The sequence below is a fragment of the Adiantum capillus-veneris genome, chromosome 10, assembly GCF_014529385.1.
Source record: "Adiantum capillus-veneris isolate H3 chromosome 10, ASM1452938v2, whole genome shotgun sequence".
Taxonomy (NCBI): Eukaryota; Viridiplantae; Streptophyta; class Polypodiopsida; order Polypodiales; family Pteridaceae; genus Adiantum; species Adiantum capillus-veneris.
The window spans coordinates 35,809,220-35,881,308 of record NC_140940.1 but is presented as its reverse complement, the minus strand read 5'-3'; the positions used below and the strand labels follow the sequence as shown (position 1 = coordinate 35,881,308).

The window sequence follows — 72,089 nt, the reverse complement described above, 5'->3', positions numbered from 1 at the left end:
TATCTTCCTGATCTTAAATTCATCAAAATTATCAATGCAATTAATCACAAACCCAACCACTCACCTGGCAAAGGATCAGTCTCCGCACAACTTTCTGCTTTGTTGCTGAATATACCTGTACACAAGCGCTTAATTTCGGCAAACATCGAATCAAAGCATTTATCTGCTAGAGGTTATCTTAGTAATGATTGGTATAACTGGAGAGTTAATCTCAACCACTACTGTATTTTATACACTATTGATGTTCTGGATTAGGTTTGCTATTCTGGAACGGTACTTCCCTCGGATGTTGGTCAATTTTCGTGAAAAAGTCTAAATTCAGTCTTTACCCCGTCAAATGGACAAAGAAGGTCCAAATTAACTTCTGAAAGAAGTTCTGGAACCCTTGAGCCAAATGGAATCTCACTGTCTAAGCCCAGTCAAATTTTCTCTTGAGTAGGCCCCAATAGACATCCTATGCCTAGGATGTCTCCTGCTTTGTTTTGCTTGGATTTTTGCACTATGGATTCCCCTTGATGTGCTGAGTTCACAACTGTTTTACTTTTTGATTTGGACACCTATAAGCTGGTCAATGGATCATAAATCTGTTTCGACAGCCTGTTGCTGATCTTGATAAGTCTAATCAACTCCAATTTGGACCAAAATTGACCAGGAGGCTAGCCTCAGGCCATACAACACCTTGCTATGCTCATAGTCAGTATCTGGCTTCAATTTCTTGCTTCAGACATCCTACGCGTAGGATGTCTTTTTCATCAGAATGGCTTCAAATTCAAAACACAGGCTCCCCTTGAGTTGATGATCACTTTGGTATGCTCAAAATTTGGTTTGGAGTGCAAAATCACACAGAAGACATCCTACACATAGGATGTCTTTTTGGCCTGTTTGACCCCAGACTTGACCCACAGCTTCCCCTTGATGTCAGCAACCCAGTGGTATGCATAGATTTTGGTTTGGATTTCAAAAGTCCCCAATTTTAGCTGTTCTTGCCTTTTTCAGTCAAAAGTGCTAAAGTCTGCTTTGAACCCAATTTTCTCACCCAAATGAGATGAAACCCCTCCCAGTCACTCAATATATCATGCAAGTCATGCTCATGCAGCCATCTTATGGTTTGGTTTTAAAATAATGCTTTGGCACAATTTGGGTAGGATGTCTGGCAATTTCAGTCTATCTGGCCTCATCCTGTCAAGATATGGTCAAATTTCCACTTTCCAGTTGAAATTAGGGTAAACCACACCTTCTGAACACACTGGTCAACTCAAAATCCTAAAATTCCCACCAGATTAGCCTGTAGACATCCTACGCGTAGGATGTCTCTTGGCTGAATTTTTTTTTTTTTTTTGGACAGAAATGCTCCTAATGCTCTGTAGCTCTATCAGAAACACTCACAGTAACTTTTGGACTTCACTTAGGCTTTCAAACACACTTTTGCATCTTTTTGCGTCTTTTACAAACTTGTGATGACTTTACCAAGCAAGTATACATGCATGAAGTGCTTTAGATCCTGAATCATGATATCCTACTTACTCTACTCCTACTCATCATGTGAAATGGTGATAATGGTGTTTTGGTTGCTTTCTGGTCTCTCCAGACTCTCAAGCTCTCCTCTCACCGCTTCTACCACTCCAACTCCTACTCAAGAACTCAACTACTACCTAAAACTATCTTAGTCTACCTAAATCTACCTAAGTCGAAGGATCTAGGCCAGACACACGCTTCCTAGACTCCCTCTAAGACCTAGAGAGTCCTCCACCCTCTGATCCTATCTAAATGTAAAACGAGACTCTTGGCAAGCCAAAAATCCCTATCCTCAAGGACTAGTCTCGGTCACCTACCTAATGTTTTCGTCCCCGGTAGAGCGGCGCCAATGTTGGACGGATACGCCGCAACAGACGTCAGCACAACGAGAACTCACCTAACATATAATGTCAGCTAAGGACGAAGCTTGACCCGCAGGCGCGTGGAAGCAAGCATAAGGTGTCAACCTACACTCGACTCCTAACTAATTCCTACAGAGGTCTCTACGAATTCTCTAAGTCACATCCTTCAAGAGTGCATAAGAGGAAACTTCCTACAACGTTGTCTAGAGCCGAACACCCATCAAACAATCTCGAAACACCATAGAACTTGAAGGAGACCCTACTAATACCAATAGGTCGCTCTCCCTAAGGTCTATGAACCAAAACCCCAAGCCTAGACACCCGGTGCAAAATCACGTAGGATGTCTGGCCGAAATTTGCAGGTCTTCGTTTCCAAAATCTAAAGTGCCTAATGTGTAGCTCTACTCAATGTGAACGTGTGGATATGCTGCAATCAAAAATCAGACAATGTATGCTCACCGAATCACCAGTGAAGCTCGTAGAAGGAGCTCACAAAACTGGACCGTACGCACGCAATGTAGGTACCGACGCGTAGCTCTCATCGGGGGCAACACGCTGCACTTTTTTGCAGTTGATTCCAACCATCGGTGCACACGTAGCGTCAAGATGAAGCTCACACTCTCTCTCGTACATAGTACGCTCACTCAAAGACTTCAAAACTTGTTTTAAAAAATGACAAAAGGTTTTTTCATTAAGGTAAAAAAGTGGTATAAATACCTTACAATTCTCAAACCCTAAAGTTCCAAAATCAACCATCTACTCAATCTAACTATCAAAACTGGGATACAATCTGGAAACTTCTGTAAGCCCCAATATTTACAAGGTGAAAAATTGGGTTTCCTCAATAAATGAATAATTACAAAAAATGATAATCTTCTGAGTAGTCAGTTTCCGTGGGGTGTGTCCAGCTTCTAACAGAGAGTGAGAGAGAGTGTGAGGTGAGTGGGATAGGGGGGGGGGGGTGGTGGTGTTAGATAAGCAAAGGGTGGCTGTGTAGGGAAGTGAATTGGGGAAGAGAGAGAGATATTAAGTGGATTCCCTCTTATTGCTTGCGGGACCGCTCTCCAAAGAGAGAGAGAGAGAGAGAGAGAGAGAGAGAGAGAGAGAGAGAGAGAGAGAGAGAGGTGTTAGGTTGGTGGTCCGCCAGGGCCGGGAAGAAAATAGGGGGGGGGGGGGGGGGGGGGGGGTTGTGGAGAGTGAGGCCGAAGGGGGTGTGGACAAGAGGGGAGATGGGTATAATGTGGCGGCCCGCTGGGGCTGGGATGTGGACGAGCAGAGAGAGAGAGAGAGAGAGAGAGAGAGAGAGAGAGAGAGAGAGAGAGAGAGAGAGAGAGAGAGAGAGAGAGAGAGAGAGAGAGAGAGAGAGAGAGAGAGAATTGGTGGAGCCGAGCAGTAAGGGAGAGAGAGTCCGTCTTCTGGTGATAATGGAGAGGTGTGGCCAAATTGGTGGCGTCCCACTAGTGTTTAAGCCTATAGGGTTGGTGAATGGTAAAGAACTTTCTTTTTTTTGTTTTTTTTCTTCTTTGGTAATATGCTCTCCCCTTCTTAGGGTATGGTTCTCGCGGTCGCGGTTTCGAAAACCAGCTGTCATTATCCCTCCCATCTGGCTAGAGGCATTCATGATTTTAGCCCTACCTCTGAATCTTTAGTTGTGGAGTTGGAGGGTTCTCCCTCTTCTGGAATATCTAGCATGAACTCTAGATCAAACCTAAGGAAATACCTTTTCAGCCTCCATCCATTGACTCTAGTCTTGTGAATTCTCCCATCTACTTCCATCAGCTTATAGCTGCAGTTGTCATAGCGTTTTTTTACAATGAATGGTCCTTCCCATCTGGGTTGAAATTTCTTGTCCTTCCTGGTGTCAAATCTGTTGTCGTATCTCAATACTAGCATGTCCTTTTCCAGCCCCTTTTCTTTAAGCACTTGATTGAAGGTGAGCCGGCATCGCTATGCCTACGCTGCATAGTGATTGATTGCTTCTTCCCTATCTAGTTGGAGCCTTTCCAGATCCAGGATGTGGTTGCGGAGATTTACAATTGGGTGTTGTAATTGGCTAGCCATGACTCGTAAGTTGGCTATTTGTACCTCAATGGGTAGAATTGCCTCCTTTCCATAAACTAGATGGAAAGGGATGAAACCTAATGATGTTCGGAACATCGTTCGGTAGGCCCATAGAGCGGACATGAGATGTTTATTCCAGTCTCCTGTGTGGTTGTTCACCTGCTTTGTGATGATTTTGCAGATCATTCTGTTTAGCTTTTCTACTAGGCCATTACACTGTGGAGAGTATGGTGTGGAATGTTGGCGTGTGATGCCTAACGTTTTCATTAGTTCTCCTACCAGATCGCCTCTAAAACCTGGTCCCCTATCTGATATTATCTCAAGAGTAGTGCCAAAACGGCAACAGATGTGCTTAAATATGAACTTTGCTACCTCTTGGGTTGTGATGCGGGTGGTGGCTGTTGCTTCCGCCCATCGGGTCATGTAATCTACACCCACTATAATGTACATTTTACCTGATTGGGCCCTTGGTAGAGGACCGATTGCATCTATTCCCCATTTCTCAAATGGACCATATGAGATGATAGGAGTCTGTGGCTCATAGGTTAGTGTGCGATCATTGGCCACTTGACAAGCCTTGCATGTTTTACACCAATGATGTACATCCCTGTTTAGACTAGGCCAAGAGTATCCTGCTTGTAGAATCTTCTTACTGGTGATATCTAGAGAAAAATGACCGCCACAGACGCCATCATGGTAACTTGAAATTACCACTGTGATATCACTGGAGGTTGGCACTCGCCTGAGAATTTGATCCTTGCCCTTACAATACAAGTGGTTGGTTACAAGGTGGTATCTGGTACCCTTCCTTACCAGCCATTGTTTCTAACCTTTAGTGTACCCTTTCGGACATTCTCCTGTATCTAGAAAGCTAATGATATCAGGCATAGCATCACTACCTTGAAAGAGGGGCAATTTCAGTTTGATTACTCCTACGGAAACGTCTTGTATTCTTTCCTTGGCTAGAGCATCTGCCTCCTGATTCTCTATCCTGGGGACATGAAATAGTTGCACTGCTTCAAACTTCCTTAAAAGATCCTTATCTTGGCGTAGTTGACCAAGTAAAACTTGATTTTTACAAACCCAAGTGCCGTTTATGTGCTTTATCAAAAGCAAAGCATCGCCAAAGACATTTAGGCACTGAATTCCTTGTGAAATACACTGTTCTAACCCAAGAATTAAAGCTGCATACTCTGCTTTGTTGTTGGAGTGGTAGTGTAGTAGCTACCCGATGGAGAATACCCTTTCCTGTTGCTCATTGAAAATGACTATGCCAGTTGTAGACTGGTCCACTGTTCTTTTGTATGCTCGGTCAAAGAAAAGAGAGTGAGCTCTTTCTAGCTTAGGACTTTCTACCATTGGTGTCTCTTCTTTTGTTTCCGTGTTGACCTTCAGCTTCTTCTCATAGTGGCGATGAGTAGGAATACCCACTAAAATAGCCATGGTGGAGTTTTCTACTTGCATGGTGTAGTCAAACTCTTGTAATCTAATCAGCCATTTAGAGATCCTAGATGAGACATCTATATGTCGTATTACATACGGAAAGACCTCCTCCATTGTCAGAATTACTAAGGGTCTAGGCAAAAGATAGGAGCAGAACTTTGTGGTATCAAACATTAGTGCAAGAACCATGTGTTCTACTACGGTGAATCCCTTTTCTGATGGGGTCATGCCACGACTAGAGAAGTAAATAGGATGCATGAAAGAAGTTTGGGGGTCCTTTTGCATTAGTACGGCTCTGAGTGTATCACCTTCTACACTGGGGTTCACATAGAATGGCTCGTCCCACTTGGGGGGTGAAATGGTGGGAAGCGTAGCTAGGATTTGCTTCACCTCGGTAAATTGCTGCTCATTTTCTTCACTCCATGAGAAGACATCCCTCTGGGTGACTTGTTGTAGAGGGAGGACCACTTGAGATAGCAAGTGAATGAACCTGCTTAAGTATCTTACCTTCTGAAGGAAAGAAACCAACTGCTTAGCTGTGGTGGGTGACGACAAAGATACCAGAGCTTGGATTTTGTTAGGGTCAGCTTCAATCCCTTTTGCTGAAATTACATGGTCATGGAGAGTGACTTTGATTTCATCAATGTGACACTTATCCACGTTGAGCTGGCCATCCAAGGTTTGCAGCCTGGTTAAGCCATCATAGACTTTGCTTAAATGGAGGGTGCGTGAACTATAGATGCAAAATCATCTATGAAGACCCGTATTGACGTTTCAAAGTACGGTTGGAAGATAAAGGTCACATAGCGCTGAAATGTGGCCGGAGCGTTGGTGAGGCCAAAAGGCATCACTCTGTACGCAAAGCATCCCCAAGGTGTGATGAAGGTTGTCTTCTTCTGGTCCTCTTCCGCAATGCTAATTTGGAAGTATCCTGAGTAGCCATCACACACTGTGTATGGCTCATGACCCGCCACTTCATTGATAATTTCATCTTGGAATGGGAGGGGAAAGTGGTCCCTCTTTGTGGCTGCATTGAGAGGTTTATAGTCCACACAAACTCTTCACTTGCCATTCTTCTTTGGTGTGACTACTACTGGAGAGACCCATTCTGAGTCTTCGACGGGGTAGATGAAACCTGCCTATAGCAAATTCCTCACTTCTTTGAGTAGTGCCTCTTGTTGGATTACCCCAAGTCTTCTAAGCTTTTGAACCACAGGTTTACTTCCTTCCTTGAGTTTTATGTGGTGTTGTACTACTGTGATTCTTGTGATCTTATCATAACCATCAATGAACAATGTAGTGAAGCTACCTAGCATGGAGACATACTTCTTCCTTTCTTCATTGGTTAACTCATTTGAGAGCATCCGATGTAACCTACTTGCATCCTATAAGGATTGCATACCTGATGGTTCCTCTCGGTTTGTTGGGGGTGCTTCAGATTGTGTCAATATTTTTGGGTGTTTAAGGATGACCCCCATCACTTCGATGCTACTGTCACTCTCATCAGTTGTTGTTGTCTCTTCTCCTGAGGTAGACGAATAGTCGTTGGTGGACTCATCTTCTGAAGACTCCAAGATCATGTTGCGTTGCTTCCCAGTCCTCATGTCATAGAATATGGACTTCCCATTAGCGTCCTTCATCTGAATCATTCCGGTGCTCCAATCTTGCTTAGCTTCCATAGCCATGAGCCAGGGTCTCCCAAGAATGATAGGGTAGCCCTCCCCTTTGTGTGGCATGACAAAAATGTCTACCTCCACTTCTGTATTGAATGCTTTTACTTTGACCGCATTCACAATGCCTACGTATTTCACTCTTACGTTGTTTGCCATTTTGGCTCGGCACGGTGCCGGCCTACTCAACTCTAGGCCTAGATGGTGCATCATTTTTTCACTCATGACACATATTTGCACGCCACCATCTATGTAGACGTTTGAGATTCTTTGCCCCTTGATGTGGGCATCCATAGTTGGTAGGATGTCATCGAGATCTCTCCCAGAGATAGCCCCAGCTATCCTTGGTCTTGATTTCCTGGTACTCACCATCTTTGTCCATTGCCTCCTCATCCTTGGTGCAAGGTGGAGTAATTGGGGCCAAGTTATCTTCGGGCCCTGCATCAACACGTCTTGAACTAAGTCATAGGGTTTTGCATACTCACCTAGTGAGAAATCCACGATGTATATCTTCCGTCGCGGTTTAGCTGCTTGCTTTCTAGACTCGGCTTTCCCCTTCATTTTCTCTTTCTTTTGAAAGGCTTCTACGTGCCTGGCACGCTTCACTCCCATAGCATCCACTTCTTCTACTTTTGCTTTCCCTTTGTGCTTATCTTGAACTGGTTCTTCTACCTTTGCCTTCCCTTTAGCTTCCAAGCTAATAACACTCACCACTTGGTTTACAGTAGGTGGTGGGGGTAGTGGTGGAATAAGAGGTTGCGGTGGTTGTTGTTGTTGTATAGGTGGTTGAAGGATCTGGACCGGTGAAATTGGCCCTGGTTTCCTAGGCGGTGGTGGTCTTGCCCTTGGCAGAGAGATCCGATTCTGTCTCCCTCCTGTATTGAAATTCTGCCTCCTTGGATGTGGGCAGTAGTACATACCATGGCCGTCTTCCCCACAATTATAGCAGTGGTACTCTTGGTTTTGCCTTCGTTGTCCTCTTCCTTGTTCTGGATTTCTGACAGGTGCATGCCCTTGCTACACCAGATGCACGGATAAACTCTCTAGTTGGGTACTGATGCGACTCAGCTGGTCTTGCTGCTCTTTTGATGCCTCTTGTGGTTGGGCTCTATGAACGGCTGTTGCAGTCACTGGGGTTAGTTGGACTGAGCTTGATTCCTCTAACTCGTTGACTTGCATGCTCAACTTCTTGTTTTTAAGGCGGGCTACTTCTATTGCCAACTCATATGTTGCAGGAAACCTTCCCTTCACCTTCTCCTTAAGCGGCGACCACAGGCCAGCAATGAAGCGGTCCTTCTTCAGGAAATTAGGAGCTCCTTCGCTTTCCTCCAGTGAGGCAACCCATCTCTCCCACAAATCCACAAACTTGGACTCGTAGGTGGCATACTCTATCAGACCTCCCTGCTTTAATTCCGTCAGTAGCTGCCATAGCTTCTCCAAGGTTGTGCCTCCACGAAACCTCTTCACAAAGGCATCACGTAACACGTCCCATGCATTTTTGGTGGCTTGGGGCAAAGCATTGTACCAGGACTCGGCCTCTACTTTCATCAGCAGAGAAAAAATTCGAAGCTGTGAGGCGTCATCATCCATGTTGGAAACCACACAAGCGATGTCGAAATCATCCACAAAGTCGGTGGTGAGATTTTCTCCCTTCTTTCCACTGAATGTGGGGAAAGAAACACTTGCCTCCCACCTGGTGCTCTCAATTTGTGGTTAGAACGAGCAACATGAGGTAGGGATCTTACCTCTTGAATACTGACGACACTACAACCTAGCAGTAGTACTTCAATGAAGGCAGGAAGTGCCTCCTTAGTCTCCTCCTCTTCCGTCCTCCATTTAGAGAACTCCTTCAGCCATTCGTCCATGATTGATGAGGTGCGTTGATTTCAACATTGTAAACTGAAGGTTTCCGAGAAGCCCTTCTCAGTGGGGGCACCAAATGACGGGAGCAAAGCGAGTCACGACCCCGACGGCCTCTAAAACGCCGAGAGCCGATGCACGCCGCAAGCCGGTCACGGTAAACCGAACAAGGGGCACCACCTAGCTTTGAGCGGCTAGGACGCAGACAACCGTGATTTGAAATATCACGAATTCTACAGAGAGAGAGAGAGAGAGAGAGAGAGAGAGAGAGAGAGAGAGAGAGAGAGAGAGAGAGAGAGAGAGAGAGAATAGAGAGAATAGACAGGTGATGAAAGCCCTCGGAGGTGTGAGGGAGAATTATTCTCTTGCCATATTTACAGCAACCTTATTTCCGGCGAGGTGGCACATCATGGTGATAGAGAGATAGAGGGAGAGATAGTGAACCTACTTGGTGTGTTCTCTAGAGATGACTCATTGACATGAAACCTTGCTAACATGAGTGTGTGTGGGTCGACCGTTGGAGTCGAGATGTGGACATAGCCTCCTTTACATCATACAATTCCCAAAGAAAACCACTATGCCAAGTCCCCTCTCTTGTGATGCAAATGTGGCCAATTCCTCCCACAAAAATGCTACCAAGTGCTGACCTCTCATGAACTTTCCTCCCCTTGATAGTGACCTCTCAGTGCCCTTTTATAGGTGCTAGCTGCTTTAGATTAGGACAATCTGGCTTGATTAGGGTAATCTAATAAGGGGAGACAAAGCAAGGCGGTGGGTCCTGGGTGGTTGACCCTTGCTTTGTCTTGGGAGTTATTATAATGAAAACCTCTAGGTGGGCCTTTGTGACCATCACCTAGAGAGATGAGAATTTACAAGTTGGGATCTTTTTACAAGGTTTGGTTAAAACTGGAAAAATGATGATAATAACCTACGGTTTACAAAAGAGGGCGTCGTGGTCGCGTTGCGGTGAATGGCAGCTTTGCTGGTGCGTCGGTGTAGCACGTTTATTTCTTCGAGGTTGACCGGGGCATGCCTTCGGCGTCTTTGTTCTTTTTGGTGTCGATGTCATGTAATTTAGGTTGTCCTCCTCCTTGTCGATGGTGTCATAGTCGTTGAATCCTCCATTTTTTGTATTTTTACTGGTGTGTGCGTATATGCGTGTGTGTGTGTATATGTGTGTGCGTGAGTGTGCGTGGGAACGGGGGGGGGGGGGGGGGGGGAAGCATTGTATATATATTTAAGTGTATATATATATATATATATATATATATATATATATATATATATATATATAAAATTCTTTCGGTGGTTTACTGCTGGTGATGCAGAGGCGGGGAGAGAGATGGAGTGAGAGACAGAGAGTGTGCGCGAGCGTGTGTGTGTTGTGTGGTGTGTGTGAGAAACGCGCGTGCGGCGCCTGCACAGGCTGCGAGAGAGAGAGAGAGAGAGAGAGAGAGAGAGAGAGAGAGAGAGAGAGAGAGAGAGAGAGAGAGAGAGAGAGAGAGAGAGAGAGAGAGAGAGAGAGAGAGAGAGAGAGGTGGGCTGTGGGTGTGTGCGAACATCGTGAGAGAGAGAGGGGGTGGGTGAGGTGGTGAGGGAGGGTGATAAGGGGGATAGGGGATGGGTGGTGTTGCATTTTTAGTGGCGCCCGCATGGGCTGGGTCCAGGGCGTAGGCACATGGCATAGGCGGGCGCATCCGACAGCGGGCGCAAATGGGGGGGAGGTATAGTCAATGAGGGGGGGGGGGGTGTTATAGAGAGAGAGAGATTGTTCCTAACGGCAGGTTCCCACCATGGGGGGAAAAGAGAGTGAGAGAGAGTGTGAGGTGAGTGGGATAGGGGGGGGGGGGGTGTTAGATAAGGAAAGGGTGGCTGTGTAGGGAAGTGAATTGTGTGTGTGTGTGTGTGTGTGTGTGAGAGAGAGAGAGAGAGAGAGAGAGAGAGAGAGAGAGAGAGAGAGAGAGAGAGAGAGAGAGAGAGAGAGAGAGAGAGAGAGATGGAGAGCTAGTGGGAGGGGAAGATATGGGGGGGGGGGGTGTTAGGATGGTGGTCCGCCAGGGCTGGGAAGATATGGGGGGGGGGGGGGGGGGGGGGGGGGTGTTAGGCTGGTGGTCCGCCAGGGCTGGGAAGAAATCGGGGGGGGGGGGGGGGGGGGGGGGGGGGTGTTATGGAGAGTGAGGCCGAAGGGGGTGTGGACAAGAGGGGAGATGGGTATGTGGACGAGCAGAGAGAGAGAGAGAGAGAGAGAGAGAGAGAGAGAGAGAGAGAGAGAGAGAGAGAGAGAGAGAGAGAGAGAGAGAGAGTATTTGAAAGAGAGAGAGAGAGAATATACAATATCTGTGGCGGCCCGCCAGAGGGTGTGGCAGAGGTATCTCATCTTATGCATCCACTGGGCCAGGTGATGCAGTGGCAAAGTAAGTGAGAGAGAGAGAATTGGCGGAGTCGAGCAGTAGGAGAGAGAGAGTCTGTCTTCTGGCGATAATGGAGAGGTGTGGCCAAATTGGTGGCGCCCCGCTAGTGGTTAAGCCTATAGGGGTGGTGAATGGTAAAGAACTTTCCTTTTTTTGTTTTTTTTTCTTCTTTGGTAATATGCTCTTCCCTTTTTAGGGTATGGTTCTCGCGGTCGTGGTTTCGAAAACCGACCGTCACTAGGCATTTGCTTTCAACTATTCTGACTCCCAAAGTCCCAATGAGTTTCAATTGTGGAAAAAGGTGTGTGACATTACCACCTATAGAGGTAACAAAGCAACCCTAGGAATTAAGCGTGCTCATGTGTGGTAGTCTATAGATGATATTTTTTGTCTGCTTGAAAAGGAAAAGCTAACTTGTGCTAAGATATCCACCTTAAATTTTATAATCAATAGCTTCATAGTGAAAATGGTGGATGCTTGGGAAGAGATGCACATAACACATTACATGGTGGGTTGAACACTTTGTCTTTGCAGTAAAAAACCATCAGTGTTTGAACTAAAGTTTGATTGTTTTTCAGCACATTCTTTTTGCAAATAGTTCATTTTTTCTTGACACATACAATTCATTGGCCATCTAGAGTATCCAAGAAATGGAGCGCTCACACTATCAAGCAAAAGTAGTGTATTTTAAAAATACACGTCATGGAGGTGGAAGGAAAAAGAGCAATGCTCTACACGAGATGTTCAATTGGTTCTACAAAGTTTTAGCAAGGAGAGAGCGAAAGAAGACTAGAGTGCAAAGAATTTTGAAACACAGAATAGAGAAACTGGTTAGCGTGAGGCGATCAAAATCATATCATGCTTTGAGTGCAAAAGATCGATTCCGACGTTGGTTGGAGACAAGATGACGAAATGGTAGGCATTGGGTGGAAAACTAATAAATTTTTGACACTAACCACTTCTATTGTATACATGCATTGTAATGCCTGTTGGAATTAGGGTTGTAGAGAAATGCACACAGCTTGGAGAAGACGAAGGAAGCTCAAGGCACACAATAGAGAGTGTGTTACTTAGTGTGCAATGGAAAGATAGATAGCCCTAGAGTGATGGGCGTATATACAATGCTCGGGGGAAAAAACCTCCTAAAGAGGGAAAAAATGCCCCGGCGGTCCTAATGTGTTCACACACATCACTACCACATGTATATGGTACCAAATCCCCTCTGGAGTGATGCGATGAACGAGAGCTAGCACATGAGTAAAGGGAAGTGCCATGCCTTGAGGACATGATTAGACCACAAAGGGGAGTAAGCCCAAAGCTTTGCGGAATGATTCAAGCTTCTCATGAGACAATGCCTTTGTGAAAAGATCTGCAAGGTTGTCTTGTGTTGGCACATAAGACAAGCTGATCTCTCCTACTGAGAGCCTCTCCTTGACATAGTGGTAATGCAGCTCAATGTGCTCTGTGCGAGCATGAAAAACTGGGTTCCTCGCAACTGCCAAGGCACTTTGACCGTCTGTGTAGATAGTGTTGGTAGTGTCCTGTCCAACACCCAAATCAGTCATAAGGCGTCTGAGCCATACAAACTCAACCGTAGCTGTGAAGACTGCCCTGTACTCAGCCTCACAACTCGAAGTGGCCATAGTAGGTTGCTTCTTGCTCAACCATGATATACATGAATTGCCAAACATGAAACAAAAACCACTTGTGGGCACTTGCGTGTCAAAACAATCAGCCCAATCTGAGTCCAAAAAAGCATGTAAGTCTGGCGGCAATGATCCCTCCTTGGGATAAAACAAGCCAAGATGTAAAGTTCCACTAAAGTAGCGGAAAATCCTCTTGACAGCCTGCCAATGCTTAGACCCTGGACTATGCATAAATCTGCTGACCTGTAAGACTGCAAACTGAATATCTAGCCTCGTGTTGCATACATAAATGAGGTAGCCAACAACAGTTTGGTAAAGAGTGACATTAGCAGGATTGCCAGCATCATGTAGACTCAACTTTAAACATGTTTTCATGGGAGTCACAATAGGTTTGCAATCCTCAAGTCCAAACTTACATAGCAATGTCTCTATGTAACTTTTCTGACACAAGGCAATACCATCATCACACTGCTTAAATTGTATTCCAAGTAATGATGCAACAGCCCCAAATCTTTCATCTTGAAAGTAGCATTCAAATCAGCCTTTAATCCAGAAATATGTCTCTCATTTGGTCCAGTGATCAGCAAATCATCGACATAAAGAACCACAATGAGAAGTACATTACCGTCACGCTTCACATACAATGTGCTTTCTGTTGGACTGTTATTACAAAAGCCTTGTTTGACCAAATGAGTGTCAGCTTTCTCATACCAAGCACGAGGAGATTGCTTCAACCCATACAAAGCCTTGTTACATTTGCAAACTTTTTCCTCTTGTCCTTTCTTTACAAAACCGCGAGGCTATATTACATAAACTTCCTCAAATATGTCACCATTCAAGCAGTAACAATGTCTGATTGATGTACATCCCAACCAAAATGAGCTGCCAATGCACATAGAAAACACACAGCAGTCATACGACAAGTGGGAGCAAAGGTCTCTTCATAATCTATGCCTTTTTTCTGTGCATAACCCTTTGCAACAAGTCGAGCCTTATGGCGATCGATCTCACCATCCGGCTTGCGTTTTAACTTGTAAACCCACTTCGTACCAATGACCTTTTTGCCAGGAGGCAAATCACATAAAGTCCATGTGTCATTTTCTATAAGTGCATCATATTCTGATTGCATGGCAACCATCCAATTTTTTGAATTCTGTGCTTCATTAAAAGACAGAGGCTCCTCAACATCATGTAAGCTAGACACTGCCAAATCATAACAATTTGATGCATAAGGTGAATGGCGAGAGCATGAATGAGTACGGCTAGACAAAGGTGCATCCAATTTACTGTCACGCAAAGTGTGCACCAGCCATTTTGGCATACCTCTAGCCTGCTCATTTTCAGCCCTTTCGTCATCAAGTACATCATGTACATCTGCATCAGTAATAGGACGATCTGTAACATTTTCAGAAACCCCCATAGGATGTACATTTGCCTCATTGGAACTTACATTCGTATTTCCACCACTGAAAAGAGGCAACAAAGTGTCATAAATGTCATGTGAGCTTCCATTATTGTCTCTAGTACATGACAGCAAGGACTGAACAGAATCTTCCACAAACACTACATCCCGTGAAACCAGAATACATTTTGTTTGTGGATGATACAACCTGTAACCTTTGCTTTCAGCACTATAACCAACAAAAATACATTTGGCAGCCTTATCATGCAATTTTCTGTGTTGTGTTTGTGGCACCATAAATATGCAAAACAGCCAAAAACACGCATGTGCCAATAGAATACTTTCTATCATGCCATGATTCATATGGAGTAATGGACTAGAAAGCGTTTGTAGGATAACTGTTTAGTACATAAGTGGCACACATGATGGCCTCAAGCCAAAAAGAATGCGGCAAAGCTTGAATTTTGACCATACATTGTGCCATTTCCGTAAGTGACCTATTTTCTCTCTCTCAGCAACACCATTTTTCTGAGGTGTATAAGGCATTGTATATTGGTGTTTTATCCCATGACTAGCCAGAAATGCATTAAAATCGTGAGACATATACTCCCCCCCTCGATCGGAACGGAGGGTGCCATAGTACATTTCGAGACATTTTCAGCCATAGCCAGAAATTGTTTGAAGCACATAAAAACTTCGGACTTCGCTTTAAGCGGAAATACGCATGCATGCCTGGAGTAATCATCAATGAAAGTCACAAAGTATAGGTAATTGCCCAAGGACGGAGTTTGCATGGGTCCACAAACATCACTATGCACAAGCTGCAACCTACATGTGACCCGAACTGAACCATCCTTTGAAAACTTAGAGCGCTGCATCTTACCCAAAATACAGCCTTCACAGACATGTTTGACAGGTGCTTCAAGAGGCGGCAAAGAAGAAACCATATCAGATTTCTGCAAACGTAGCAAACTCGCAAAATTCAGATGACCAAAACGTGCATGCCAAAGTTGTGCATCTGAAATAGCCCTTGAATCTGCAACAACATTTGCAAAATTTTGTCCACACTTGTCATACAAAGTGAGCTTATATAGCCCAGGGCACAAAAGGCCAGATGCAACAATTTCATCACCAAAATTGAGATCATGAATTGTTCATCTGTCATCCACAAATTTGACTACAAGTCCAAGTCTAGCAAGTGCGGATATAGACAAGAGATTCTTCTTGATCCCAGGTACATAAAGTGCATCAAAAAAAGTGTGAAAGAAATGCCATTAGCAGTAGTAAGCACAATCTTTTCAACTCCCTGAACCGGATAAGAGGCATTGTTGGCACAAGTGACTGAATTCCCATGAGAGACAGACTCGAGAGAGGTGAACAATTCAGGATGTGAGGTAATGTGCTTTGTAGCACCACTGTCGAAATACCACACATGTGAATCTATAGCAACTGACAAGCATGCATCATGGACAACATGATTATAAGTGCACTCTGCGCTAAAAGCCCATTCTGCATCAACATCAACATTACAGTCTCTTTTTATAGAAGACTCAACAATGGCTGCATTTGTAGTGGAACCAACATTTACAGTGGAACCACCCTCTTTCTTCTTAGCCTCTTTTGCCTTCAACTTAGGACATTGCTTGATCAAGTGATCATTAGCTTTACAATAATGGCAACGCATCTTCTTTTTGCCCTTATCACCAAAATTGCCATACGAAGTGCTACCAGCAGAAGCATTGGGAATCGAAGTTTTTCCACTCGCAGCAGAACCATAAGAAGTGGATGCATTGCTGTTACCACCCTTTCTTTGAGAAGCAATAAAAGCCTATTCAACTGCATGCTGTCTAATCCTGTTTTTTTTGGAAAGTGACGCTTGCAACAACAATGTGCATAATGCATTAAACTTGACAACTTCTAGATTTCCTTGGGTCATAAGTCTCCAAGTACTAGAAAAAGTCTCGTAAGAATCTAGTAAGGCATCAAGAACAATCTCCACAAGGGAACTGTCTGAAATGACTTCACTTGCAGAAATAAGTTGCTCATTGATATCCTTGACACCAGCAAGAAAAGTGTTTATATCATCTTCCTCATGCATAATCTTTGACTCCAGCTCTTTACGCAGCAAAGCAATTTTAGCCTCATTGTGGCTTGCATAAAGACCTGCTAGAATATCCCAAGCCTGTTTTGTAGATTTAGCTGAACGGATGTGAGGAACAATGGTGCGCTTCACAGACAACACAATCAATGCATGAGCCTGCGCATCCTTTACATCCCAACGAGCTTGTTTTGTTGTAGGCAAAACAACTCTAATACTAGCAATCCTTGCAGCAAGACCTGCAACATTCTCAACATCGCCTACATCCTCAGAACTAGGACGTACATCAATGCCCTACACAACGCCCTTCGACACAAGAACTTGTTGCATCATATAAGCCCACATAGGGTAATTGTCCCCATCCAACCTGTCCTTAGCAGCAAACATCTTGAAGACATCTGTGTTGTTGTCAGCCATGGTAAATGCTGCACATGATGTGAAAACTGCCCCAAAAAAGGAGAAATGGAGCGGGAACAAGACGTGCTATATAGCACAAACCTTAGAAGACTGTTAGGCACCTGTTATGCAAAAATTGGCATTGACAGAAATTCTGCACAACATGAAAAAATTGCCTGTGCAGACTTGCCTGTAGTGGAAACGGAGGCCGAAATGAGTCCGAATAAAAAATCTGAGCAAGCTGAGCTCTTCCAGTTTGCCCGAAATATATATCGACCTGCGAACGCTTGCCAAACCTGATTGCAATCGGAGAAAGTGAGCAGGTGTGTGCTGGGGCAGTTGACTACTAAGCCCGGGAGGACGTAACTTGCCCTGATACCAATTGTTGGAATTAGGGTTGCAGAGAAACACACACAGCTTGGAGAAGACGAAGGAAGCTCAAGGCACACAATAGAGAGTGTGTTACTTAGTGTGCAATGGAAAGATAGATAGCCCTACAGTGATGGGCGTATATACAATGCTCGGGGGAAAAAAACCTCCTAAATAGGGAAACAATACCCGGGCGGTCCTAGTGTGTTCACACACATCACTACCACATGTATATGGTAACAATGCCAAGTGATTTGTTGATGCCCCAATCAGTGGTCTAATGGGTCAAGTTTTATCTAATTTGGAGATTTTTTTATTTTTATTAGTATTATTGAGTTTTTAAGTTGTTTTTTGAAAATTTTAAGTACTATATAAGTCAAAACTCACAACTTGAAGTTCATTTCTTGTTTGCCCATTCTAGAAGATCCTCTCGAGCACAAACGAGCACGCATTCATATCTTGCACCACATGGACGATTCACACAAGTAGACCACTACGCACATCGATACCACCACAACCACTCACACCACTAAAGATCCGCAGTCAGCACCTCATGCAAAATCTACGGCTTCAAATCCACATCCTAAGCCACAAGTGAATAACCCAACACCGCAACTCACTCCAAACGCCCAACAGCCTCCCCAACCATCGAATCCAGATGATCAAGCCACCATGCGACATATTTTTGGTGATCTTGCACCACTTAATCATGCCAACTGCACACCTCTGCCAGACCCCCCACTAATTTCATCTCTACACAAAGTCACACAAGAAACAAGAGCAACCAAAGAGGAATACCGAGGTCCACTGTAAAATCCAAAGCCCTCGCGTGCTGTCATAGCAACTAGTGTTCATGCAACTGTGAAAACCACGTTGCGAAGATTGGGACCAATACTGGCCTTCTAAATCTACATATAAAACCTTATCTCCACTGTAGCCATATAGTTGCAAAATTTTCTTTTTTGCACTTGTGTCTGTGTTGCCATTGCTACTAGCTAGCTCTGCTTCTCGTGCACATGAACTCTCGGTACGATTTGAGTCCATGCTAGCTTGTTCTGAAAAATTCTCTCGTAGTAGATGCTGATGCTACTTGATCAATTTTCTCACTTCGGTTTGACAAGACTGCTTTTGACAAAGCTATTTTGCACTTCAATGCTCTTTAGACTCACAAGAGTTGATGAACTCTAGCTCGAATGTGTCAGACTTGACTGTAGTTTTTTGACATAATGAAAATCTGTGCTTTGAATAGCTTAATCTGCAATCCACAGTGATTTGTGTCTCTGGTCGTCCGATGCTAGGCCCACTTTGCAATGCAATTGCTTGGACTAGCTAATGTTTGGTCGGCATAATAGCTTTTTATCTCCTTGATTGAATTGCAGAAACACTTTCCAACATTGGGCTAGAACACTGATGTTCTTGGCCAAAATAATTAAGTCCCGGTTCCCAAGGGCTTTCCATGATTCTAGGTCAAATTTGAAATGGGGCGAGTTTTACAACTTGGTTTCAGTCAATTTTCAGCAAAATTTGCTAATCGCAACCCCGAATTGCAATTTCGACGCGTGAACAATGCCCTATTAGCTGGGGTTTATTGAAAATTCAGTTTCAATTAAGTTTGTCGGTGGTAGGTTGGGTCTCAACACAACTTTGATTTCTCGATTACACTCTGTTCGTTTTTTGCTTGCTTTCGATCAAAATTTTGAAATTTCAGTGGGGCTAACGGCTCGCTTCGGTCTTTTTTTGATGCTTTTGGCGATTTTTTCTCGTTTTTGCGGTGTGTATCTCTCTCGACACTGTTTTTTTTTGCTTTTTTGCCTCTTTCGACTCCTTTGCTTTTGCGACATGTGACTATCTTCGCGAAATTTTTTATTATTTGTCTTTTCTACTTTTTCTACAACTCTCCTTTTATTTTTATTATTTTTTGGTGAAGTTTTTGATATTTTGGATTTTTTTTATTTTTCTTGATTTTTTAATGAATTTTCTAAATTTTATGGATTTTTGAGAGTTTTTATGAGTTTCATGATTTTTTTGTGATCTATCTGGTCAATTTTGGATTTTTAATGGATTTTTTGTGAATTTTTTTGATTTTTTTGTGAATTGTTGAAGTTTTTTGTATATATATATTTTTAATGAATTCCGGTTGACTTTTTTATTTTTTTGTGAATTTTAAAAGGTATTTTTTAAAAATGTTTTATTATATGTATATATATATATATATTGTTGGTAATTTTTATGTTTTTTCTCTTTTTTTAATGTTTAAAATAAAATAAAATAAAATCAATAATAATAATAATAAAATAAACTAAACTACTTTAAACAAAAGTTACTAAACTATTATATGCTTACCTGTCGGGTACCTACAACAAAGGCGACAATGGCGGCAGCGCAGCAGAGTCAGGGCTGATTGCGGGCATGCAGTAGAGGAAGTGGGAGAGAGAATTGAGAGAGTCGATGGCCTTGCAGAGCGCAACAGAGGAGAGAGAGAGATTGGGGCACAGGGTCTGCCAACAAGGAGGGAGAGAGAGGGAATTTGAGGGTAGGCGGAACACACAGAGGAAGCGAGAGCGAGTGAGTGAAGGGCTGCCTACAGGGCCTAAAATTGACACCTGTTTTTCCTGTCAAGGGCCATTTTTCCTGTAAAAAAAGGTTCTAGAAAAATTCACCTGTCAAATGACAAGTGCAGCTAGAGAATTTTTCTGTCGAACGACAAGTAGCAAAAATTTATGGCTGTCAAATGACAAGTCCTGATTTGTGAATCACCTGTCATTTTTTCCAGTATATGTATTATGTATATGAAGGATACTATATACATAATAGTAGATATAGATAATACAATACATATGTGCTATGACTCATGAGTGAATGGTCATGACTCTGGTCCGCTTTCCGACTTCAAAGAGACATTGAACATGGCAACTTGCAAGTGGCCATTGGCCAGGGCCCAAAGTTCATGTGGCTCAAAATCTTAAGGCCAGAGTCCAGACACTCCAAAGGATAGGGTGGCTCAAAATCTTAAGGCCTTGCAAGTTGCAACTTGAAAGTTGCCGCAGCCCGCTTACGTGTAAAACCTGCGTAGCATCAAAATTTTGAAAGCCTGCTAAAAACCAGAGCGCGACCCTGGTCCCTGTCGCTTTGAAGACCTGCAAGTTGCAGGCTGTAGCAACCGAACGGAGAGCACCTCAGCACGGCCACTGGCGCGCGAAGGGATTCAAGGAAGCAGGTTACGCTGCTTGCTGCATTGGTGCACAGGCCACGGCTACATTGCTTGTGACAGGGCTGCGTGCTGACTCTGAGTACTGCTGGACGAACATGCTTATTTCCACATTGCGGCTACAGTCAGCAAGAAGGTATGCAAGAGCCTTGAGGCTTGGTTCTTGTGGAGTCTAAAGAGAATGCACAGTGCATTTTGTCTGCTATTTGAAATGCTACAGAGTTGAACCTGGGTCCTGCTACGAGTTGATTTACTGAACCTAGGAGAGGATATTTGCAGTCTTTGGAGCTTAAGAGCAATCTTGAAAACGCTCTTCATCAACCCATCGCATACCCAAGTTGTAAGTGCTCGAACGAAGGAAGCTTTTGCGCAAAGTTTTTTAATCATTATTCGTTATGCAATGCTCAAGGCTTTTGCTTGCACTATGCTTTTGAATCAGAAACATTATGTGACTTGTAGTTTGCTATGTATGGTTAATTTTGCAGATTAGGTGAGTTATTCGTATCGCTAGAGTTAGAGAAATTGGAAAGGAGCCTAGCAAGAGAGTAGGATCATCTTCTCTTTCTTTTGCAAAGAAGAAGAGAAAGTCTCAGCCTAAGCTAGATGCGTTTTTGATCAAACCTACAAGTAGTGTCCAAGGTGGAAATGCATTGACAAATGTGGAAAATGCGTCAAATGTATCAAATGTAGATCCATCTGTGGACAATATGAGTGGTAGCGCAAAGGAAGGTCTTGGTAGTAAGGCAAATGGTGTTGATGTAGCTATGTCCGAGGGTGTTAAGATAACTAAGAGAAGGTGGCGGCAACAATGGAATCTTCTCCATCCTTGGGCTTACTTATGTAAGAACATGTTGAACGAGGAGATTATTAAATGCACTTTTTGTGAGGAATGTAAGAAGATCAATGTGTATACTTGCGAAGGTTCTACTGCATTTATGATCTCAGCATTGCATGACCATTCTCTCACCAAGGATCATACTGATTCTATGCATTTATTAAATGCCAAGAAACGTATGAAGGATACGGGTATAGGTCCTCTTGTTGATGGTATGGACTCAATGGTTCATTTGGAGCAAATGCGTATTGTGACATGTATGAAGTTGGTTTACTTTTGTGCATGTGAGGATATTCCATTGCATAAATATCCCAGTCATTGCAAATTTCTTCGTGAGATGCATATGCTGAATATGCCTGCTTCTGAAGAGTATGGCTCGTATGTGAATCCAGTGTCTGGCACAGAGATGATGCTTTCCATAAAGGATCATGTGAAGAAGCAAATGCTGGCAGAGATGTGTGCAAGTCCGTTTTACTCTGTGCTCATTGATGAGAGTACGGATCGTACTATGGAAAAGCACTTGATTGTCTATGTGACATATGTGGGTAACAAAGGGAAGGGACGTGCTAGATGTTGCTATGTTGAATTTCTTCCCATGGAGAATGCAAATGCAAAGGGTGTCTATGATGCAATGATTCAATTTTTAAAAGACAATGAGTTAGATGTAAACAAGCTCATTGCTATTGCAACCGACGGTGCATCGGTGATGACTAGTCATAAGACAGGTCTCATTGCGCGCTTTCAAAAAGATATGCCTCGTATCATGGGTGTACACTGCATTGCACACAGGCACGCTTTGGCAGCAAAGGATGGGTTTGTGTCTCATCCTCATGTATACGCCTTTGTTGACAAAGTTGCAAATAAAGTGTATTCATGGTTGGGAAAGTCTGGGAAGAGACATGAAGAATTGTGGAAGATCATGAGTGAGTATGACATTCAGGATGTGAAAGCGTTACAGATTCACTCAGTGCGATGGCTTTCAAGAGGCAAAGTCATGGAAAGACTAGTCAAAATTATGCCTGTTGTTCTTGCACAATGCAAACTTTGTGAAAAGAAGTGATATGGGTATGCTACTATCTTTCAAGTACAATTTATGATTCATCTTTCTACCGATGTGCTTGTAGAGATTAACAAGCTTAATGTAGAGTTCCAAAGGCAAGAGATGGATGTGACCAATGTTGGTGCTTTGATTGATTTGACGTTTGAAAAGCTCACTAGAAGATATCTTACTAATGATGCTAATAACTTCGGTGTTCGATCAAGTTATTTGTTAACTTTTTTAGGAATGGCAAAAGAGGGCAAATTGGTCTATGTAGATGCAAGTGGGAAGTATCATAGCCATGTATTGAAGTTTAAGCCTATTTCCAAAGATAAGAAGGGAAAAAAGGCAACGGAAACAGGTGAGTGTGACGAAGAAGATGTTGAGAACCAAGATGTTGAGAATGAAGATGGGGAGAACTTGGACTTGAATGCATCGCCCAAAGAAAGTGCAAAAGAGACTGGATCTCTTGAAGAATGTATTTCTATGGCAAAGTTATATGTGCAAAATATTTTGGATGCTCTGAATCGACGATTTGAGGATCTCCCAGTGTTTAATGCATTCAAAATATTTAGTCCATCATCCTATCCATCAAATGAGATTGATAGAGAGAAGAGAACACAAGAATGGTTGGAAAGATTACTTAATCGGCTTAATGTGGATAGTAGTATTGTTGACATCCGGAGATGTATGAGTGAGAGAGAAGATTTTGTTGGAATGCTATATCGAGTTGCGGGAAACAAGAGTATGCATGATGCATGGGAGGTTTGTAGTGCAAATAAGACTTGGTGGGACTTATTTCCTACACTAATGAGCTTATGGCAGGTAAGTCTAGTCATTCCAGCAAGCACTGCTACATGTGAACGTGGCTTCTCGCGTCAAAATTTCATAAAAAATGCTTCAAGATTTGCCTTAGGATTGGATACTTTGGATGCTTTGATGCTATTGTCTATTGATGCGCGTGGAAGCTCCCTGATTGACTGGAATGATGTTTTCGAGATTTGGGTGAATGCAAAGAAGAGGAGAGCCATGCCATTAACATAATTGAAAAATTACATAGATTTTGGGATTTATTGCAATTCAACATTTCTTGTTTTGACACTATCATCTATGTACGGACTAGCCCGTTTCGAACCTTTGCGTTTTTGGAAGTTTGAATGGTAATGCTACATTTTTGTATTGTGCACAACATTGCCTCAAACAGATAATGGATCTGAATAGGATCTTATCGTCAATACTTTTTTGTTTCCTGTCTTTCCTAAAATTTGTCTGTCAAATGACTAGAATGTTTTTGCTTAAAGCCTGTCACATGAAAGGCTTTGCCAAGAAATTTCCCGTCAAAAAAAAGTTGGGGGGTACCTGTCAATTTTAGGCACTGGCTGCCTATCGCTTGCTCAATGCCAAGGGAAAGTGAGGAGAGAGTGATGCTGTGTCAGGGGAGAGAGAACGATGGCGGGCCTGACACGCAACAAAAGAGAGTGATGGCATCATTAAGGCAAGCACTGTTGGGTGGCGCTGACAGCGGAGATGGTTGGCAAGGCTTTGACCATCAGCATAAAAAACAAGAGAGATAAATTGAGAACTAGTGTGGTCACTGGTGTGTGTACTGTAGGCACTACAAAACAACATGGACAACAGGCAAGAGTACAACGTGCATTCCATGGGGTCTACAATCACAAGAGGACAAAGAGAGAGAGAGTGTGTCTCGGTCCGCTAGCAGAGAGAGAGAGAGAGAGAGAGAGAGAGAGAGAGAGAGAGAGAGAGAGAGAGAGAGAGAGAGAGAGAGAGAGAGAGAGAGAGAGAGAGAGAGAGAGAGAGAGAGAGAGAGAGAGAGAGAGAGAGAGAGAGAGAGAGAGAGAGAGAGAGAGAGAGAGAGAGAGAGAGAGAGAGAGAGAGAGAGAGAGAGAGAGAGAGAGAGAGAATCGCTCTCATGTGTTTGGGTGTGTGTGTGAATAAGACAAAAGGAGAGAGAACGTGCAGAAGTGGGTGAAGAGACAGAAAGAAAGAGAGATTAGTTGGCTCTATACAAGTACCTAAAGAGACACACACACACACACACACACACACACAGGTAGAAAGAGAGTATCTTCGGTGTGGTCTCAAGGGGGGAGAGAGAGCTATCTTATGCGGAGAGAGAATAGGGAAGAGAGAGTGAAGAAGAGAGAGAGAGAGAGAGTATAATGAGCGCATTGAAAATGGAGAGGGAAGGGACTTTTGTTTTTTGAATTATTTAAACCATTAATAACCACAAGGGGTAGTTCTCACTTAAACAAGCCGTCAAAGTTGATTTTACATCGAGGCCCAAATTTCACCACCTCTTGTCACGAACACCAACGCCTTGCTGATTTGCACACCCGAGGCTCATAAAATTTTGTCAACGGTCACGTCGAAATGAATTTTTCAAATGCCCAAAAATGCCAAATTTAGCAAAAAATTAGCCGAAAATGCTAAAAATTACTCAAAAAAATTGCCAGACAAATCTAAAAAATTTCCAAATTTTTTTATAGATCTTAGAAAATCATCAGCAATCACAATCAAGCACTTTTAAATTGCACAAGAACATAAAAAATAGCAGTTTTTGATGAAAACATGATTTATGACAAAATCAATAACCCGATCCTCAAAAATAGCAAAACGCTCAAAATTCGACCAAGGAGGGCACAAATGCACTCAAAATGATGCCGTAAATACGCATACAAAATTAGCTTGTCAAGATCATAAGATACCAAATTTTATAGAATTAAACAGAAATTAATGCAAAAATAGCAAAAAAAGTAAAAATTATCCAAAAAATACTGGATTTTTAAAAGAATTCTCCACACATAGGGGATTAGTGCAGCCAAATCAAATTACAATTATCACACAGATTCAATTGCCATTTAATTTCACCAATAAAATTCAAAAACTAAGCAATTAAACCGGCAAAATTAGGTCAAAAATTAGAACAATCGGAGTGTGCAAATCTCTGTTTTGAGCTAAAAAACAGAGCAACTAACCATTACACACATCAAATATGCAATCAAACATTGGATTAATCATGCACATTAAGCACTTCTTGGGCACGCACAATAATAATTGGCAGATTTTACCAACTTTTAGGTGCGCACACACAAGGGTTAATCTTGTCAAAATCACAACACAAATCAATCATCACATTATAAAAAATTTATGCACACATTAATTTTTCGGTGCACACACAAGGAAAAAATAGTGCACACACACCTAAAATTAGGCATACACACTCAATTAAAATGAGCACACACTTGATTTTAGTGCACACACTTGCAATTGACCATCCAAGCATGCAATTAGGCAAATCCACAATGCACATTAACACATGAAACCATCAATTTGCACATTCGATTCTAGGAAAATTTTAGCATTACGATGACGACATGCAAACGTGCAAAATCAAAAGTTCCAAATCATCAATTTGACAAAGGCAAAGCATACAACACAAAGCTTGAGTCCATTAGCACCATCCAACTACAGATTACACCATTGTAGGCCGATTTCTTCGATGCTCCAAAGCCCTAAACATGCATATCAAAATCAAAAAATTGTTAAGCGATTATTACAAACTGGCAATGTTAGAATGCAATCCAAGCCTCTAATTAGGCAAATATCAAAGCATAAGCACAAATTGTTAGTCCAATTAGTAGAAAATTAGTGTGTAAGTTAGCAAAAATCAGTGAAATTAGCAAGGGGTTAGGGTGAAATTAGAGTATGTAGGCACTTAATTAGTAAGATATGGTATCAAATTAGGAGAAATTGAACAAATTGCTTCATGCACACACATCCAAAATCCAAAAACCATAAACACACAAGTGAAATTAGTGAGGAAACTATTTGATTATGCCACAATAACACAAGCGTAGGCCATCGCTCCCCGACAACGGCACTAAATGTTGTGGATACCATGGTAGCATAGCTCCAATGAACAACAATAATTTTCAATCCGAAAGGATGAGCTACCCGGCTAGGGCATGGAAATACTCACCGATTAGTGAGCTAATCATGGAAACACGAACGGTAACTCTATGAAGTGGGATTCTCGGCCTATGGAGGAGCTAAGCCATGATGTCTAACAATCTCCACATCCACTTCTCTTCACCTTAAATCATCCCAATCACATACACTAATGGTTGCAAGATGCACACATAAATAATCCTATCATGCAACACACTAATCACAAGCACACACACACAGATCTATTGAGCATCCACACTTCAATCAAATCCACATGCACACACAAAGATTAGAGGACAATCACATAAGATTAAAGCATGATTAAAAACTAATTAGTTATGATCTAGCTAATCAAAGCACCATTAACAATCATAAGAAGTATGAGAGAGGCATAGTGAAAGAGAATTAAGGCTTGATTAGTGTTAATCAAGTCACATGAGCAAGGAGAAGCTCAGGGACTCTCATCAAAGCACCATTAACAATCATAACAAGTATGAGAGAGGCATAGTGAAAGAGAATTAAGGCTTGATTAGTGTTAATCAAGTCACATGAGCAAGGAGAAGCTCAAGGACTCCATAGACACACACCTCATGAGCTCTCACCAAAGAGTAGTCTCAACAAATGAGGTTGAGAACCCTAATTTCATTTACACACTGCCTTATATACCTAGGGTAAAAATATGCAATGTCCGGGCACCCAAGGCCTTTAGGGCTCCACAACTTACTGAATATGCAACTTAAGCACACCTGTAACACATTAAAAATAAGAGAATGGCTTGGAATAAATCGAGAATTTACAATACATGGCCATTTTGGAAAATGTAAAAAATGTGTAACTTCAATCTTCATTGCTTCTTCAAATTGATCTTCGATGTGCATCCATAAGGCTCGGTCTTTAGTAGCTTTTGTTAACTGATGTCGGCTCAGTTAACAGCGAATGGCAAGGGATTTTACAATTTTCATTTGTGAGCATTTAAGGTGAGAGAATCTTCAATGAGTATGGAGCTTAATGCTTTGCACTTGAGCAGCTCTGCAGAACCATTCTTCGAGAACTCTATGTGAGCAACTCAAAGAATCAATGGCCCTAGGTGGCTCAGGTAGTCCCAAAGTGAGCTATCCCTACCCATGGGCACGTTGCATGAACCTCTAGTATGCATTGTGAATTTATCAAAATGGTATGCCGTCTGCAAAGCATTTCAAATGACTTTAACACCTGTTGTAAGGAACAATAGAAAATCAACCAGGTCAAGAAATGTTTACCTCAGTTTCTTCATCCATCACTTCAAGATTTTTCCTTGTAAGATCAATGCTAGAGCGATCATCTCCACCCATAGGGATCAATGGTTTGTGTGGATGGAAAGTGCTTTCCGAGACGCTTTCGTAAAATGAGGCACATGATTTGATTTCCACAAGTGTACTTGCCACCTTTTGTGAATTTGAAATTCGACTTTCTCTTCTTTTCCTCCGGGATCCTTCATGCCCGCATAGATAGCAATCACTCAGAACGACTCATCTTCTCTGAGTCCTAGTGTTTTGGAAATGTTGTCAAGGAACCAAAAGTGACAATCATGCACCACCATTGCATGCAAAGTGAGAATTTGGAGTTCTGGGACTTCCTCCAACACTTTAATTCCCTCTATCATCTCATCTTCCTCCTTAGTGAAGATGGGCTCTTACAAGAGGACGAGTTCCATAGATGCTTCAGTTTTCTCATCAATCTCTTTGGTTACACATTTGTGCAATTGAAGAGTGCTCTTGCTCCATCTTCATCTTCTTCTTCATCTCCTTGTGTGTGTGTGTGTGTGTGTGTGTGTATGTATGAGAGAGAGAGAGAGATAGAGAGAGAGAGAGTGAGTGATTGAGCATTGCGATGGCACGGCAGCGGCGAGGCGGTTGAGCGCGGCACGGTGGTAGCTCCCTCTTCTTCGCGGCGAGCAATCCTCCACGAAGGCGAGCATAGGGCGGTGAGTGACACACCCTTGCTCTCTTGAGCTTGCTAGATTAATCTGGTCGTGTGCTTGCAGCCATTTGTGGCTTGCACACAGTGTACAACAAGTCTCTTCCTTTGACATGTGTGACAGATGCGCACATTTTTGGTGCCGCTACGGTCGGGGAGATGCCCTGCACTAAGCTCGAACAACACTCTATGCTGGTTTGTGGTGCAGTGTGAGTTGTAAGAAAGGTAGAGAGAGAAGATGTGTGGCTGTTGAGAAGGATTTGTGAACTTTGTTTTTGCTGCAGTGTACTGTTTTCTGTTAATAAGGTGTTAGCGTTTTTGCTGCAATGTACAGTTTTCTGTTGATAAGGTGTTAGATTTAAGGTATTAGATCTATAATCTTAATTCTATAAGGTGCAATAAGTAGATCTGTCAATTAATTATAAGTTGCTGTAGTACTCTGTTAAACAGTGTATAACAGTAGCTCTGTTAGTTGTAGGTTAGGTATGTATGTGCACGCACGCGCGGCACGACCGTGGCGACCTTATCCCAAAAAAAAAGTTGAAAAAATAATAATTTATTTATTTGAAAGGAAGGACCGGGATCAAGAACATTCCTCAGGCCCAAGCACAATCCCAAGCCGAAGCCCAGGTTTAGGCCTCAGTCACCCTTTGGACTTACTTATTTTAGCCTCACGCCTAAGTAAAAATCTACCCTTTTAAGGACCATCGGAGCTTTGAGTAACCGAACACTGTGCTATAAAGCACATCACAACCCCCTAAGTGATATCCTTGTTTCAAGCTATCACACGCTCTAATCCAAAAAACGATGGTGAAAAGATGTTAAAAAACATCAAAAAATGAGTGAAACGGGGTGCAAAACGCCCAAAAAATCAAGCGGTTAACCTTCGAGGGTATTCGTCGACGCTTGTAGGGTGCTAAAGGCACATGCATCTATGCTCTGGTTGTGTGCTAGAGGCCGAAAAACTAGCGAGCACTTTGACTTATGCGGGTTCTCAATACCCACCTACCTTAGGTTCCTGGCCCTCGATGGGGACCCAAGGTAGTACAACCCAAGACCCAAACATAGCGGCTAGTGACTCTTTATGTGACTATGATATTATGGGCATCCTACACCAAACCCCAAGCAAGTAAACAAAAACGTACCTGTCTGGGGCCCACAGCCTGGATCTAGTGTGTCTAGTCGCTTTATAGAAACCTTTAGTAGAGCTACTCGCTTTGAACCTGCAGCTAGTGAAGTTAACGAAGGTGAGGGAGAGGTAGATTTTTCTTTGGTATCTCAGGGGGAGCCTATACTCCCCAAGAGTGTCCACATCAATATCCTGCCCCCTGCTTTCATGGAAGACTCTGCAAAGCAATCACCCCCCAAAGTTCTACTACCCGATGGTAGGACTTTTGTGGAGGTGCAAGAAGTTGAGCGCTATATGCAAGCGGCTAGGGAGAGGGAAATGGAGAGTTTCCTAGAACAACTACGATCCATGAAGGAAAAGACCCCTGGGATAACAGGCACAGCAATCAAGAAATCGAGTGCTCCTGAGTTAGTAGGCAATGTAAGTCAAACTGTGGGGAACAACAATGCTTCCACATGAAGGGAAACCTCTAGTACGCCATGCCTAGAAGGGTTATTTCTCAACAAAAATTGGGAATAACCTACAAACTGAAACCTTGACTTACTTGTACACGGGTTACACATACCATATAGGTTGGTTAGAAGTTGTACAATCTACTTCTAGCGCCACAAGTCTAGAGGAGCGACAATAGATGGTCTGCAATGCCATCCATAGCATCATCCAATAGGAGAGGCAAAACTGAGGGATTAACATTCCTTCAATGGGCCTTATGAGATTCTTGGATACGAGCAAGGCCAGACAACTGACACTATCACAGATGGAAACTCCTTCAGTGAGTCCAATGGACCCTTCATATATTGTGTCGCTTGGAGTTTCGATACAGTCTGAACCCACAAGTAGTAGTTTTACTTTTCCAAATCTAGCTAACCTGTCTCTCGGAGACACTACGACTACGATACCTACTCCGGTGATGAGTACAAAAAGTACACCTTGGACCTCGTTTGTTAGCACTGCACTGCTACCTAGTAGCACAATGCCCCCAACAATACCTACAGGTGTGCATCAAGCCTATGTACCTGTCTGACCTCATGCCCACATAGCTCCCACCCCCCCAATTATGCCAAGGGCTCACACTGCACAATGGAATTATCCGAGCTCTTATTAAAGTGGGGCTATACCATTTAGCAATAACATGTCGTATCCGGCACCGGCTATGCCTAGGGCCACACCTATGAACTTTGGACCACCACGTGGTACACCACCATACGAGGTATGGAACCCGAGGGCCGCGCGTATGCCAAGGCCATGACCAACTCCCATCCCACATGTATTTCTAGGAGCGCCTACACCTGCGGCCACTATACATGATTATTTAGGATATTTGACAACATTTTCTCAAACCATCGGTCGATCTATTGCCGAGAATATGCGTAACACGCCTAATAGAGAGACTAGAAGTAAGGGATTACAAATAGCCAAGCTCACACAAAACTTTAGTGGAGATGGGGATGTGAGAAATCATATCAAAGTATTTGAACAAATATGCGATTCTCTAGGAGAACACAATGACCTGCATAAGAGTAATCCTTTAAGCCTAACCTTAAGTGGGAAGGCTGGGGATTGGTATAGAACCCCAAGGGTGGAAGAAAAAACTATTTCTCCTACTCTTAGGAGACTGTTCTTGAAAGAATACATACGAGAGGGAGTGCTTTAAGGTGTAGCCTCTCAGCTCTAGAAAGCCCAACAAGAGGAAGGAGAGTCGGTGAGAGACTTTATTAGTCTCTTGAAGCATTTGAATTCTTGTTGTAATCCAAGTGAGCGCTTCAATAATAATCAATTGATTGATAGATTCATTAGGGGATTACAACATGAGGATATCTACAATGGCCTAGTCATTAGAGGTATCACCACTTGGGAAGCAGTCACCACCAATGCGATCCAATTGGAGGATAATTTAATGATTCAAGGAGAAAGAGTGTTTGTTGAGCCTAAATCTACTAGCTCGCAAGCATCGGGGAATCAACCAATAACCCTAAAGCCTATTGCTAAGGACCCAAAGATATGTGAGATGACTTTAGCAGATCTCACCAAGGCCATTCAAGAGAGTCTTAGAGACAATCGTGCTCCACAAAACAATAATATGTATCCAAGAAGGGAGCAACAATGATGCTCAATATGCTATGGTCCGCATAGTATCAGTGAATGCCCTACTTTTAGAGTAAAATTCAATTGGAATTGAAATGCCTATGGGAGGTATGGTCATCAAGCTAAGGATTGCATAGTATTTAAGCGCGCGATGGCCAATAGACCAACCTTAGCATGGACAGACACGCCTCAAGTGCCTGTGTTGATGCCGGCCCTCCCTCTTGAACAAACGTCACAACACATGGTCCCTAGGGCCAAAAATGTTATTCAAACAACACCCTTACCACCTCCAGTGCTAGGACCGCAACCACCACATTCGAGAATCACTTTTGTGAATCAAGTGAGTTGTGAGTCATCTATTGCTTGTTTGGAAGGTTATGAGGATATTGGCTATGTGATTGATGCGCTTGAAGACAGTCCACAATACTACATGGAGGACTATTGGGGACAAGTCAAACCTGTCTATCAAGTAGCTTCTCTTGCTGCAAGAGACCAAAATATCAATTACATTGCCAAGAGACTACCTCTTCAATGCTATGAGTGTGGAGGTCCACATCGTGTGGGCGAGTGTCCTATTAGGCTACAAAAGAACTCCACAGCAATGCAAACCAATCAAGTGAGCACATATACAATGTCGATACTCATGTGTTATTGATGTGGCATAGATCATTTGATTGCCCAATGTTTGAATAATCCATATGCGCCGAAGATCATGCCGTTAAACTTGATTGAGGTTACCGAGGAGCCTTCACAAAGTACACATGTGGTACCAGTAAACGTACTCACATGGTCGATGCTCCAAAAACAAAATTATATTCTTGAAGAAAGAGACACGAATTGCCCAATCTCAGAAGAAGAAGAAAACACGAAGGAAGAGATCACAAAAAGCAGCGAAGTCAGACCCTAGCTCAAAGACCAACATAGGGATTGGTGACGACCCCATATATATGAACGACGCTGAAGAGGATTTTTATTCATGTGAAACTATGGAGACCAAAACGAACACCAAGAAAGAAACCAACAAGGAAGATCATCATGAGCCACAATGGCAAGGATCCAAGAAGAAGACAGGAACTTATCCAAACCCTACAAAGGAAATTGAGCGAGTCAAGCAATTAAGGAGTTTGGTAGAAGATACCCAAAGGGATCTAGAACCAGCACCTAGGTAGATCCAGATTATAGACACATTGTTCCCTACGCAACAATAGCCTCACAAAGTCCATAGACCCCTAGCCATACCTAGTGTCATCCAAGAAGAAAGTGACTTAAAGTCATGGGAAAGTGGACGTACTCACTTCTTGTTGGAAAGAATGTTTACAGAGGGACTACTTGACCCTATCAAAGAAATGGAGATACCATCTTCCCCACGTCAAGGGGTTGAAGCCCAAAAGGTGCCGTTAAATATTGCCAAATTGATGGATTTCATGGCTTCAAAAGTTAGAACCACCATCATGTCCAAACTATATGGAGACCCTGAGCTATTCTTAGCTCTTCAAGCTTTTCTCAATAGAGAACTGAAGGTAGGACTACCACAATTTGCACAGATGGATGGAGGTAGGGAGATGCCAATAGAGGAGGAACACTTAGATCCACAAAGCAACCTAGATGAGAACCTTGTTGTAGAAATACATGTTAACAAGTTGGGAGAATACTTTGAGGGAGATGAATCCAATGCGACCATACCAATCACTACCAAGGGATTAACTGTGAAGGGAATCCTTGATGGTGGCGCTGGGGTTAGCATTGTGACTAAAAATTTCTAGGAAACTATGGGAAGACCTCACCTTGGGACCACAACCATAGTAGTAAAGATGGTCAATGGGTTTATTGTTAAACCTATTGGGATGCTAGAAGGTCTCAAGATCAAGGTCTTTGGACATAAAATAAGAAATACCTTCATTGTTATGGATTTATTCAAGCACACTATGGCATCTGAGATGATCTTAAGACGTCCTTTCATGAGGGAAGAAAAAATGGTGTATGACTTGTCTAAAAACCATGTCTACTTGTAGTTCCAAGATTCTGTCATTCGAGTGGATCTTGTAACTGGTTGAGCACATCCTCTAGGAAACAAGTTCATAAATGATCATAGATCTGACACCACAGTTTACTCGGCCCCATTGCAGTATTGTTACACATGTAAAGTGGACATTGATGTTGGGGAAGATTCTCCTTATATGGATGTACTACCTGGGATGACTGAGTGGGACAATGTGGATTGGGTCCACTCAGCACAACAACCATAGACACTTGGGGAAACAGGGGGACGATCTGGTAACACCTAAGGGGGATGAAATGCCACCACTCATACCCTTAAATATGCTAGAAGCAATGCATATAGCTTCTCATGACCTACAAGATGAAGGTTTGACTGGCATTGGAACCAATAGCATCTCACAAGACTATAGCCCACACGATTTGGGGTCATAATCATCAATTGAAATTGACTCTGAGGCTAACTTGGGAATCACGAAAGCATTTTTTGAAGACACTGATGATGATTCATTGGAATTCGAGCCACCTCTAAGATATCCAGTTGAACTAAATAGCCTTTGTGGTAGAGTATTATATAGCGCATTATTGGATACAGGAGATGAACATAATTTGTTATCCTATGGAGTTTGGTGTCAGCTAAGAAAACCACCCCTATCCACAAGCACCATCGAAGTCAAGGGTGTCAACAAAAAGAAGACCACTGTTTTTGGAATCCTACACACTCCTGTTATTTATGACAATGGAACCCTGGTTCAAAGCTTTTTGGTCATGCCTATTGGTACTATGGAGGGTAATATAAACATAGGGCACACATGGATGTCTGCAGTCAAATGTAATATCGATTGGGAGACTGGGAGTATCACGATGCAGAAACCAACTCATGGTCCTATGGCTCAAGGAATAACACCTAAAATCTCACCTCTTCATAACACAAAAAACAAAAAAACATTGCCAATCCAAAAAGTCACAACATCCTTGCCAGTAGCACAACCCTCTAAAGCTTCAACTTCCATGGCTAGGACAAACAGTGCTACATCAAAGGCTCCACGTGATCTGACCAAGGGTACATACCAATGGGTCCCCGAGGTATTGTTATCGAACCCCCCTACGGTTCAAGTTAATTCACAAAGGAAACCTCGAAGGAAGGCGTCCACTCAGGTTAAGAAGGTGAAAACAAAATCATGTTGAATTCCCAAACAACTATTAGAATCCCAAGGCTACTATGATGGAAATGATCGAATTTGGGTACCTAAACGTAAATCGTGTCCTTCCCTATCCACTACAAAACCATGTGAGTCAAACCTTGTGATTCCAAAGCCGATGGAAGACCGTGGGAAGGGAAAGATCATAGAATGCTACACACCTATTCTAGAGCTAGTTTGGATTCCAAGGCAAAACCAATCTATTCGGATTAGCTCAAGAAAGGGGGAGTTCCATGAAGATTCTAGCTCCTCATGTAATAAATCCATAGAGGTAAAAGCTTCTACACAACCTCCACCTACCATAGGCAGCCTCCATGAAGCTACAAAGGATTCAACACCTCCCATTGTTCAATTATTACCCGATGCACTACTTCAATTTCGTTCATGGGAGAGTACCTTACCACCCTTGCAACTCGATGAGGCACCCAAGGTAATAGAGAACTATTGGCTAAAATCCTCACCTATTACCAATTGGAATAACTAGTTCCAAAAGGTGATGACATCCTTTTAAAGTATGATCTACCCAAGGAAGGGGGGAGTCTTTATTCACGTCATCCTATTGAATTATTTCCCTCTTACCCTTCTTTCCCTGACCCTTGAGCTTTGCGATTTTAGGGATTGTATATATATAGATATATAGTTACTAACCACCCTAGTTTAAAAAAACAAAAAATAAAATAAAATAGTAAAGGGCAAGAGCAATTAGCAAACGAGTGTGCACAATACTAGTTAAAATCATTGACCCAGACCTACACATGTCACATCAGGTACACTAAAACAGAAGCCTATGTCATCAAACACCTAACCATCCTCTATTTGTGTTCACATATATGGTTGATTCTTGCGAATATTCTTTTTACTTGTCCCAAGTAATGCATTTATGTTATCCTCATATTTCCTTTGAATGGGATTTTATTGAAACACTCACTTATGAGAGAAATGTTGAGGAGTTAAGAGTGGTTGGTCCGCCTCTTGACTATGACGGATCCCTATTCTATCGAGGAAGTTTGCCCAATTGCCCAAGTTTACCCTTTTTCCTCGGCTGAGTATGCATGCCTCGTGACATTCCTAATACTATTCTGCACGAAAGAGGACGAGGATGATAATGGTGATTGGACAGACGAGACACAAGGCCTTACCGAAGAGGATTAGACCTACCTTGATCATGAGGATGGGAGTTTAGCCTCACAGCTACCGATCGAGCTCTCCAACCTCCACTTGATTTGATCCTTATCATTTGAGTGATGGAGGGTAGGTAGGATTAGTACGATAGGAGTGTTTCTGTTTTAGAGTTTAGTGATTAGCAAAGTTCTTTTTTCCCACTGATGTGCCTCTGGAAGGTGGATGTTTGGTGGTGACTATTGTGTAGTTTGTGACTACATAAGGATGCCTTCAAAGGACAACGACAATGGATGTTTACATGTTACAACGGATGTTCTCCATTATATCAGGTGTACTACTTCCTTTTATCTATGCTTCCCACAATTACATATTTGTATCTTGTCATTTGAGTTTCTAACAATGTATAAAATTTATGAAGTTGTGACATTGCCAATTTAGATGTTATAATTTTTTCAAAATTCTAGTACCTTGTTCTTCTCTTTGAGTTTGGTCTATTAGTTGGCTTTAAGTATGTATAAGGACCTTAGGCTAAACTAGGCCACTTAATTGCTGACTTTAATTCCTAAATAGTCTATTAATTGTAGTAACTTTAGTAATGTTTTAGGCTATGAGGATATAGTTCTCTCTAGCTTATTCCACCAAAGTGTGACTTGTGTGTGGAAGTCCATGTGTTAAGCTGGTATTTGAGACCTCGAGTCCCCCAGCTACTTGTAGCAACTATGACAAAAAAAAAGGGAGAAAAGAGAAAGAAAATAGCACAAACTTCCTTGTATTTAATGTTGATCACACTTAAGTGGTATAAGTGACAAGATCACTAGTCTTTAGACCTCGACGAGCATTCCTAGGATTAACTACTCTTTAGTCAACATGTTTTAATTAACGTTGGTCAATCTAGTACTTACTTTAGCCCTAGCTCTTGTGTACTTCTCTTAGAGTCAACCTAATAGACCTTAACTCAATTGCATTTCATTCAAGTACTATGCTTGTTCTAGTTGGCAATGTTAAAATTCATGATTTTTTTTTGTATTTCCTAGAATATCATGTATGCATCTCACTTATTGCACGCCTGCACATGCTACCTTTGAGCTTTCACAATGTTGTTTTTCTTTTTCAACAAGTACTCCTATCGTGGATCCCGATGCTGCACTGTTATATTCTGAGGACGGAATCTACATCAGGAAGGGGGGCATGTTAACCACCGGCGTCCACTTCTAGTAGTCATGGGCCGGGCTTGTCGGTCTAATAGAAAAAGGGTAAGAGTGATCGCCGATGAGAGGTGCACTACAACTGAAACATTCAAGGGTTAGTTGGATAAGCATGGGTGGCCAAGTGTGAATGGGTGAGCTCATATAAGAAGTCACCTAAACCTAAAAATCACTGATTTTCTCATTTGTGCAATTGAAGAGTGCTCTTGCTCCATCTCCATCTTCTTCTTCATCTCCTTGTGTGTGTGTGTGTGTATGTGTGTGTGTGTGTGTGTGTGTGAGAGAGAGAGAGAGAGAGAGAGAGAGAGAGAGAGAGAGAGAGAGAGAGAGATATGGAAAAATTTTCCCAGGAGGCTTGTGGGCAGCCATACAGAGGCTTGCAGGAGAGCTCTCAAGAGCTTCCTAGTGCTCACAGATCAGAGTTCCTCTACAGATCAGCCCACAGTGTACATCATTTTCCCTCTTCTCGGCAAGCTTTGCAACGACTACATCGGCGAGACAGGTTGGAGCTTGGAGCTTCCATAGATATGGAAGCATTGTGAGATTGATGCATTCAGCTCACACATCGAGGTGGGAAGTGAGTTTGAGCCTTTCTATGAGCTCAAAGAAGCACAAAAGAAAGTCGTTTAGTTTTTGTCAGTTTGACAACAGTCTACTGGTTTGCTCATAACTTGAGCTACAAAGCTCCGATTCCAAAACTTTTTGGTTCAAAACGGAGCTGGCTTTGAGCTCTACGACTTTGTAGAAGAAATTGTTTTCTAATTCAGAGTGCAAGTGGGTCTGAAATTAAAAACACAGAGATTGTTTTTCATGACAGTTTTGGGCTCTGTTGTTTTCTTTGTTGCAGACAGCTTACCCGTACACACTGCAAGTAGCAGGCACATATGAGGTGTTACAAGATCGGTTTTGACTCCAAGGTACAGGTTGAGTCTAGTACTCCCACAGGTGTTGCCAGTTGCATAGCTCCGATTCCAAAACTTTTTGGTTCAAAACGGAGCTGGCTTTGAGCTTTACGACTTTGTAGAAGAAATTGTTTTCTAATTCAGAGTGCAAGTGGGTCTGAAATTAAAAACACAGAGACTGTTTTTCATGACATTTTTGGGATCTGTTGTTTTCTTTGCTGCAGACAGCTTACCTGTGCACACTGCAAGTAGCAGGCACATATGAGGTGTTACAAGATCGGTTTTGACTCCCAGGTACAGGTTGAGTCTAGTACTCCCACAGGTGTTGCCAGTTGCAGACAGCTTACCCGTGCACACTGCAAGTAGCAGACACATATGAGGTGTTACAAGATCGGTTTTGACTCCCAGATAGAGGTTGAGTCTAGTACTCCCACAGGTGTTGCCAGTTGCAGTTGAGTGGTTCCTCTGCAGTGTTGTGGCTTGCATACATGGTCTTTGAGCGGGTAATGCTCTATGTATGCTTATGTGGTGAGCAGTAGATCTTGTGAGAAAGTGCAGAGGTTGGTTGTGGATGACATGTATGGTCACCTGTGGTACTCTTTGTGAGCATTTGTTGGACACAGGTTTGCAGAGCTTATGCATGTATATTGAGTGTAGTTTGATGCGCGTTGATTGCTCACTGTATTGAGCTGCAGGACAATGGTTATTTTGTGTTGATAGCCATTGTGCGTCGAAACTTTGGCAAAATTTTCCTAGGAGTTTTATGCGCATCATTTATGCAATCTAGGTAGAGATTGCGGGTTGCACTCAGCATTTGCGTGCGGTGTTCTCTGCAGGTGGGAGATTTGTGCGTGTGTATTCATCGATACCGCACAATGTGGGCTTGGTGATTAGGTCACAGATTGCAGTGTGATACTAGAGCAGACGAGGCTTGTATTGACATTGCGGGAGCTCTATTTTGGAGTGTGTCTCACAGGCTTTACATTGTGTTTCTAGCCATATTTTTAGACAGTATCCAGGTGTTGTTGGTGATGTGGTTTTGCTATCTAGCTTGCTACTTGTGCTCATGGCAGAGACAGGTGATCGATCAGATTGTGACCTCTCACAGATGCGCATGTTTGATGGGTCAGACTTTGCGGCATGGAGAGATTGTATACTTGATGCACTGACACAGCGAGGGTTGCATCGACCATTGAGTGGTGATGCAAGTAGACCTTCAAACATGTCTGACGATCAGTGGCAGGAGCTAGAGGAGAAGGCACTATCTACGCTCTCTTTGCACCTTGAGGAATCTGTATATGCTCTTGTTATGTATGAGACTACTTCGAGAGCACTTTGGCGCAGATTACATGATATGTATGATAGATCTGAGTCATCACGGACTCGTGTGAGACATGTACATTCACGAGCACGCCGACATGTGACATGTTGGTATTGTGGTCATTCTGGACACGTTAGACGGCTCTATTTTCGTCGTATGCGACATCGTAGGAGACATCGCAGTCTCAGAGATGTATGTAGTGATGCCATGGACTCAGTTGCTTTGACAGTTGAGGCAGATGAGTGTCGGAGTATACTAGTGATGGGGATGTCACTTTTACCTCGATCTATGCACGAGATGCTATACATGTGGATAGTGCACTCCCTTCGCAGTGGTTGCTAGACGCAGATGCTATGTTTCATGTCACGCCGCATCGTGAATGGTTTTGTAGCTATTCTAGCGGGATGCTTGGCAGCGTACGTTTGACCGATGGATCGGTGCATGCGATAGAAGGTGGAGGAGATGTGAGACTGTCATTACCGAGTGGTGCATCTTACTTGTTACGACATGTGCGCTATGTACGAGATTTGACAGTGAGTTTGATCTCGATTGGTCAGCTTAGAGATTGTGGATGTCAGATTTCGCTACGAGAGCGAGATTTTGTGATGCATTTGGGTTCGCTAGTGATTGCGAGAGGTGCAAGGAGTGGTACAGGTTACCCATTGCATGTGGATCACAGGAGAGACAGTGTTGTCTATGTGATCATGCAGACAGGTAGAGAGCGAGAGAGCAGGCGAGTCTCTTTTGCTTGTGGGTTGTAGGATGATTTGCATGGGGTGTAGAGGAGTGACCTTGTTGTGCAGATTGCATCTACGGATGCATAGGTAGAGCGGGATAGCTCTAGTGAGTCACAACAGGATGAGTCATCAGAGGTGATGACAGAGATGACTCACATGGATGCTGAGATGTCGGCTATTGTGGAGTCATTTCTTGATATGCTTATGCCAGAGCTTGATGCAAATTCAGGACAAATGGATACTCTTGGTACACATGTGATATGTGGTGGGCACGAGGAGTCACTCCAGATCTCGGAGTCAGAGTGCCATGGTCTCTATGATAGGGGACAGGATTGCCATGAGTTGAGTTCTTAGTTGGAGGTGGCAGAGGTTTCCAGGGTTGCATCGGCATTCGGTGGTCTCATGTATGAGATGCTGATCTTGAGACCGGATATCGCAGCTGTAGTGGGAGCATTTGCAGTTGGGGATGTTAGTCGTTTGTTGACTGATGATGGCATAGTGCACGAGGGAGATATGCAGGTATTGCGTACATACTTGCAGTACGTGTGCGGTACGTCTGGTGGTGTATGGACTTACACGGGAGCAGGACAGCCGGATGCACACGATCACAGCCAGCCAGTGGGCATCGGTTGAGAGCGGTTTTCTCTCACCTTTTGTAGTCTTTAGACTAGGTTCCCTTGCTTTAAACGCACAGTCGCCTTTAAGTGGGAGCTTGTTGGGGTATAGGCGCTTGTGCCTTGTCCGGCCGCCCAGAGTCTGAGCGCCCACTGACTTGTATACCTTATACATAGCATAAATGTATAGGGGGCTGCTCACTCTTTGAGTCTCCCCACCCATATCTGTGTGTCTTGTGTCTCCTTCTCTCTCTCACTCTCTGTCTGTGGTGCTCTCCGATCCCCTTCAGATGATGCCATGGGGAATAGTGGCACAACCTGTAGACAAACAATCACTGCACATCCATGTTCTCAGCTGTATAAAGAGCAAGATTCTTGATGGTACACAAAGACGGTTGATGCCACTTACTGCTATACTGCTCCACCTGCCTAATGTTGCCTTAATGGGGAAGATAATGTTGCAAAGCTTGAGAGGGAATTAGATCCTCTCTAGAGAGCTTAATGGAGAAGGAGTAGGAAATTTGTTGAGGAAAGAAAGAGGGATGATCTAGCAAAAGGATATGCTGCAGATCTTCAGCTTTAGGTAGAGGTGTTTAGTGAAGCTCATGGAGAAATGGAGAACTTGAGCTTGAGGAGGGAAAGGAGGTTTAAACTTTTACTGCAGAGCTTTTGGGAGAGAAAAGTGAAAGGAAGGAAAGAGAAGCAACTTGCAAGGTGAAGTGAAGAGAAGTGAGAGATGGTACAACGGAGAGAGAGGAAGGGAATGATCAACACATTTTTGGAGGGGACCCCTTTTAGGAGAGAGGGGAGGAGAAACTGGCAGCCACTAGAGAGAGAAAGAATTGGTTTTTACCCAACTATTTAGAAAAAAGTTCAGTTTTTTGAATTTATAAGAGATTTTCTCTTTATATTTTATAAAAGACTACAAGTTTGACCACTTACTTTTAAGCCCTGCCATACCCACCATTTCAGTCCATATGGAATCCACCCATTTTGCCTTCCATAATTTCCTTTTTAATACTATGGCAAATAAAGAGGCCCCCTTAGACCCCATTCCCTTCGTAATGAGGAAATCTAGAAGTTGTCAAGTTTGATGCATTATACACATTGTTGTTGCAAGAGTCACTTTCTAGGAAAAACATGACTAGAAAGTGTGCAGTTGAACATGCCTTTATTGCTGCTCAAAGAAAAGGTGGTAACAACAATGTAGCCACTTCTCATGGTTCTTCTATGAGTGGTAAATCACCTGTTCCTAATTCTTTTGCTGACATCAATTTGTCTGGGAATTCTGGTGAAAAGGAAAAAGAGAATATGTGTTGCCATTATTGTAAAGCTAATGATCTCTTGATCAAGCAGTCTTCTTAGTTGAAGGAAAAAGAGGCTGGTTCCACTACAAATGCTAGTTCCACTACAAATGTAGATACTGTCGAGTCTTTTGTGAAAGGAGATTGTGATGCTAATGTTGATGCATAATGGGTTTTTAATGCAGAGTGCACTTATGATCCTATTTTCCATGATGCATGCATGTCAATTGCTGCAGATTCACATGTGTGGTATTTTGACAGTGGTGCTACAAAGCGCATTACCTCAAATCATGATTTGTTTACCTCTCTTGAGTTTGTCCCTCATGGGAATTCAGTCACTTGTGCCAACAATGCCTCTTATCTGGTTCAGGGAGTTGGAAAGATTGTACTCATTGTTGCTGCAAATGGTAGTTCTTTCATACTTGTTGATGCACTGTATGTACCTGGGATCAAGAAGAATCTTTTGTTTGTATCTGCATTTGCTAGACTGAGATTGTAGTCAAATTTGTGGATGAGAGATGTAGAGTACATGATCTCAGTTTTGGTGATGAAATTGTTACATCTGGCATTTTATGTTGTGGGCGGTATAAGCTCACTTTGTATGACGAGTGTGGGAAAATTTTTGTAAATGCTATTGTGGATTCAAAGGCTATTTCAGATGTAAAACTTTGGCATACACATTTTGGGCATTTGAATTTTGCCAGTTTGCTTTTGCAAAAATTTGATATGGTTGCTTCTTTTCCGCCTCTTGAAGCACCCATCAAACACGTTTATGAAGGATGTATTTTGGGTAAGATACAACGTTCAAAGTTTCGCTAGGATGGTTTAGTTAGGGCCACATGCAGATTGTAGCTTATGCATAGTGATTTTTGTGGGCCCATGCAAGCTCCGTTCTTGGGCAATTACCTTTACTTCATGACTTTGATTGATGATTACTCTAGGCATGCATGGGTGTACCTGCTTAAGACAAAGTCCAAAGTGTTTTTGTGCTCCAAATAGTTTTTGGCTATGGCTGAAAATGTCTCAAATGTACTATGGAACCCTCCGTTTACATCGAGGAGGGGAGTATATGTCTCATGAATTTAGTGCATTTCTAGCTAGTCATGGGATAAAACACCATTGTACAATTTCATATACACCTCATCAAAATGGTGTTGCTAAGAGGAAAAACAGGTCTCTTACAAAAATGACAAGATATAATGTCAAAACTCAAGCTTTACCACATTCATTTTGGCTTGAGGCTATTATGTGTACCACTTATGTACTTAACAGGTGTCCTATGAAAGCTTTGCAATCTATGATTCCATATGAAGAATGGCATGATAGAAATCCTTCTATTAAGCACATGCATGTTTTTGGCTGCTTGGCATATGCTTTGGTATGAGAAGGCTGACACTCATTTGGTCAAACGAGACTTTCATAACAGTCCAACTGAACTAGAGTGCTTCGTTAGTTGCGTTCGCATTGAAACAGAGAGAGAGAGAGAGAGAGAGAGAGAGAGAGAGAGAGAGAGAGAGAGAGAGAGAGAGAGAGAGAGAGAGAGAGATTTTTCATGAAAGCTTTTAGTTTTTTCTACCTGAGAGTGTTTGGGATATCGATCGTTGTGGTCCACAGGTGTAGCTCCGCATAAATTGGATACCGATCATAGTGCTTCTCAAGGGTACCTCGCCAAAAACCACAAGGAGTGTTAAGAGTTTTTTCAAGCTCATCGTTCATAATCATACAAGATGTCAATGTTATTAATTATTTGTTGTTCCATTTTTATGTTTCAAAAAGAAAGAAAACATGCAAGTCTCCTTGCATGGGGGAGTTTGCACAATCCTCCCCAATTTTTATAATACAAGGGAACGTGCCATTCCCACGACATCGTGCAATTTTCAGTGTGTTCATTAAGTGCGTTCTCAGCGTCAAAAATAAAAAAATGATAATGCTTACTCACCACATGATTGAATGTCTTTCACCAGTGCACTTCCTTGCATCAATGACGTTGGACTTCTCCTGCACTTAACATGTTGCAAAAGACGACATCCCAGGGAGGATGCGCTTCAAGAAGGTTTTGTGCTATTGTGAGGACACCACATTTGGTATACAAATTGATCAAATACTACCAAGCATGACATTGTACCCCCAGCAAGCCCTGGCTAGAAATTTCATTGTAAATTCTGATACCCATGTGAAAGTCTTCAAGGTGCAAGTATAGGTGAAAACAGCCTACAACTTTTTGGCAATGCTGTTGTTGTGCACATCCTGCAATTGATGCATTCCAATGCTTTGCATCCACTGAAAACAACCTAGAGCTTTTTGGCCCTGCTCTTGTTGTGCACATCCCACAATCAGTGCATTCAAAGAGGTGGCATTTTGGGCAAGAAGCTCCTCAAGCACGTTTTGTACTTTCTCAAGCACACCACCTCTAGCATACATATCGACCAAGGCATTGCAAAGCACGACATCTTTTTTGATCAACAGCCCCTGACTAACAATACCAGCCTGAATTTTTGTGCCCATATCAACATCTTGCGTAGAGCCACATGCCTTCAAAATGCACGCGTACGTGATTGCATCTGGTAGAAACAGACTAGAGTTTTCTCCTATGGAAAATCTTGCAATCAATGGAATCTAAGAGTCCACTCTTTGTGTAGGAACTGAAAAACATTCTTGACCTTTTTGGCCCTGCTCCTATTGTGCATATCCTACGCGACCAGTGCATTTCCATACTTTGCATCCCTTAAAAATAGCCTAGAGATTTTTGGAGCTGCTGCTCTTGCACACATCCTGCAATCAATGCATTCCAAGAGACAACATTCTGGATAGGAAGCTCCCCAAGCACTTTTTGTGCTTTCTCAAGTGCACCACATTTGGCATACATCTTGACTAACACAGTCCCAAGCATGACATCTTTTCTCAACATCCTCTTGAGCTACTCTTCTTGTGCACATCCCGCAATCAGTGTTGGCAGACAACAAGCTCATTAAGCACTTTTTGTGCTTTCTCAAGTGCACCACATTTTGACGAAGACAATGCCAAGCACGGCATCTTTTTTCAATAGCCTCTAACTAACAATATAATTGTGAATTTTGTGCCCGTATCAGCATCTTGCGTAGAGCCACATGCCTTCAAGATGCATGTGTAGGTGATTGCAGCTGGAGAGAGGCCCTCACTTCGCATACCACATATCAACCAAGGTAGTGCCAAGCACATCACCTCTTTTCAAGAGCCTCTGACTAACATTATAATTGTGAATTTTTGTGCCAATATCAGCATCTTGTGTAGAGCCACATGCCTTCAAGATGCATGCGTAGGTGATTGCATCTGGAGAGAGGGCCTCGCTTCGCGTACATATCAACCAAGATAGTGCCAAGCACGACATCTCTTTTCAAGAGCCTTTGATTACCAATATAGTTGTGAATTCTTGTACCCATATCAGCATCTTGTATAGAGCCACATCTTTCAAGATGCATGCTTAGGTGATTCCATTTGCAGAGAGGCCCTTGAGCCCTCGCTTCACATACATATTGACCAAGACAATGCCAAGCACGAAAACTTTTTTCAACACCCGCTAGCGTTGCTCTTGTTGCACACCTTCCGCAAGAGAAGACATCTGCTGAAAACAGACAAGAGCTTTCTGGACATTACACTATGGGGAAAATCTTGCAATCAACGCATTCCAAGAGTCCATACTCCGTACAAGAAGCTTCTATAGCACTTGCGAGAGCCACATGCCCAAAATGTAAGCATGGCCTTCAAGACAAAAGTATAGGTGATTGAATTTATGGAGATACACTTGCTTTGCATCCGCTAAAAACAATCTCGAGCTTTTTGGCCCTGCTCTTGTTGCGCACGTCCCGCAATCAATGCATTTCAAGAGGCAACATTTAGCATTCATATCGAGCAAGACAATGCCAAAGACGACATCTTTTTTTAACAGACTCTAACTAACAATATAATTGTGAATTTTTGCCTATATTAGCATCTTGCATAGAGCCACATGCCTTCAAGATGAATACGTATGTGATTGCATGTGGTGAAAAAAAACTAGAGCTTTCTCCTATGGGGCAAATCCCACAATCAGTACATTCCAAGAGTCCACACTCCTGATAGGAAGCTAGAAATAGCCTAGAGGTTTCTGGCACTGCCCATGTTGTGTGTATCCTACGACCACAACATTCCAATGCTTCGCATCCATTGAAAACAGCCTAGAGATTTTTGGCCCTGCTCCTATTGCACACATCCTGCAATCGGTGATTTCCAAGAGGTGACATTTCATGACAGTACCACATTTGGCATACATATCAACCAAGCACTACCAAGCGTGACATCCCTTACCAAAAACGTCAGACCAGGTATCTTCTCGTTAATTATCTCACCCATGTCAACAGCTTGCACAAGGTCAATAGCCTTCAAGGTGCAAGCATAGGTGAATGCATTTGTAGAAACGCCTTCCGTTTGCATCTGCTTCATGTTGTGTGTATTATGGGAAAAGTGCATTCCAATGCTTTGCATCCACTGAAAATACCCTAGAGCTTTCTGGCCCTGCTCTTGTTGCACACATCCCACAATCAGTGCATTCAAAGAGGCGACATTCCTGGCAAGAAGCTCCTCAAGGACTTTTTGTGTTTTGTCAAGCGCACCACATCTAGCATACATATCGCCCAAGGCATTGCCAAGCACCACGTGACTAACAATATCAGTCTCAATTGTTGTTTCCATAAGAGCATCTTGCGTAGAGCTACATGCCTTCGAGATGCACGCATAGGTGACTGCATCTGAAGAGAGGTGCAACTGGAAAGAGGCCCTCGCGTTGCATCATCTGAAAACAGCCTAGAGCTTTCTGGCCTGCTCTCGTTTGCACACATACCGCAATCAGTGAATTCCAATTGTTGTCTTTGCCTACTGCTCCAGAGATGCCGCATGCTTTCAAAAGAAAGGTGAAGGTGAGACCATCTAGAGAGATTCCTTGCCGTTGCATGCCTTTAAAGCCACAATCTTCAAGATGCATGCATAGGTGATTCCATCTAAAGAGAGGCCCTCACTGGTTGTTTTCAAAACCACATTTGACATACATATTGACCAAGATAGTGTCAAGTACGACATCTTTTTTCAACAGCCTCTGACTAACAATGTAATTGTGAATTTTTGTGTCCATATCAGCATCTTGTGTAGAGCCACATGCCTTCAAGGTGCATGCATAGGTGATTGTAGCTAAAGAGAGGCCCTCGCTTTGAATACATATCAACGAAGATAGAGCCAAGCATGACATCTCTTTTCAAGAGAATCTGATGAACATTATAATTGTGATTTTTTGTGCCCATATCAGCATCTTGCGTAGAGCTGCATGACTTCAAGATTCATGCGTAGGTGATTGCATCTGAAGAGAAGACCTCTCCTTGCATACATATCAACCAAGACAATGCCAAGCACGACACCTCTTATCAAGAGCCTCTGACTAACAACATAGTTGTAAATTCGTGTGCCCATATCAGCATCTTGCATAGAGCCACAATCTTCAAGATGCATGCATAGGTGATTCCATCTGAAGAGGCTTCACTTGGCACTTAAGCCTCCAAGACAGTGCCAAGCACAACAAATTTTTTCAACAGCCTCTAGTGGCCGGGCTACGACCTCTCTTCGCATACATATCAACCAAGACAATTCCAAGCACGACACCTCTTATCAAGAACCTCTGACTAACAACATAGTTATGAATTCGTGTGCCCATATCAGCATCTTGCGTAGAGCCACAATCTTCAAGATGCATGCATAGGTGATTCCATCTGAAGAGAGGCCCTCGCTTCACTTGGCACTCAAGCAGCCTCCAAGACAATGCCAAGCACAACAATTTTTTTCAACAGCCTCTAGCGGCCAGTCTTCAAGATGCATGCATAAGTGATTCCATCTAAAGAGAGGCCGCCATCACTGAGCCCTCACTTCACTCATTGTTTTCAAAACTTGGCCCTTCAAGACAGTGCGAAGCAGGACAACTTTTGTCAACAGCCTCTAACGCGCGCTGGGCTGCTTTCCTGTCTTGGCTTTAGAAAGCTATAGAGAGCCCTGCATCTCCTTGCAAGCTTGTAAAAATAGCCAAGAGTCCACGCTTCGTCCCTTCTCCCTGTGTGTATCACTCTCCTAGGTGCATCGATAAAACGATGGAGCCCGTGTGAAAGTCTGCCACGTTGGACCGCCCTTGCTGAGCATATCCTGCTATAAGTGCAGCCCAAGAAACTACATTTGGGGAGAAACCCTCCCTCTGCATTTGTTGAAAACAACCCTTAGCTTCCTGGCCCTGCCCCTGTTGGTATATACTATAATCAGTGCAATTAAGAGACTTCATTCCGGACAGAAAGCTAGTCAAGAACTTGTTGTGCTTTCCAAAGTACACCACACTTGGCATACATGTCAAGCAAAGCCTTGCCAAGCACGACATCTTTTAGTAACAGCCCGTCCCTAACAATCTCATCATGACTTTGTTTGCCCATGATAGCGTTTTGCATAATGCCACATGCCTTCAAAACACAAGCATAGGTGACCGCATCCGGAGAGAAGCCCTCACTTTGCATCCGATAAAAACAACGAAGCACTTCCTGGCCCTGATCTTGTTGGGCATATTCTGCAATCAATGCATTCCAAGAGATTGCATCCCGGAGATAAAGCTCGTCAAGAACTTGTTGTGCTTTGGAAAGTACACTACACTTGGCATACATGTCAACCAAAGCATTACCAAGCACGACAGTTTCTCACAACAGTCCCCGACTAACAAGCTCATCATGAATTTTTTTTCCTGTGTCGACGTCTTTCAAAGTGCCATATGGCTTCAAAATGCAAGCATAGGTGACCGCATCTGGAGAGAAGCCCTCGCTTTGCATATGCTAGAAACATCCCAATGCTTCTTGGGCCTGCCCCTATTGGGAATAACCTGCAATCAATGCATTCCAAGAGACCGCATCTCGATCTGTTTAGCTTTCAAAAGTACACGACACTTGGCATACATGTCAATCAAAGCATTGCCAAGCATGACAATTGTTTTCAACAGCCCCTGATTGACAATCTCATCGTGAATTTGTTTGCCCATATCAATGTCTCGCATAATGCCACATGCCTTCAAAATGCAAGCATAGGTGACTGCATCTGGAGAGAAACCCTCACTTCGCATAAAATGGAAACAATTCAAAGCTTCCTGGCCTTGGCCTTGTTGGGCATATCTTGCAATTAATGTAGTCCAAGAGATGAAATCTCGGGTGGGAAGCTCGTTCAGAACTTGTTGTGCTTTCCAAAGTACACCACAATTAGCATACATGTATACCAGCGCATTGCCAAGCACGACATTCTTCTCCAACAACCTCTGACTGCATCCGGAGAGAGGCCCTCGCTTCGCAAGCGATGAAAACAGCCCATAGCTTCATGACCATGCCCATGTCGGGCATATCCTACAATAAGTGCAGTCCAATCGACGACATCCCACACTGGAAGCTCATGAAAAACTTGTTGTGCCCTGACAAGTGAAACCGCACTTAACATACATACGGCCAACAAGCTCTGTAACCTGCGAACTGCGTGTGGAGAAGATCGGGTAGCTTTTGACGGCGTAGTTTTTAAGGGATGCTATTGCACAGCGAGGTTTGTTGAAGAACTTTCAAGCAAGTAATATTCGTCCTGTTTCTCGACGAGAAGAGAAGGCAGGAGGAACGAGGGGGTGATGCCTCGATATTAGGTAAGAGGCTTGTCTCCCACCCAGTTAAAACAAACCTCTCATGGCGATCGAAATACTCGATCCTTGGAGAACGTGTGCTTAATATGAGCATCTGTCTCATGAATTTCCTTTCAAAGGGGCTTGCCTGTAAGCACCAAGACCTTAGCTAGAGTGCGGAGGCAAAGAGAAATTAGCTCAAGGATGGAGGTCAGAAGAGAATTCAGAAGCCGCAGTCAAATAGAGGCAGAATATGATGGCGTAGCACTGTCGAAAAGCATACGAGCCATATTCAACGAGAAAGTTAAACACGTGGGTTCATGAGAGGGCATAGATTTGAAATTCTCTACTACGCTAACGAAGTAAAGAACATCGTATGTAAGCGTGAGGGTGACATACTTCTCATTGTGGTTCTCTATGTGGATGATTTGCTGATCACTGCACCAAATGAGAGACATTAAAGCTGATTTGAATGCTACTTTCAAGATGAAAGATTTGCTGATGTTGCTCATTACTTGGGTATACAGTTTAAGCTGATGGTGGTATTGCCTTGTGTGAGACAAGTTACATAGAGACATTGCTATGTAAATTTGGACTTGAGGATTGCAAACCTATTACCCCTCCCATGGAAACATGTTTGAAATTGAGTCTTCATGATGCTGGTGATCCTATCGATGTCACTCTTTAACAATCTGCTGTTGGTTGCCTTATTATTTATGTATGCAACACGAGACCGGATATTCAGTTTGCAGTCTCACAGGTCAACAAATTCATGCAAGGGGGGATTATTGCCGCCAGATTCACATGCTTTTTCAGACTTAGATTGGGCTGGTTGTTTTGACACACGAGTGTCCACAAGTGATTTTTCTTTCATGCTTGGCAGCTCATGTATCTCATGGTTGAGCAAGAAGCAACCTACTGTGGCCACTTCTAGTTGTTGCAGGGCAATCTTCACAGCTACGGTTGAGTGTGTATGGCTCAGACGCTTTATGGTGGCTGATTTGGGTGTTGGACATGACATTACCAATACTATCTACACTGACAGTCAGAGTGCATTGGCAGTTGCGACGAACCCAGTTTTTCATGCTCGCAAAGCACATTGAGGTGCATTACCACTATGTCAGGGAGAGGCTCTCAACAGGAGAGATCAGCTTGGCTTATGTGCCAACACAAGACAACCTTGCAGATCTTTTCACAAAGGCATTGTCTCGTGAGAAGTCCAAAGCTTTCCGTAAAGCTTTGGGCTTATTCCCCTTTGTGGAGTGATCATGTCCTCACATGGCATGGCACTTCCCTATACTCTATGTGCCAACTCTCATTCACCGCATCACTCCCAGGGGGGATTCGTTACCATATACACGTGGTAGTGATGTGTGTGAACACACTAAGGACCGCTGGGGCATTTTTTCTCGCTAGGAGGTTCATGCATTGTATGTACGCCCATCACTCTAGGGCTAACTTATCTTTCCATTGCACACTAAGATCAAATACACTCTCTGTTGTGTGCCTTGAGATTCCTTCATCTTCTCCAAGTTGTGTGTGTTTTCCTGCAACCCTAATTCCAACAGTCGTCGACTCTTGGAACACACTGATTACAAGTTATGCGGAACAAGGCATGATCAGGAAGATTTGGGCTGTTTTCAGCAGATGCAAATGAAGAGCATCTCTCCGAATAAAATCACCTGTGCTTTAGTCTAGACCTATCATGCCATGCTGTCCTACTTCTCCGATGCCAAATATTGAGTGTCATCCTACAAACAATAAGCAACCAAGTAGTCTGCACGCTTGCATCGCTTTTGAGATGCCATCTTTTGCTTTGGTCTCCTTAAGAATAAATAGACCAATTTCGAAGACCATCTCATGTTTGAACCTCTGTTATATCTACCTTAGTTTAATGGGTTTTACCGGGATACAAAGTTAATATTGCTCTAAACGGTTTGAGGTTTTTCTTTAAATAGCATAGTGTAGAGTCAAAACAACAAAATGAGATGTCCCCCAGCTTAGTATTTGGAGTGTACTGACATTCTATTGTAATGATATGAGAGCTCCTCATTACAATAAACCCTACACTGTCTATGACGTAGAACATAAAGTTATCTTTGCTTTTCTTTAAGTTTAATCTATCTCCTGCATCTTTTGTATTTGTGTTAACTCCTGTTTTGTGTGTCACAGAACGCACATGTATTCACAACAATGGAGTTTGGACTACATAACCACAACTCTAGCTCGACAACACTACAAGGTCTGTTATCAACATCTAATTCTCCATGCCTATGCGTTTGCTTGGCGCAACACATAAATATTACGGGATAAGGCACAACTTCCATTTCTTATTATTTCTAGAGAGACCACAATGCCAACTCTCCACCATACTTTTGTATGGCACTTCTGCAAGATGTGCACTGTCTATTTATCATTTTCAATCTGTGGCGCTTCAATGCAAGAAGAAAAGTTTAACTATTCATATTGCTTTTATGTAGCTTGGCACAAACATGATCCTCTGGCTTGCACAATTGGACGACACCTGTACACGATCATCAGGTCGGTACCATAGTTTTATTTTATAGTCTGTTGATGCTTTTTGTATTTTTTTTGACTTTGTCAATACTTCTTGAAGTTTAGTTTAGAACTACATCCCAAAATCCAAGAGAACACGTACACCAAAGAGCAATAGTACCTTGGTCTCACTAAAACAGATGTCGAGAGAGCCGTGAAATTGGACCATTTTGCAGATAGCTATTAGATCTCCCAATCTCGAAAAAATAAAAAGCCTTTCAAAACATGCGTAAGTGAAGGGTGAGTTCAAGAAATGAAGACACATGAAGATAGAAAGTCAATAAACTTTTTTGTCCATATAAATAGGTGATCCACTTCGTATTTTTTTTAATCAAAAGATCCACTTCATATTTTTAGCAAATACGTGTTTTGAATTTATAAGAGAAAAACAAAATTACAACTTAACACCCATGCAGGGGTATGAGAGTCAGAAAACACTATGGACATGCCATGGCATGTCCAAGTTTCAGGCTTTATAAAAAATGGTCTACTAATTTCAGAGAGATACAACTTGCAATAAAAGTTAGCAGTTAACGGTTAATCTTTTTTCTTCATATTGGTACATTTGTGTGTCTCTTATCTTTTGTTTTGTCAAATTGTCTTTAATGTGTTCTCTTTAAAGTGTCGTTCTCTTTACCTTTATTTTTTCTTTAATGTCTTTCTCTCTAAAGTGTCTTGTACTATGTACGTGCATTATGTAAGGAGTGATGTTTTTTTTTTTTGGAGCCATTAGGAGCTGAGGAGAGCTATAGAGATAATCAATCATCACTGTGCGGTTCTTTACTTTAATTTGCGTATGGTCCTACAGACACCAATCAAGACTACCCAATTTCATCTGCGTTTAGGGAGCCCCTGGTCTCTCTCTCTCTCTCTCTCTCTAACAAACACACACACACACACACACACACACACACACACATGGCAACAACAACGCTTGCGCCAGGCCTCACCTTCTTGTGGGCGCCCATCTTGCTCATCTCCATTTCTTCAGCTGCTTGTGCTTCGTCCATTCTTGGCACATACCCTGCAATCTTCGTCTTCGGGGACTCCCTCTCTGATACTGGTAACGGTGTCCTTTCGGGCAGCTCCTCGGCCTTGAGGACTACCCAGTTTCCTTATGGAGAGACCTTCCCTGGCTTTCCGGCGTGGCGCTACAGCGATGGCCGTGTCCAGGTTGACCTCTTAGGTATGTATCTCACCCACTGGCATTATGCACATTAATGTCCATAGATTGAGCTTTTGGCATGGATAATGCACCAATACAGCTATGGAATCTGCAATTTTTGTTTATAGATAGGCATATGTTGTGCCAGAGACACAAAGGCATGCACATCTGAAATTCTCCAAGAAGTCTAGCAAATACAAATTAGCCTTTGGAATATGGCAGGAGCATTTTTCAGGCCAGATGGCATGATGTTACAGGCTATCCATATTGCCAAATGGCATGATCTTGTAGGCTGGCTATCCTTGTTTGTGTGCTTTTGTGTATATATTGGCTATCGACTACTTTTGCCTATGTATTGCAGATGCTTATTTGTGTGTTTTTGTCTATGTATTGCATTACTGGCACACTCTATGCCACAAGAAGATTTAGAAATTTTCTCATGTAGGAAAATGGAGTCTTTTCGGTGTTTTACGTACAATGCATAACATCATGATCTTCTGCACCAGGTACCTAGCTAGGTATGCGGCGCCTCCCTCACAGAAGCTCATGATGTTGAGGTAAGTCAAAATTATTGCGACAATCTGTCCAAAACTTCTTGTGTGTGTCTCTGAGGCTATTGATCCATGCCTTGTTGATTTAAGCATTATAGTGCTTTGACAAAATTTCAAAATTATGTTCATTATGTGCAGCCTCTCACTTGGGCCTCCCCTTCCTGAACCCATATCTCAACTCGAGTGCCGATTTTAGAGGAGGCGTGAACTATGCCGTTGCAGGGGCAACAGCTCTTAACGTCTCCTTGCTCCATAGTTTGGGTGTCAATACTTCTTCAGACCTCTCCCTGGATGTGCAAATCTCCTGGCATCTTGATGCACAAGCAAGGGCGGAGTCTTCTGATGGAAACATTGCAGGTGAACTTTACTTCCTATGCCGCAATTTAAGCTTAATACGTATTTGCCTTACGCTTTTCCTGTGGATGCAGCTTTTACTGAAGGCCTCTATGTCATCCAGATCGGTGGCGATGACTACACGCATTCTTACTGTGCAAAGTATTCACCTTCCTTTGTTATTTCCACTTTGATGCCCTTGGTCATTCAAAAAATACGCAATGCTGTAGAGGTAAAAGCATCATGTCTCCTTGATTTTCTATGAATTTATGTGCTTGACAGACCGCGCTTGCAGTACTCAGTATATTTGTTGCCATATATGCAGACTCTGTTGAGCAGTGGAGCAAAGAATTTTCTTTTTATTTCTATTACACCTGTCGGTTGCTCAGCAGCAATGCTCACAAATGTTGATGGCAATAGAGATGCCTATGGCTGCCTCGAAGAGCTCAACTATGCTAGTTATTTGCACGGTGTGCGCATACAAGAGGAGATGGCAAGTCTGAGGGTGTTGTATCCAGATGTGTCATTTCTTTACATGGATCTTTTTGGTGCCTATGACTATATTTTTAAGCACAAGGAAATGTTTGGTATGGTCACTATGCTCTCATTGTGCTCTTATGTTGCTTCTTGTCAACTATTTCTTTAAACTTGAATGGTAACTCATTTAGCTACTCACTCATGGAATTGTGTCATAAAAGCACTGTTTTATTGTTGCCGGCAGGTTTCTCAGAGGTCTTAAAAGCGTGTTGTGGTGCCGGGGATGACTATCCTTACAACTACAGTGATGATGATCTCTGCTATGTGGAGAGTGCCTCCTTGTGCTCTAGCCCGAGCGAGTACATATTATGGGATGGGGTACATTTCACTGACAGCTTCAGTTTACAAATTTTTAATCAAACATTTATAACAGGCTCCTTTATAGACAATTCTCAAGCATTCCAATGATGCTAATTTCACATGCTAATGATGTTAGTACAGACTAAGCGTATGGGTGCGACTCCACGCATATTCTTTCTAAAAGACCTCTATGGTACAACCATTGTACATGAAACATGGAATAATTGATTGTATTTGATGTAGAATAGCACACTCTCTCTCTCTCTCTCTCTCTCTCTCAAAACCTAGATTTAGTGTAATCCCACCTATCAATTTTGAAATTTACCTCTAAATTTTATATTTGAAGGTGAGAAAACCTACAAAATTTGGAAAAAATTAGTATAATTCGGCGTAAAAACCTTCAAATTTTGTCAATTTACCTCGGTTGTTTCACATATGTAGGTTTGGCAAGTTTTTGAAAAAATGTTTTTTTTCGAGAGCACTCTCTCTCTCTCTCTCTCTCTCTCTCTCTCTCACACACACACACACACACACACACACACACACACACACGCGCAAGAATGAAATAAACGTTAGTGAGTAAATTCTTTGCACTTTTGAAGCCTTTGAAGGAGCTTTTTAAACACTAAAAAAAACTATTGAACGATAGAGGTCTTCAGCCTTTGAAAGGGCATTGTTACATTAAATTTAAATCTACTTATGAAAAAAAGTATTAAAATAGTTTGTGTTTTAATTTTAAAATTTTATTGTTTTTATTTTACTTCCTTCTCATTTTTTTCCTCAAAATGTTGATATGCAATGTGCACTTTCATATTATTTAATGTGGCTCTTTGTAATATATATATTACTTCTAATTATATATGTATAATAGATCATACAATTTTATATTAAACCACAACAAAAATTCGATGTGATTACGTGCATGTAATTAAACTTACTATCCTTCATCTCCCCTTAACTTGGTAGGTCTTCAGACCTTTTCACCTTGTTTGAATCACTTCTTGTTGCTCTTGGATCAATCTATCCTTTGAATTTTGATGGGTTTTTAGGGTTTTTTAGTCACTGTGACACACAAGCAAAACATTGCTACTACAATATATTAAAAGGTATTGCTTGAAAAAACTTTTCTCCAAAAACTTGGCAAGCCTACATATGAGAAATAGTAGAGGTAAAGTGACTAAAGTTGGAGGTTTTACAATAAAGCTCTGAGTTCCTCTAAATTTTCTATGTTTCTAATCTTTAGCTTTAAAATTTGTAGGTGGGATTACACTAACCCTAGGGTTTTGTTGAGCATTGAAGTTTAAAGATCCTTCTTTTAGTTGGTATGGCTACACAAAGTGATGCAAGGACCTATGCACATGTTGTTAAAGGAAATGCAATAAGATGAAAATTTCTCTGAGAATTCCTAGAAATAGTTATGTTAATATAAATATCCCAAATAATGTGGGAATTGCAAAAACAAAAGAGGAAGGAAAGCTATTCCTTGGCAAGGTGGAGAACCGTGCAAGGAGTAAGATGTGGATCATAGGGTGTGTGTGCTCATGAGTCAAAGTACTTCCATTATGTCCCTATATATGGGTAAAATACTTACATGATGGCTTCTATAGGCTATAATTATACCCTTGATGATAATGAGATTTTTAGTCAGTGGATAAATTATATTCACCAAAGTAAACGGATAGAGCAACCTCAAGCTCGTGTCGAGCCTTGAGGAATACCATATTACAATGCTAAGCTACCAATCCTCACTATGAGGAAAGCAACTACCCATATTCTGATAAGGTCTCGACTGTCAGAATGGCCTTGGTGGTCCTATACCACTCTTCAGAGTCCTTCCTTTTACCAATGGAGATCATCAATTCCTTGATTTCTTGAATGATCTCAACAAAGCCAATAGTTAAAAGAGCATTCTCAAACACTTGATAGTTTTTGGAATTCCAGATTTGTCAAGTAGTAGGATCTAACGATTTGTGATATATACGAGTAGAACTTGGCTTTTCATCACCGTCCCTCCCAGGACCAAGTCGCTCTTGAATATGTTATTTTCCAGGTCTTTTGAACCCATTTACAAATTTTTCATGCTAGTCCACTAATAATGGATATTCCTTGAACAGGTGGGGGAGGTCCTCACAAGCCATTTTGCAATCCGAATATCTATATGAGCCAATCCCTCTAACATGAATCTTAACTCTTGTCGGCAATGCCCCATATAATACCTCCTAAAAAGAACTTCACTACCAATGTCCATGACAATGAATCCAAAGGTATTGAGAGCTAAAGTTTTGTTATAGATTAAGAGTTTCGGTGGCATTAATACTACAGTCTTTGGATTCACACGAATGCATCGTTCACATACTATAGTTGTTATGTTGATTCAATTCTCTATGCACTTTCTATTATCATCCAAACCTGATGTCATATCACCAATGACTAAATAAGTTAAGGCAATACAATAAAGGATGTAAAACCTTATTACCACTTTGGATTATTTGTAGTCTTAATTTTTTTTATTAAGCATTTAAGATATGGTTGTCATTACCTTGATTTAGATGCATAAATGATTGCGGATGTTGTCAACTTCGGGAAGAAAGTGTTTACCTAAACTAGACCATAATTTTTATTGACCGCAGCAATGCACTTATCACATACTAGTACTTCTATAATGTTACCATATACATGTGGTAGTGATGTGTGTGAACACACTAGGACCGCCGGGGCATTTTTTCCCTCTTTAGGAGGTTTTCCCCCCCGAGCATTGCATATACGCCCATCACTCTAGGGCTATCTATCTTTCCATTGCATACTAAGAAACACTCTCTCCATTGTGTGCCTTGAGATTCCTTCGTCTTCTCCAAGCTGTGCGCATTTCTCTGCAACCCTAATTCCAACACTTGGTAGGTTGCGTCCTCCCGGGCTTAGTCGCCAGCTTCTCCAACACACTCCTCCTCACTTTCTTCGATTTTTGTGTGTTTTGGCAAGCGTTCGCAGGTCGACAAATATTTCGGGCAAGCTCGTAGAGCTTGGTCTGCTCAGCTTTTTGATTTGGGCTCATTTCGGCCTCCGTTTCCACTACATGCAGGTCTGCACATGCAATTCCATCATTTTGTGCAGAATTTCTATCAGTGCCGTTTTCTGCATAATAGGTGCCTTATAGTCTTCTACGGTTTGTGTTATATGGCACGTGTTGTTCCTGCTCCGTTTCTCCTATTTTCGGACAGTTTTCGCATCAGATGCAACATTTACCATGGCTGACAACAATAACACAGATGTGCTCAAGATGTTCGTTGCTGAGGATAGGTTGGATGGGGAGAATTACCCTATGTGGGATTACATGATGCAACATGTTCTTGTGTCAAAGGGCGTTTGGAACATTGTGCAGGGCATTGACGTACGTCTTGGTTCTGAGGATGTAGGTGATGTTGAGGATGCTGCAGGTCTTGCTGCAAGGATTGCTGCTATTAGAGTTGTTTTGCCTACGGCAGAACAAGCTTGTTGGGATGTTAAGGATGTGCAGGCTCATGCATTGATTGCGTTGTCTGTGAAGCGCACTATTGCTCCTCACATCTGTTTAGCAAAATCTGCAAAACAAGCTTGGGTTATTTTGACTGGTCTTTATGCAAGTCGCAATGAGGCTAAAATTGCTTTGCTGCGTAAAGAGCTGGAGTCAAAGATTATGCATGAGGAAGATGATATGGACACTTTCCTTGCTAGTGTCAAGGATACCAATGAGCAGCTTATTTCTGCAGGTAAAGTCATTTCAGACAGTTCCCTTGTGCAGACTATTCTTGATGCCTTACCAGATTCTTACCAGACTTTTGCTAGTACTTGGAGACTTATGACCCAGGGAAATCCAGAAGTTGTCAAGTTTGATGCATTATGCACATTGCTGTTGCAAGAGTCACTTTCCAAAAAAAACAGGACTAGACAGAGTGCAGTTGAACAGGCTTTTATTGCTTATCGAAGAAAGGGTGGTAACAGCAATGCAACCACTTCTTATGGTTCTGTTGCGAGTGGCAAAACTTATGTTCCTAATGCTTATGCTGGCAACAATTCTTCTGGAAATTCTGGTGATAAGGGCAAAAAGAAGATGCGTTGCCATTATTGTAAAGCAAATGATCACTTGATCAAGCAGTGTCCTAAGTTGAAGGCCAAAGAGGCTAAGAAGAAAGAGGGTGGTTCCAGTGCAAATGCTAGTTCCACTACAAATGCAGCCATTGTTGAGTCTTCTGTGAAAGGAGACTGTGATGATGATGTCGATGCAGAATGGGCTTTTAGCGTAGAGTGCACATACAATCTTGCTGTCCATGATGCATGCTTGTCAGTTGCTGCAGATTCACATGTGTGGTATTTCGACAGTGGTGCTACAAAGCACATTACCTCACATCGTGAATTGTTCACCTCTCTCGAGTCTGTCCCTCATGGGAATTTAGTCACTTGTGCCAACAATGCCTCTTATCCGGTTCAGGGAGTTTGAAAGATTGTGATTACTACTGTAAATGGCAGTTCCTTCACACTTGTTGATGCACTTTATGTACCTCGGATCAAGAAGAATCTCTTGTCTGTATGCGCACTTGCTAGACTTGGACTTGTAGTCAAGTTTGTGGATGACAGATGTACAATTCATGATCTCAGGTTTGGTGATAAAATTGTTGCATTTGGCCTTTTGTGCCATGGGCTGTATAAGCTCACTTTGTATGACAAGTGTGGACAAAATTTTGCAAATGCTGTTGCAGATTCAAGGGCTATTTCAGATGCAAAACTTTGGCATGCATGTTTTGGTCATCTGAATTTTGCCAGTTTGCTGCGTTTACAGAAATCTGATACGGTTGCTTCTTTGCCGCCTCTTGAAGCACCTGTCAAACATGTTTGTGAAGGCTGTATTTTGGGTAAGATGCAGCGTTCTAAGTTTCCAAAGGATGGTTCCGTTCAGGCCACATGCAGGTTGCAGCTTGTGCATAGTGATGTTTGTGGGCCCATGCAAACTCCGTCCTTGGGAAATTACCTGTACTTCGTTACTTTCATTGATAATTAATCCAGGCATGCATGGGTATTTCCGCTTAAAGCGAAGTCCGAAGTTTTTATGTGCTTCAAAAAATTTCTAGCTATGGTTGAAAATGTCTCGAAATGTACTATGGGCACCCTCCGTTCCGATCGAGGGGGGGAGTATATGTCTCATGAATTTAATGCATTTCTGGCTAGTCGTGGGATAAAACACCAATGTACAGTGCCTTATACACCTCAGCAAAATGGGGTCGTTGAGAGGAAAAACAGGTCACTGACGGAAATGACACGATGTATGGTCAAAAGTCAAGCTTTGCCGCATTCTTTTTGTCTTGAGGCCATCATGTGTGCCACTTATGTACTTAACAGGTGTCCTACGAAAGCTTTGTAGTCTATTACTCCATATGAAGCATGGTATGATAGAAAGCCTTCTATTGAGCACATGCTTGTTTTTGATTGTTTGGCATATGCTTTGGTGCCACAAGTGCAGTGCAGAAAATTGGATGATAAGGCTGTCAAATGTATTTTTGTTGGTTATAGTGCTGAAAGAAAAGGTTACAGGTTGTATCATCCGCAAACAAAACGTATTCTGGTTTCACGGGATGTAGTGTTTGTGGAAGATTCTGTTTAGCCCTTGCTGTCATGTACTAGAGACAGTAATGCAAGCTCACATGACATTTATGACACTTTGTTGCCTCTTTTCAGTGGTGGAAATACGAATGTAAGTTCCAATGAGGCAAATGTACAACCTATGGGGGTTTCTAAAAATGTTACAGATCAACCTATTACTGATGTTGATGTACATGATGTACTTGATGAGGAAAGGGCTGAAAATGAGCAAGCTAGAGGTATGCCAAAATGGCTGTGCATACTTTGCGTGACAGTAAATTGGATGCACCTTTGTCTAGTCGTACTCGTTCAGGCTCTCGCCATGCATCTTATGCATCAGATTGTTATGCTTTGGATGTGTCTAGCTTACATGATGTTGAGGAGCCCTTGTCTTTTGATGAAGCACAAAATTTAGAAAATTGGATGGTTGCCATGCAATCAGAATATGACGCACTTATAGAAAATGACACATGGATTTTATGTGATTTGCCTCCTGGCAAAAAGGTCATTGGTACGAAGTGGGTTTACAAGTTGAAACGCACGCCGGATGGTGAGATCGATCGCCATAAGGCTCGACTTGTTGCAAAGGGTTATGCATAGCAAAAAGGCATAGATTATGAAGAGACCTTTGCTCCCACTTGTCGTATGACTACTGTGCGTTTTTTATGTGCATTGGCATCTCATTTTGGTTGGGATGTACATCAATCAGACATTGTTACTGCTTTCTTGAATGTGTGCCATGAGGCTATGTCAGGGAGAGGCTCTCAGTAGGAGAGATCAGCTTGGCTTATGTGCGAACACAGGACAACCTTGCAGATCTTTTCACAAAGGCATTGTCTCGTGAGAAGCTTGAAGCTTTACACAAAGCTTTGGGCTTACTCCCTTTTGTGGACTGATCCTATCCTCAGGGCATGGCACTTCCCTTTACTCATATGCCAGCTCTCGTTCACTGCATCACTCCAGGGGGGATTTGTTACCATATACATGTGGTAGTGATGTGTGTGAACACACTAGGACCGCCGGAGCATTTTTTACCTCTTTAGGAGGTTTTTCCCCCCGAGCATTGCATATACGCCCATCACTCTAGGGCTATCTATCTTTCCATTGCATACTAAGAAACACACTCTCCATTGTGTGCCTTGAGCTTCCTTGAACTTCTCCAAGCTGCGTGTGTTTCTTTGCAACCCTAATTCCAACATATACTATATATGAAGCAACTTGAAATTTTCAAGCAAGGAGAAGGCATCCAGGTGTCACTCTTAGGTTCACTTCAAAGAAAACTTTGCAAAAGGTTTCATTTCTCACCTTGGAACCTGTGAATCATTTCAGCTTTCAAGTTAAAAAAAAGGGATTGACTTTACTTTTTCATTCAAGGCATACTTTACTTATCCTTGTGAAAGCCAATTTTGGGTGGCTCAACTTTGCTTTTCAAAGGCCAATAGCCATAAAAGTTAAAAATTTAAGGAATTGTTCTGTATGTGCACCTGCAAAATTTTAGTGGTTTACTTCAAGTAAAAATTAGAATCTAGCTAGAATTTTGCAATTTTAGGCCATTAAAAATATTTAAGCCCACTTTTTATCTAACATTGTACTCGACATGTTTGTGTATGTGTGTTTGGGGAGGGGGGGGTGTCTCAAAGAGGGCACCAAATCCTTTTTCGCGATCGAAATAATTTAAAATAAATAAGAGGCACACTAAAAACTCTTTTGAAGAATTGATGGTATTTGTACTAAAACTTGCAAAATTTTATTGGTTTTCTTCAAGGTAAGCTTGGAATCCTTGCCGGGGGGGGGGGGGGGGGGGACGGGGGAGTCACTATATGTAAAACCTATATCACGTGTGGTCAAGCACTATTTATAAAACCCTCAGCTATGAATTTCTCACCAATAAAAGGGAGCAATTTTCTATTCAATTTGTAAAGTTTTTTTCAAAAATAGTTTCTCAACACCCTTTTGTATCTAAAGTTCTGAAAAATGTATACAATAAAAAAATCCACAATGTTGAACAAAAACCTTTTGATTGGCACCTAAATGCATAGTTATTCTATTAACCTCAAGGATGTGCACACTACATGTTACAACTTTACCCAAAGAGGTAAAGTCAGATGGTCTCGCAGGGCTGGTACCACAAGAACATTGTTGTGTGGGGGGGGGGGGGGGGGGGAGGATAACATAAGCATGTGGCATGTGAGGTTTCAAATAGAGCTTACTAAAAACATTTTTCCTAATCGAACTAATTTGCTAGGCTTGCCAAAAAAAAAATCGTACTCGAAATAAAGAAGGGCACAATTAAAACTTTGGTTTTTAGGCAAAAATATGAGAAATTACCGCTAAAACTTGCAAAACATTTCCAAATTTTTTCAACGCAAGCTAGGAAACTAGCCAAGATTTTTCAATTTCAGCCGATTAAATATAGTAAACCTTGGTTTGTTGCAAACATTGGAAATATATAAAGGCATAATAAAATCTCTTTTGATTTTTAAGTCAAAATTCAAAGAATTGACAATATTTACACAAACTTGGAAAATTTTGCCGGTTTTCTCAAAGCAAGCTTGGAATATAGCCCAAATTTTGTAAGTTTATCCAGTTACAAATACAGTAAATCTCAGTTTTTTGTAAACATGGGCCTCAAATTAGCCTCCAACTTTGAATGGGATGCTTGGAGATGGCCGGGGAGTAGCCTCTTTTGGAAACCACATTCTAAAGGCATTTACCATGCATCAATGCACGAGGCTAATTGGTGTAGCCCCTAAACAAATTATGGAATAGGCACTGGATGGAAAAACGGTGGGAGGGAGTCATAGAGAACATCTGGAAGCCAAGGTGGCCTCACTATATGAAGATATTTTTGTGGAAAGTGATGTGGGGTGCTCTGCCAACGGACGTGAAGATACAAGAAAGAGGAATCGGGTCCGATCGTTGCTCGGGGTGTAGAATAGCTAGTGAAGACCTAGCCCACCTTTTCATAGGATTCCAAGCAATCAGTGGCATGGCTGGAAAAATATGCAAGTGGATTCAAAGGACATGAAAAATTAAGTTCTTCAAGAATGATCTGTTCTTTGGTAGTAACAGGTTGGGAAGTCCTGCTCTTCGTCTACACTCAAATAATCAGGTACTACTTCTTTCACCATATTTGGCAAGCAAGGAACTGCCGTGTGTTTGAGGGGGATCTCGTTGTGGAAAGCTTTGGTGAAATAATACAAGAGAGCAGAGTGACGATCCACATAATCGGAGGCAAACAAGCCTCAGAGGACTGGTCTAGAACAATACATGACATCTTGTAATAAGTAAAGCCTAGGAGTAGTTGTGGTCTCTATGTCAAGCAGAAAACTTGTAGTCCTTTGACCCTCAAGGCTCGGTTCGAGCTTGAGGTTGGTGTATATTCTGATGTTATTAATACTATCCACTCACAATTGCGAGTTTTGCAAAAACCAACAACATGGGCCACAAATAGCCCGAGAATGGAAGGGCATGATGGATGTAGAAGAGTTGGAAGCTCAGTACATCCACTGTCACTCTCTCACCACCTAAAAATAGTATGTGACAAAAGGAGGCGTGCACCTATCAAAAATTTGTTACATCCTCATGTGGGGCACCGACATGAGAGAGAGAGAGAGAGAGAGAGAGAGAGATTTCCCTAACAACATGGTAGCCAACCAAAAGCAATGGCATATTATTTTTTAAAAAAGGGAGTCAATCCTATGATAATAAATGCTTCATCTACTTATATTATTTTTCCTGTAGTGATTTAATAAATAAGGACACAAATAAAACTCTTCTAGCTTTTAGGTTAAAATTTAAAGAACTGTCAATTTTCTTAAAGGCAAGCTTGGAATGTAGCCTAGGTCTTTCAATTTTAGAAGGTTAAAAATACACTAAGCTCTTTCTTTGTGAACACAGGTCTCAAAGAGACTCAAAATGGAAGGGTATAAGAGGCACTAAAAACTTGGATGTACTGGTTGAAAAAGAGTGACCGAAGATGTACTGTACATCCTTGGTCACTCTTTTTCCACCTCAAGCACAAGCTATGCACGAAGAGGAAAGTGGACCTATCAAAAATCTATTACACTCTTGCATGGGATGCTGGAGAGAGAGAGAGAGAGAGAGAGAGAGAGAGAGAGAGAGAGAGAGAGAGAGAGTTTTCCCAACAAGTTGGCAACCCTCCGTAAGCAATTACATAATGTTTTAAAAAAAGGGAGTCAATTCTATGATATGAAATGCTTCATCTACTTATACTATTCTTCCTAATTGAAGTAATATAATAAATAAGGGAAAAATAAAACTTTTACAATTTTTAGGTTAAAATATGAAGAATTGTCATTAACATTGATACTGGAAGAATTGTCAATATTTACATTAACACTTGCAAAATTTATTAGTTCCTGGTTTTATAATTTTAGCTGGTTGAAGGAACTGTAAACTCTGTTTCTTTTTGTAAACGTAGGTTTCCAACATACCCAAAATGGAAGGGTACGAGAGGCACTGAAAAGATGCACGCTTAGTACATCCACAATCACTCTCTCACGACCTTGATCAAGCTATGCACAAAGAGGAGAGGTGCACCTATCAAAAATTTGTTACACCCTTGCATGGGACACCAACACGCGAGAGAGAGAGAGAGAGAGAGAGAGAGAGAGAGAGAGAGAGAGAGAGAGATTTTCCTTGGAAAACTAGAAGCCTTCCAAAAGCAACTACATACCATTTCAAGGAAAAAGAGAGGAGAGAGAGAGAGAGAGAGAGAGAGAGAGAGAGAGAGAGAGAATTGTCATCTTTTTGGAGTAATCCACTCTCTCCACTCGTGTGCATACAGACACTTATCCACACCTACAAATGTATGTGTGTGTGACCCAATGGCCATGCTTTTCTTGGCCGCAGCAACACGTGGGTCACACACTAGTACTATCTATACTAAGGATAATGGGGTGGGAATTCCGGTTCCCCCTCCCTGCCACGTGTCAGAACGTCCTTCAAGTGGCAGGTGTTGCCTGTAGCTCCGGGAGCACAGTGACGTAGAGAGAGAGAGAGAGAGGGAGAGGCGGGCAAAGCCCGCCAGATGTACTAGTATATAATGGAACTTAAAATTTTCAAGAAAGGAGGGAATCTCCATTTGTCACACTCTGGCTCATTTCAAAGAAAATCTTAAGAAACCTTCTTTCATTTGAAATGCAAAAGTGAATTCAAATGAAAAGTGAAGGATAAGTACTTAGATGGTAAAAAATAAAAATATTTTTGACTTTTGGCAATGTAAAATCAATTTAATAGTCCTGGCAATGTACAATAAAAAAAAGTACTACTCTATCTATATTTATGTAATTTTTAGTTCTTTGGAAGGCCATGGAGTTTCACCGTGGTCCTCAAATTTGAAGGCTAACTACTTTTGTTTTTGAAAGCCATTTGAAGGGTGGCTCTACTTTTAAAGGCCATGAAGAACTCCCTTCCATGTGTCGCCCAATAAACCTCCTTTTGCATGCTTGCATGGTCTTCTATGCCGTAAATGATCTTCAAACTTGTCGCTCGAAGCTCACTAGTAGCTGCATGAACACATCCGTATTTTGTGTGTGTGTGTGTGTGTGTGTGTGTGAGAGAGAGAGAGAGAGAGAGAGAGAGAGAGAGAGAGAGAGAGAGAGAAGGGGGGGGGAGAGAGAGTGTCACTGCCTGTGTGAGTCGACATGTCATTCGGGTGTTGGAGCATTGCAGGGAGGCCTTCCACATTTACATTGCATTAATGAAGTGAAACAAGATCAATGATTCAACGATGGGAACCAATGATTTTTTGTGGATGTAGAGCATGCATTGTGTGTGTGTGTGTGTGTGTGTGTGAGAGAGAGAGAGAGAGAGAGAGAGAGAGAGAGAGAGAGAGAGAGAGAGAGAGAGAGAACGCGATGTTGTTTCTTGCAAGCTTTTGTGTGTAAGTGAGTGTGCTGAGAAATAGAGAATGGTCCATGTGATTCATACTATGTGTGTGTGTGTGTGTGTGTGTGTGTGTGTGTGTGTGTGTGTGAGAGAGAGAGAGAGAGAGAGAGAGAGAGAGAGAGAGAGAACGCGATGTTGTTTCTTGCAAGCTTTTGTGTGTAAGCGAGTGTGCTGAGAAATAGAGAATGGTCCATGTGATTCATACTGTGTGTGTGTGTGTGTGTGTGTGTGTGAGAGAGAGAGAGAGAGAGAGAGAGAGAGAGAGAGAGAGAGAGAGAGAGAGAGAGAGAGAGAGAGAGAGTGCGAGGGCTTTGACATCGGCACTAGAGATATGGGGGAGTGAGAATAAACATTGGTCTTACAATCAACACTTCATGAAATTTGTAATCAAGAATCAAGAATCGACAGTCAACATCTACATGACTTTGATCAACTTGATGCAGGAACAAAGAAGTCCTAGCGGATCGAATGCTAGACATGGGTTTTGAACCTCAAGTCATAAAAAAATTATCTCTAAGATTCGACCTAATAGTCAGACTTTGCATTGGAGTGCAACTTGGCCTAAAGAAGTTAGATTTAGCCATACAATTTCTACAAAATCCTTACAAAGTTGTCATTGGCTCACAAGATCTGAAACAAGATCTGAAAGCCAATCATTCAATTCTACAGATTGTAGAAGTTGATTTTGAAAATGAGAAAGACACAAAATTGGCAGATGTTCGTCATCCATTATGATTTTCTTGAATCATGTGAAGACTATGTACATCAGATTGGACGAACATGACGAGCTCGTGCAAAGGCTACAACCTATACTTTCTTTAAATCAGCAAAGCGACAACAAAGAACGCATCGACATCAACATCCAGGTCATTTCAAGGACAACATGAATTTGGAGGGGGGAGTGTTGACCGCTGGGTCCACATCATGACATATACCACACTGACATCGACAACCAGGTCATGTCAAGGACAACATGAATTCGGAGGGGGGGGGGGGGGGGGGAGTGTTGACTGCTGGGTCAACAACATGACATAACTCAACAAAGCCTTATTCTCTAAGAGTTATGAAATGCTGTGGATTATGGTTACAAACATCATTTGTAGTAAGTAGCTAGTCTAGTTGCAGAAGCCGGGGTGCAATGGCACTTCTAGATTGTATGTACAAAGACATTTTTCCCCTAGAACTCTATTTAAGGTTTAATCTATGGTAGCCTTAGTATAGAAGGTACCTAGGTCATTTTGTAAAGATAACTTTTATCATAATCAAGTTTTAAGTTGTTGTCGACTGTGTGTGTGTGTGTGTGTGTGTGTGAGAGAGAGAGAGAGAGAGAGAGAGAGAGAGTAAGATTCATCCTGGTGCTACTTCCCCCTCGTTCATCACATTGAAGATACGACAACACCATTGTGCTAGGCTCAAAAAGAGCTACGCAACAACGCCAAGCATTCCTCGCGAGATGGAGCACGCATGTTGACGCATCTACAAGCTATTCGATGTGTTTTTTTTGCTTGCAAGTAGTGATTAGAATCATGGCAACATAAGCTACACATAGGTACTCGTAGATTTCACTTTCAAGAACTTCCAAAATCCGGCTCTGTCTTCATACGTGTTTTTTGTAGATGGGTTTAGAGTATAGAGGCTTTGGGACAGGTGTATCCTAGTGAGACGAAGGTGTTCTTTAAGTTTCGTACGATTTTGGCATGGTTTGGCGAGTTTCCTTCTGTTTGTGTGTATGTGGGTAACTTGGGTGGTGTAGTTGAGAGTAGTGAGATTCTAGATTGTTGTTTAGTTAGCCTTCCAGAGTGTTGTATGCATGGGATGGTCTCATCCTAACAAGCTAATGAGATTTCCTTCGTGCGCCTATTGTGTCATCTATGTCCTCAATTGTGGTTTAGTTAGCCTTCCAAAGTGTTGTATGCATGGGATGATCTCATCCTAACAAGCTAAAGAGATTTCCTTCATGCGCCTATTGTGTCATCTATGTCCTCGATTGACATTATGTTGATCTAGCTTGTGTTCCATGCACTTTATGGGTGGTGTGATTTGCTCCCACAACAACAATCAATATATATGTTGCTTAGTAGCCACATCATTTGGTGTATTTTGACACATTATCTTTTTTAACATCTATCTTTATGAGTTTTGATTGATGTTCTCAAGCAATTCTTTGATACAAATCCTTTTGCAAAAAATTATATTAAAAGTTTTCTTAATATTGAAAAATCAAACTTAGGTGCTACAATCATGACATCTTATCTAAATTAAGGGCAAATTGAGCTAAAAAAAGTACAATACCACGATCCTAAAATACCAATTTAGCATTTGGGAAATGAGGTTTTCTCGATTCATCTAAAATGGTGTTCTTTGGAGATCAGCACTTGCTGGCTCTGATGTGAAGAAACCATGCATGTCCACTCTTTCTAGGTAATGGAGAATGCCCTCTTTGCTGGCATACTCAATTCTTAACTTTCTTGGAATCATCGGCATGTCCACCGTATTGCCCTGTAGGTCTTTGAATGCTCCCTGATATAGCCTTATGCCTTTTTTCTCTAATGTGGCTTCATCCATTCAAGCTTTAGTCGGATTTAATGTTTCATTCGAGATGGAGAAAGGATCTACTGCCGCCATGATATCCTTTAGGGTAGGTATTTTTCTCTTTACATGTGACTTGCTTGCATGCACTTCAAGTGGAAAAGTTAGCGTCTTTTACAAAATTTGGAAATTGAGCACCTTCTAGATATCCAAATGACTTCAAAATTGAATCATGAGCTAATTAGGGCCTAAGGGTGCTATGCATGTGGTCAAAAGTGCATTTTGAGTGCAGATTCATGCTATGGGACATCATACACATATGATGTCCAAGTACTCAAAATGAAGTGATATTTCATATGTGGATTTCAATTTGGATGTCATTTTGGAACTCCTTGAAGTTGGATTCTGGCTTAGTTTTGAGCAAATGAGGTTCAAATATGATGTAACTTGGTAGATGCTCTCACAATAATGTAATGAAGGCTTAGAACACGTCAAGTTAGCTCCCAAGTCCATCTATAGGCTATGGAGACATCATACGTATGATGTATACTTTGTCAAAAGGGTCTCAAACTTGTACTAGAGCTGGATTTTAGCTTGGCATAGACTCATGTGGTATCAAACTTTGTTTTGGAAATGTTTTCATGTGCTTGAGGCCAAAAATGAGGTGTAGAGATATTGAGGTTTGAATATTGGGTTTGGATGGGTATAAGAGCTGAAACTTGATGGAACTTGAGTTGTAGGCTAAGAATGATGAGATAAAGGCATTCAAAGTGAAAAATTCCCCCAAATTGGTCATTTTTTTCTCTGGAGTTATCATACGTGTATGATGTCTCTTTTGAGTTTTTTGGCCCACATTTGACCTATCTAATCCCCAGGTGATGGGTAACTCTCTAATCATCTTAGATTTTGATTTGGAGGTGGATTCAAGTGGTTGGAGCCATAGATTGTGTCTTAGGCCAAGATTTTTTGATTTTGGGTCCAAGTGGTCACAATATTGCTCAAACTGTGTTAAGTATGGAGCTCGATTTACCCCTTGTAATTTTTTGTGGTAAAACCGCACATTTGTAAGGCCCCCATTATGAGGAGAAGCCATCGTGCATGAAGAGAAATAACTCGCCGGAAGCCAAAGTTTTCACGGCCAATCTTGAGCAAAGCCGCCGAAATATTCCTTTTCGCCGGAATATTCCATAACCTATATGTCTAAAGTTCCATATGCTACAGCGGTAGGTTCTCTAATGTATGCTATGGTTTGGACAAGGCCAGACATTGCACATGCAGTGGGAGTTGTGAGTAGGTTCATGGACAACCCTTGAGTAAAGAGCATTGGCAAGCTGTGAAGTGGATACTTAGGTATCTAGAATGGACAACAACAAATGCTTTGTATTTTGGAGGAATTGATATTTTTCTTCAAGGGTATGCTAATGTAGATATGGCACGTGACAAAGATACTCAAAGGAGCACTACGGGCTATGTCTTCACGGTTGGAGGCACAGTAGTAAGCTAGGCTTCAAAGCTGCAGAAAGTGGTCTCACTTTCTATCACAGAAGCAGAGTATGTAGCAATGACGGAGGCAAAGAAAGAAATTTTGTGGCTTCACAGATTCTTAGAAGAGCTTGGATTCAAACAAGACAATTGTGTCTTGTACAGTGATAGCCAAAGCGCTATCCATCTTGCAAAGAACTCAGCCTTTCATTCAAGGACAAAGCACATTGAGGTGTTATATCGCTTCATATGCACTCTTTTGGAAGAGGGACAACTAAAGCTAGGAAAGGTGCATACAAGTGAAAATCCTACAGACATGTTTACAAAGGTGGTCAACAAGGAGAAGTTGAGGTTTTTCTCATCTTCAATCGGCATTCAAGGATAAGAAGCCAGGATGGAAAGTAGTCACAAGTTTGGTTTGGAGATCAGTCTCCAAGTGGGAGATTGTTAAGTATGGAGCCTGAAAAAATGCACATTTGTAAGGCCTCCACTATGAGGAGAAGCCATCGTGCGTGAAGAAAAATAACTCGTCGAAAAATAAAATCACTCGCCGAAAGCCAAAATTTTCATGGCCAATCTCGAGAATATTATGGCCGGACGGCGGCCGAAAAGTGGTTGGAAAATGACCGGCCGATTGGTTGGTGGTCGGAACTCAATGGCCGGTGGCCGGTGGCCGAATTCAAGGGTGGCCACACATGGGCAGATTGAAGGGTCCGATTTAGACGTATCTACAGCTACACATGGTTGCCTCTCATGAGAGAGGGAAGCCCTTTTGGCCTATAAAAAGAGGCCATTTCTACACACATTTCATAGTGTGAAGTTGATGCAACAAGGTGAGTGTGAGGTGGTGAGAGTGAAGCAAGGCGAGAGCTCTATTAAGGGTATAATCCCTTTTTAAAATACTTCGAAGTACTAAATCCATTGAGTGGCTGCTTTCCAGTGGACGTAGCCCACATTGGGTGAACCACATATATCGTGTGTACTCTCTCTCTCTCTCTCTCTCTCTCTCTCTCTCTGTCTCTACTCTATAATCTCTTGTGTGTGAAATCAATCTCTCTCCATTAAGTAATCTACTCAAATATCTATTTAGCTACGTCTTATTTCCTAACAAACTGGTCCAAATTGAACATATGGCTTTTATACTATGTGATGAATATTCTTATGATGAAAAATGTTGAGTTTGGAATTTGCATGAGTGAATAGAAATCATACACGTATGATGTCTGCTGATGCAAAACTGCTTGAAACTTATGGGATAAAACGTCCATAGCATGTGCATGGTGTGTATAGCCTCAAATTTGAAATTGAGCTTGAAGATGGATGTCAGAAGACATGAATGGGGTTTGTGCATCCAGATTTCCACCTTGTGGGTAAATAGAAGTCAAATGGTATCCAAATGTGATGAAAAATTGTTGGCAAGCTAATAATGACGTGGCCAAAGTGTTGGGGGTGTCAAAAATACAGCAGCATGTCAAATTAAGGGGTCTAGACATCATACATGGGGTTGGATTTTTTGGCTCAAACTTGATGTATAGCTTCCTTATCATATGTGTGAAAATATGAATTTGGATAAGTG

At 42.1% G+C, this 72,089-nt stretch overlaps 2 protein-coding genes across 2 annotated transcripts; both read left to right on the top strand.

Annotated features, from left to right (window-relative positions):
- Positions 1-21,535: 21,535 nt before the first annotated feature.
- LOC147448688 (uncharacterized) lies at positions 21,536-23,359 on the top strand. Its single transcript, XM_086522432.1, has 4 exons — positions 21,536-22,322; positions 22,362-22,648; positions 22,775-23,080; positions 23,141-23,359. The coding sequence occupies exons 1-4, from the start codon at positions 21,536-21,538 to the stop codon at positions 23,357-23,359; spliced, it is 1,599 nt and encodes a 532-aa protein (XP_086378558.1).
- A 29,566-nt stretch (positions 23,360-52,925) lies between these two features.
- Positions 52,926-55,224, top strand: LOC147448687 (acetylajmalan esterase 1-like). Its single transcript, XM_086521223.1, has 5 exons — positions 52,926-53,279; positions 53,948-54,166; positions 54,238-54,374; positions 54,468-54,729; positions 54,864-55,224. Exons 1-5 carry the CDS (start codon positions 53,012-53,014, stop codon positions 55,085-55,087), a joined length of 1,110 nt encoding a protein of 369 aa, XP_086377349.1. The 5' UTR covers positions 52,926-53,011; the 3' UTR covers positions 55,088-55,224.
- Positions 55,225-72,089: the final 16,865 nt, after the last annotated feature.

What these genes read in the sequence shown, in the direction of transcription:
- LOC147448688 (XM_086522432.1), top strand. Translation starts at nt 21,536, where the DNA reads ATGAAGTTGGTTTACTTTTGTGCATGTGAGGATATTCCATTGCATAAA. An exon ending in TCTTGCACAATGCAAACTTT is followed by an intron (nt 22,323 to 22,361) that starts GTGAAAAGAAGT and finishes CTATCTTTCAAG; the next exon opens with TACAATTTATGATTCATCTT. An exon ending in TTAAGCCTATTTCCAAAGAT is followed by an intron (nt 22,649 to 22,774) that starts AAGAAGGGAAAA and finishes AGTGCAAAAGAG; the next exon opens with ACTGGATCTCTTGAAGAATG.
- LOC147448687 (XM_086521223.1), top strand. Translation starts at nt 53,012, where the DNA reads ATGGCAACAACAACGCTTGCGCCAGGCCTCACCTTCTTGTGGGCGCCC. An exon ending in TGTCCAGGTTGACCTCTTAG is followed by an intron (nt 53,280 to 53,947) that starts GTATGTATCTCA and finishes CATTATGTGCAG; the next exon opens with CCTCTCACTTGGGCCTCCCC. An exon ending in TTCTGATGGAAACATTGCAG is followed by an intron (nt 54,167 to 54,237) that starts GTGAACTTTACT and finishes CTGTGGATGCAG; the next exon opens with CTTTTACTGAAGGCCTCTAT.